Here is a 71,031-nt window from a genome sequence, read left to right as displayed (position 1 = left end):
AAGAAAAGGTTTTCAAAATCGTTAGTCACTAGGCAAATATATTAAAACCACAATAATAGGCAACCACACACCTATTAAAAGACAAAAAGCCAAAGAGCAACAACCTGAAAATGTCAAGACCTGGTGTTGGGGAATAGTTGGAACTCTGACCGTCGCTCCAGTGAATATGAAATGGTTTCGCCACATTGGAAAATAGCTTGGCAGTTTCTTTTAAGTTAAACATATACTCACCATATGACCCAGCAATCCCACTCCAAGATGTTTATCCAAGCAAAGTGAAGTGAAAATGTATTTTCACACAAAAATCTGTATGTGAATCTTAATAGCTATTCCTCATAATTGCCTCCAACTGAAAACAATCTAAATGCCCATCAGTGGATGACTGGATAAACAAAAAGTGGTGCATCTCTATCACGGAATAGCACTCAGCAACAAAAAGGAACAAACTACTGATACATTCTGGAGATAAAAACAAAAACCCTAAATGGGCAGAAAACAGACCTAGTGGTTGCCAAGTACTTGGTTTGGAGGAAATGGTTAACTACAAAGAGGCACACGGGAACTTTCAGGAGTGATGGAGCTGTTCTCTATCTTTTTTGTGGTGGTACACGTACCACATTTTTCAAAGCTTACAGAACTAATACTACAATGGTCATTTTATTAGGTGTCAATTATTTTTAAAATCAAAAAGTGATTGGATGGCTGCTGCTTCCTGCTCCAGAGCCCATGATAACAGAGGCTGTTGTAACAATGTGGCCTCCATCCCTGTGTATTCTGCACTGTACTCACCAGTCCTGACATTGTCATGGTCCCCAGAATATGAGGTGAGAAGCAGGTGTACTGTAAGCACCTAACAGACCTCTTGCTTTAAAATTATAACTCAAATGTTTGATTGTAAGCTACTGATTGCAAAGGCATTCAGGTCAAAGACAGCTATCTCAAAGAATCACATGAACAGCTACATAACAGATGGTGAGGCAAGCTGCCCCAACTCTGAAGTCTCTCTTGTTTTAGAGATCCCTGGCTGATTTAAACAACTGATGTTTGACCACTTCTTTTTCTTTCCTACACTTTAATTCCCTCTTTTCTGTTTTAAATTCACCAATAAAGAGTGAAGCTATGAAACCCTAGGCACCCCACCGTCGACCCAAGCTAGGCAGAACCACTAGCCTGCGCTCTCTCCCTCTTGACCCTGACCTCACTGGGTGGCCCTGGGTGAGCTAAGGATCCTCCCGAAAGGGCGAGTGATATACCTTGTGCTTTTCAAAGTTCCCTGACGGTTGTTGCTGAGGTTTATCTTACAATCATAATAAGAACCAAAAGGGTCGGTCCAGCCACAACTTTGGCTAAAAGGGAAATGTCTATGGAGGCTTGCCTCAGACCCAGGGGAGGACCCCCCAGGTATTTCTAGTTGATAGTATTACTGGCCTTTGGCTGAGACCAGTACAAAACAGCAGGAAACCCAGCTACAATGTCACTCTAGGAATCATGGAGGCGAAAAGTCTCATGTGAGGCTAGAACCTCAGGAGGCACTAAGGGTCCTCAGAGCCTGTAAGACACCTTACTGGTGGTCACTTTGCTGGCAAGTCTCTCTACCAGCTGGTTTCCTTGGGCCAGGAGCTCACAGAATCTCTGTCTCTGGAAGTAGGTCATGTCAGTGCTCCTGACGAGACTCTCAGAAGTCTTGATTGTGTTCTTTGCAAGCTGTGTGAATAGATAACAGACACCTTTCCCTTCCTGTATCTTCTGTTGTAAGCGGGTCAGTTCTCAGGCCTAAGCCTCAATCGGGGGATTGTATCTTCTAAAGTGACAAAGAAAAGTAAAATGTAGAAGTAAATGTCCTGAATGATAGTTATGGGAATTTCAGCAGAAGTATGTCAATTCTCCAAGCCAGAATACTGGAGTAGGCTTTCCCTTCTCCAGGGGATCTTCCCAACCCAGGGATCAAACCCTGGTCTCCCGCATTGCAGATGGATTCTTTACCAGCTGAGACAGAAGGGAAGCCTATGTCACAGATTCAGTCAGTTCAGTTCAGTCACTCAGTCATGTCCGACTCTTTGCAACCCCATGGACTGCAGCACACCAGGCTTCCCTGTCCATCACCAACTCTGGAGTTTACTCAAACTCATGTCCATTGAGTCGGTGATGCCATCCAACCATCTCATCCTCTGTCATCCCCTTCTCCTCCTGCCTTCAATCTTTCCCAGGGTCAGGGTCTTTTCAAATGAGTCAGATCTTCTCATCAGGTGGCCAAAGTATTGGAGTTTCAGCTTCAGCATCAATCCTTCCAATGTATATTCAGGACTGATTTCTCAAAAGGAATTCCCCAAGATGAATACTTGCACAGGTTGTGTGACTTGCCTGTAACAGAGGGAAAGAGGAAATAGCAGTGGATTTCTTTCTTTCTTTCTTATTAGCTTTGCTTTTAAAAAACAAAAACAAAAACCCTTTAGTTCCTCACTTCAGCCCACATTCATTTCAATACCATATGCATCATCAAGCATTATACAGACATTGCAGGGGCATGGGGGGAAGCCAGGTACAGAGTGTTGGACAGGTACATCTGGTATTAACTGAAAGGATGAAAAGGAAAATCAGTGAGAGGGTCAAGGTGAAGAGCATTCATTTGAATGACATGAAGATAATCCATAATTAGTAAGGAGGCCTTTAAGAGTAATTAAAGTTCTGAGTATCAGCTGTATTGCTCTATGTGGGATTTCACAATTTCCTAATTATTTTTTTAAATATTTATTTATTTATTTGGCTGCACCAGGTCTTGGTTGCAGCATGCAGGATCTAATTCCTTGACCAGGGATCAAACCTGGGCCCCCTGCATTGGGAGAACTGAGTCTTAACAACTGGACCACCAGGGAAGTTCCCCAAGTTTTCTAATTATTATTCAAATATTTCTCATAGATTCTTAACTAGAATGTGAACTCTGTGAGGCTAGAGACAGTGCTGTAGGACCCAACATACAGTAGACAATAAAGCATACACACCAGAGTAGGCAATTAGTTAATTCTTAGAACCATGTAATCTTAATGCTAGACTAGACACTGATGGTCATCTACTCCATGTGATGTCTGAATCTCCTCACTACTAAGTGATCTTCTACAGGCTGTCTTTCAAACTCTGTTCCTTAGAGATCCTATAAAGTGTCAGAGGAGGTGAAGGCAGATATTAGGGAGAAATAGTGTCTCCAGACCTAGGCCTCCTTCAATCAAGTATCTCCACTTTAGTGGGTCTGACACATTTGGGCTTCTCAGATTTCATGTTAACCAAGGTTAAAAGGCATCATGAATGCTACAATCTACCTTATTTTGAAATTGTCTAAGGTAGGGTCATGTTGGACCTTTGTACTCGTCACACTCTGGGTAAACAGAAACGCTGTCTCAGGGGAAGCTGGCCCTGCTGCTGTGGTCCAGCCTTCAGGGGATGAGGAGGGGCCACCCCAGGACAGATGTCACCTGGGTACCAGGCCCTACACAGGGATTCCCACGTCTGATTCATTAGCCTCCCAGCTACAAGCATTTGATTCCTCCCAAGTTAGAGCTCAGGAGAGAGAACATCAAAGAAGGTAAAATAATTTTCTCAAGATGATTCACCTGGAATGAAGCAAAGTCAGAGTTCACATACGCTGAGTTGTGGCCCCACATCTTGAGCTGCTTTACCAAGCCCTGCAGCCTCTTGAGGAAAATATGAGCCTGGGCACGCAATAGGAATTCCCTGTGTGTTTGGGAAGGCTCTAAGGACTGTAGGGCTGACAGTCCTCCCATGTTAAGAGTTGCAGTAATCCTCCTAATATTTCAAATATTTTAAAGTTTATCTGGATTCAGTTGTGTAAAAAGGTACATGAAGAGAAAAATATCTGAAAGATATGTGCTCAAATGCTAAGGATGTTGTGTTAAGTTGGAGGGAGAACTAATATACAGTGTTTGCCAAGGCCCCGTTGTAGTACCTTCTAGAGAATTACCCTGCAATCATCACCACTCCCTGAGGAGGTAGATACTAATTTTGTTACCATTACAATGAGGAAATGGAGAAGATAAACAGCTTGGGCTTGAACCCAGGAAGTCTGGCCCCAGGGCACATGCTATTTTTAAAGTCCTCCAGTAACTGTAATTGCTTTCTCTGATAACCTAGTCAAGTAGGTCCAGAGAAGACTGGTCAGAGTGACTTCTTTGACAACTTTCTACCAACCAGCTTATCCAAGGAGAAAAATCTTGCTGACCCCAGACATTTTTTCTTTCTCCCCTTTCCTCTTTTATTTACATTTGGACTTGATGAAAATAATCTAGTGCCTATCCTCCTTCCTATAAAATGGGGAATTGGCATTTGAATTTGTCTGTTATTCCTTTTTTTCCCCACTACCTCCATAAAAATTAGCACATCACCAGAGTCAATAGAATCCTGCCCCCGACGGGCTCCTCCTTCAGACCTGGACCCTTGGATCTAGTGGCTCATGTTTGCTCTGTTCTACTGTTGAACCCCATGAGCAAAATTGAGCTCTTTGGCTTTTACATACTAAGTGTGTTTGTTGGACAAGTCTTTTTTCTTCCTCTCATTTGTGCATCGTTACTTTCTCCCATCACTGTGGGATTCTGCTTGTAATTTTAAGAAGTGAACTTCTGGGGATAATCCATGTTGAGTTGTGGTTGACAGGGATCTATTCCCTGTGAGGTAGAAGTTGACAGCTAATCTGGGCTGTGAGGCTTTTTCAATTGCTGCTTGTCCTGAGGATTCTGATATTTCATTAATATGAAATAGTAATACCATAACATGGAGAATGTGTCCACCTCTTGTCTTTCCACAATTTGGTAAAAACCATATGAGCCCAATCAATAGTGGTCAATAACTGCAAAATGGGAATACCTAAAATAAAGATGATCTTAATATACAGTGTTCCCCCCACAAATAGATAGCTACACTTAAAAAGAATTGTTACAGGAAGAATGCTGTTGAATGTTTCAGCATGCAACAGGCAGCTCTCTTTCATTGGTATACTCAAGTTCCTAAATAACTGCAAAAATCAAATAAATGATCTTTAAGGATTGTTTAAGTCAGACTATAGAAAGCAAAAGAAAAGCCATTTATATCATTACAGAAAAGCTGAAGTCAGCAATATGAGCACTCTGATAACTCTACTAATCAAGATTGAATACTTCCAGAACTTTGAGCAAGTTCAGTCCTTAATAAAAATGGATGAAAAGCAATGACTTCATGCACAGATTCATACACTGGGGACTCATAAGTGTATCACAGAATTACTCCGGTTTTCAACAATGAGTGTCCTTCAACAGTAAGCAATAGTGTTGTTTAATTGTTTCATTTTGCTTCACTCTCTGGCAAGTGCTTTTATTAGATATCATTGCCTCTGCTTCATCTGAAATAGTGCTCACTAGTTTGATGAAATTTTGCCCTTTTAAAGATTTTCTCAGAAACAAATCTATATGCTTTCTCTTCCTCTGGAGAGAAGAGACAAATTAGGTATCTAAAAATTTAGAGGAGCTACTGCCCCAGTTAGTTTAGGGAAAGTAATAATCATTTACATAATTTTAAATATAAATTTAAAATAAAAAAATTAAGAATTTCTAGAGAAAGAGGTTTATACTTATATTTAAATGCTATATTTCCTGAAGTAAAAATACATTGCTGAATTCCTAACCTGAGAAAATAAAAGATTTCGCTATAGATTCAATTGATGTTCTTGATTAGTTAGCACACACACACACACACACACAAAATGAAACATCACAGGTGCATCTTAATACATTTTAAAAATTAAACAATTTAAATATTATATATATTTGAGGTGACTCAGAAAAGTTAGAATACTTTAGTAATTTTGATCTAAAAGTGACTATATATTTTCTTTCAGATTTTCTTATAATGTGGAAAATAATAACAGCATAATACTCCACTCTATACAAGTCTTGGGTTTCTATTGACTTGAAAATCCTAACTAGCCTTTTCATGAAGATGGCGCTGAAGGCGAAGAAGGAAGCCCCTGCTCCTCCTAAAGCTGAAGCCAAAGCAAAGGCTTTGAAGGCCAAGAAAGCAGTGTTGAAAGGTGTCCACAGCCACAAAAAAAAGAAGATCCGGATGTCGCCCACCTTCCGGCGGCCCAAAACACTGCGGCTCAGGAGGCAGCCCAAATATCCTCTGAAGAGCGCCCCTAGGAGAAACAAACTTGTCCACTATGCCATCATCAAATTCCCCCTCACCACCGAGTCAGCCATGAAGAAAATAGAAGACAACAACACACTGGTATTCATTGTGGATGTCAAGGCCAACAAGCACCAAATTAAACAGGCTGTGAAGAAGCTCTATGACATTGACGTGGCTAAGGTCAATACTCTGATCAGGCCTGATGGAGAGAAGAAGGCATATGTTCGACTGGCTCCTGACTATGATGCTTTGGATGTTGCCAACAAAATTGGCATCATCTAAACTGAGTCCAGCTGGCTAATTCCAAATATAAAAGTTTTCACTATTAAAAAAAAAAAAGAAAAGAAAATCCTAACTAAATTGCACTTCCTAAATTTCCTATACTGGTTGTACTGGTCAAACTGGCATATGTTACATCCAATAAATATTAAATTATATAAAGTTTTAATTTTGTGTTCAAATATATTAAATATACTAGATAGGTAATATCTTTAAATGGGAATTAACACTTATAATTCTAGAAACCAGAGTACTCAACTATTCCACTTACAATTTTTGGTAAATATTTTTAGGTGTCATCTAATCTATGATTCCACATATACTAAAAAGTGATTCCAACATTCTCATGTCCCAACTGTGCAGCTTAATTTACAATGTCAAGGTCTAGAGTTCACTTGAAGTGTTTGATTAATATTAAATTAAGTAATGCATAATCTTTCATTGCCAGCAAAGCCCTCTCTCCCCCACTTTCTTTTTCCTCTTTGCCCTAATTTCCTGATAGATTTTGGTTGACAACAGAAATACCACTTTGGCTGGAGAATGCTGTTGTTTTCTGAGTTCACATACCTTTCTATATTTTATAGTTATGTGCCTGGCCTATGGGTATTCTTATGTATTCCTCTGACAAAAGTTCAGCATAGTGGTTTGTGGTTTTCAGGGCTCTGATATATCAGAATCATAACCTTAATTTGGAGCACTGCACAGCTTCTCAAACCTTTTTAAAGCACCACGTTATTTGTTATACATTCATTTTTTGCATGAAATGCTTTTTATCACAGTGATCACTGAAATCTAGCTTCACAAAGAAATTATATCATTGAAGAGAATGTAGCATAATCTAAGGTCAGTGAAGTTTACTGAATTTAAATTACATCTCAAGAAATCTGACTTAAAAAAATAAAGTAGAAAAGGACTGACTACCCCAAATATTGGCAAGATGGAGAACACTGGATGCTCTTCCATTTCTGAAGAATATAAATAAGCTTAACAATGTTGGAAAAAATTTTGCACCAGTTAGAGGTCATGCATACACAGTTACATGCTTGGCCCAGAAATTCAACTTCTTCCTTGGTGGCTCAGACAGTAAAGCGTCTGTCTACAATGCGGGAGACCTGGGTTCCATCCCTGGGTCGGGAAGATCTGCTGGAGAAGGAAATGGCAATCCACTCCAGTACTATTGCCTGGAAAATCCCATGGACAGAGGAGTCTGGTAGGGTACAGTCCATGGGGTTGCAAAGAGTCGGACACGACTGAGCGACTGCACTTCACTTCACCTCACCTATAGTATACGTTTGACCTCTGCTGTCTAATATGAGAGGTACAAACCACTTGGAGCTGTTTAAACACTTGATACGTTGCCAGAGTCACATGTTGTAATGATAATATTTTTATGTGGTAAGTCTCATAAAATGTTAAAACAGATTTATTCTCTTTCATTTTTCTTTAAGAAGAAAAAACATATCTACCAGAAACTTGAAAATTCCATGTGACTGGTATAAAATCTAATAAAGGGAAACCTTATCAAAATGGAATTGGGAGGCTAGAAGGGGAATATATATATGTGTGCATGCTAAGTCCCTTCAGTCTAGTCCAACTTTGTGACTGTGGACTCTAGCCCGCCAGCCTCCTCTGATTTTCCAGGCAAGAATACTGGAGTGGGTTGCCATGCCTTCCTCCAGGGGATTTTCCCCACCCAGGGGTCAAACCCACTTCTCTTATGTCTACTACATTGACAAGCGGGTTCTTTACTACTAGCACCACCTGGGAAGCATATATATATCTTTTTCAGATTATTTTCCGTTATGTGTGTGTGTGTTACCCGCTCAGTCGTGTCTGACTCTTCACAACTCCATGGACTATAGCCGGCCATGCTCCTCTGTCCTTGAGGTTCTCCAGGCAAGATACTGGAAGGGGTTGCCATTTCCTTCTCCAGGGCATCTTCCTGACCCAAGGATCAAACCCAGGTCTCCCACATTGCAGGCACATTCTTTACCATCTGAGCCACTAGGGAAGCCCATTTTCCCTTATAGGGTATTACAAAATATTGAGAATAGTTCCCCTATGCTATACTGTAGGTCCTTATTTGTTTCCATATATGTTAATCCCAACCTCCTATTTATCCTGCCCCCACACTTTTCAGCTTTGGTAAGCATAAGTTTGTTTTCTATGTCTGTGAGTCTATTTCTGTTTTGTAAATAAGCTTATTTGGATCTTTTCTTATAGACTCCACATATAAGTGATATCCTATAACATTTGTCGTTCTCTTTCTGGCTTACTTCATTTAGCATGATAATCTCTAGGTCCATCCATGTTGTGGCCAGTAGCATTATTCCATTTTTATATGCCTAATATTACATTGTATGTGTACACCACATCTTCTTTATCCATTGATCTGTTTATGGACATTTAGGCTGCTTCCATGCCTTGGCAATTATAAACAGTGTTGCAATGAACATTGGGGTGCATATATATTCTTTTAATTATAGTGTTCTCTGGATATAAGTCCAGGAGTGGAATTGCAGGATCATATGGTAACTCTATTTTTAGTTTTTTAAGGAATCCCCATACTGTTCCCCATATTGATTATACCAATTTACATTCCCACCATAAGTGGAGGAGGATTCCATTATTCCTCAGCCTCTCCAACATTTATTATTTGTAGATTTTTTATGATGGCAATTCAGACCAGCCTGAAGTAATAGCTCATTGTAGTTTTAATTTTCATTACTCTAATAATTAGTGATGTCGAGTATTTTTTCATGTGCCTGTTGTCCATCTGTGTTTCTTATTTGGAGAAATGTCTGTTTAGATTTTCTGACCATTTCTTGATTGGGTTGTCTGGTTTTGTTTTTATTGAGTTCTATGGGCTGTTTGTGTATTTTAGAAATTAATGCCTTGGTTGTATCATTTGCAAATGTTTTTTCCCATTCTGCAGGTTCCCATTCTTTTTGCTTTGTTTACATTTTACTTTGGAAACTTAGGAGGTAAAAGACCTGTACTCCCAAAACTGTAAGACACTGATGAAAGAAACTGAAGATGATACAAAGAGATGGAAAGATATATTGTGTTACAGTGACTGTATGACCCAGGGCAATGTATAGATTCAATGTAACTCCTATCAAATTATCAATGGCATTTCCCACAGAACTAGAAAAAAAAGTTTTTAATTGTATGGAAACACAAAAGACCCAGAATAGCCAAAGCAATCTTGACAAAGACAAACAAGGTGGAGGAATCAGCTTCCCTGACTTCAGAACATGCTTCAAAGAAACAGCAAACAAAACAAAAGCAGTATAGTACTGGCACAAAACAGAATAGAGATCAATGGAGCAGAAGAGGAAGCCCAGAAATAAACGCACACACCTACAGTCAATTCATCATGACAAAGAAGGCAAGAATGCACAATGGAGAAAAGACAGTCTCTTCAGTAAGTGGTGCTGGGGAAATGACCAGCTATATGTAAAAGAATGAAATTAGAGGGACTTCCCAGGTGGTCCAATGTTAAGAGGTGGTCCAGTGGTTAAGAATCCACCTGCCAGTGCAGGATACACGGCATTCCTGGTCCAGGAAGATCCCACATGTCGTGGAGCAACTAAGCCAGCATTCTGCAACTACTGACACCTGTACACCTAGAGCCTGTTTTCCACAAGAGAAGCCCGCGATGAGAGGCCCGCACGGTGCAACCAAGAGCAGCCTCTGCTCGCTGCAATTACAGAAAGCCCATGCCTAGCAATAAAGAGCCAGTGGAGTCTAAAAAAAAAAAAAATGAAATTAGAGCTTTCTTTTAACACCATAAACAAAAAGAGACACAAAAAATGGATTAAAGACCTAAATGTAAGGCTAAATACTATAAAATTCCTAGGGGAAAACATAGGCAGAACACTCTTTGACATAAATCTCAGTAATAGCGTTTTGGATCGGTCTCATAGAGTACTGGAAATGGAAACAAAAATAAACAAATGGGACCTAATTAAACTTACAAATTTTGCACAGCACAAGAAAACATAAACAGAACTCAGTTTCAAAAAGTTTAAAGCCACTTGGCTATTGCCAGAGTGATGCTGATTCTTATGCTTTCGCCTAGGCGAGGAGACAAAGTCAATTCAAAATACTGTGATAATTTGGCTACTGTCAGATTTACGCCTCTCCTTCACTATCAGATATCTGATTACTTATGTGCTCACAACCATTATCTTATGCTGACGTCCAACTGTTAATACTGTGTCAAAGAGAAAGCAAAGCATTCATGATCAAATCTGCTCTTTTAGGAACAATTACGAGCCAAGGAAGGAGGGGTTAAACTGAGAAATCCTGATGTGGAAGGTAGTTCAATTAGGCTTAACTAACTTGGACTGAAAGGAGATCAAACCAGTCAATCAGTTATAGGAAATCAACCCTGAATATTCAAAAGGACTGATGCTGAAGCTGAAGCTCCCGTACTTAGGCCACCTGATGCAAAGAGCTGATTCATTGGAAAGACTCTGATGCTGGGAAAGATTGAAGACAGGAGGAGAAGGGGACAACAGAGGATGAGATGGTTGGATGGCATCACTGACTCAATGGACACGAGTTTGAGTAAGTTCCCAGAGATGGTGAAGGACAGAGAAGACTGGTGTGCTGCAATCTATGGGTCACAGAGTCTGACATGACTGAGCAACTGAACAACAACTCAGAGATGCCCAAGGGAGGATACTGGCAGCTATTACACCTAGAAAAGCTGCCATATTCATTTCACAATTAAACTTTCAAGAATTGATGGAATGGGACTTCCCCAGCGGTCCAGTGGCCAAGACTCTGAGCTCCCAATGCAAAGGACCTGGGGTCAGGGAACTAGATCCCACATGCCACAACTAAGACCCAGTTCAGTCAAATAAATAAATAAGAAATAAATAAAATATTTTTTAAAAAAGAATTGATGGAGTGTCCACATATTGCCAACCCTATTTACCGGATTAGCTGTTCAGCTTTGCCAGATCAACCCATCCAGACTAGCTGTTTGGTGACTTCCAGCTCAACTATTCCAAAGAAAAGAAAAACCAGAACTCCCCATTTCCAAACATTTTGTGTGTGTTTTTTTTTTCTTTCTTTTCTCTTTTCTGGCTCTTTTATAAATCCTGTTTTTGGCTCTGCTTAATGACAATATTCTAATAACTCTAATTTTTCTGAATAAATATGTGAGATAACTCATTCAAAATCTCTTTACTACTAATATAAAAGTATAATTTTTATATTAATGTCTATACACACTACATAGGTATCTTTGACATTTGTTCTAGAGTGGAAATTTTCCTTTCATGGAAAACTTAGCCTTTGAACTGTTGGAACACTAGTACCTCTTAGTCTTTAAATAAAGCCAGTTTCTGGTTAGTGTGTGGGTAACAAGTACATCATAATTCTCTCTGTGTCTATATCACTTTGCTTTTCCAATGTGCTCCTCATGTCTCAGCCTCTGTTCCTAGTAGATCTGGGAGGCCTGTTGTGCTTTTACTTTGCTCCATAATGCTCTATGCTCTCAGGAGGGACTTGTGGAATGATGAAGTAAAGGCCTCCAGAGTGGAAGTCCCTTGGGTGCTGAGCTTCCCTGGGCTTGGTTGTTTGGCTCCCATTGAAGGTCAAGACCTTTTCAGGACCACTCAAGCCCTACTGCAAACCTTTTTTTGTATTGTCCTCTAAGGAAGTTGTTTCTCTGATTCTGCAGCCTTTTAGATTTTGCAGTCTTGTCTGCGTAATAAAGAAATAGCTTTGAAAAATTCAGTAAATCCCAGTTCTTGGCAATCGAAAGCACTGTCCAGGGGATGGGACAAAGTTCTACCACTGTCCAGCTATTGCTGACATGACTGCCTTACCCTTGTTCCAGGTGCCTTCCAGAACAAGGAAACCCCTGCAGTATACAGCACTGGGCCTACACAGTGCTGCAGCAACATTAGTCAAAGGTGGGAGGAAAGGAGGGAAGCAGTACCACAGAGGCAGGGCTTGTTACCATCAAGGCAGCTCAGACCCCATCTGCGAGACAGCAAGACAGGTGAGGCTCTTGGTCCCTTGGTGAAGGTGTGGGGATCTATGAGGAAGCAAAGGCTGCTGCAGAGCTGCCCCTAGAGATGCTGGGGATGAACTGACATCTGGCTGTATCTAACCAGATGGAGAAAGGCATTGAAAATTGTTGGTAGACGTGAGATCTTACGAAAACCCATTTATTGCTACAGGGAAATACAGCAGATGGCTTTACAGCACACTGGTTATTTTCTACCCTGTGCTGTCCTACAGTGTAGCCACCAGCCATATATAGGTATTTAAATATAAATTAACTATGTAATATGAAGTAAAAAAAGAACTATTCAACTATGCAACATCTCCACAGTCATCGTGTTTTAAGCACTCAACTATCACATCTGTCCAGCAGCCACTGTATTAGAAAATGCAGATCTAGGCCATTCATCTAGTGAATTGGTACAAGTAAGATTTTTAATTCCAAGGTTCTGTCTTCTTACTCAACATTATTGACATTTTATTCCATTTCCTTCATCTGTAGTACCAGTAGTTTGTGAGTCTGTACTGATCCGTGTGCCGTCCCTGAGCTTCAGTTGCAAGGACGAATTTAGCGTGTCGCTTGGCTGCTATGAAGAGCCTTCGGTGCTCTAGGGGCTACTACAGGGCAGTGGTAAACCAGGCACAACCAGGGTTTTCTCACAGTGATCACTCCAGCCCCACTGCTGCTCTAGGTTCCTCTAAAGGCTGCCCTTGCCCAGGCCTCCTGGGAATGTTTGTGCAAACTCATGAGCTCCACTTATTAACTCTGTTATTAACCATAGTAACACCTGCTTTCTTTTTATTTAATTTTATAATTACATCCTGCTTGTGGCAATTGATAGTAGCAGTTCAGTTGTGGTTGTGGTTATTCAGTCGCTCAGTGGTGTCTGACTCTGAGACCCCCATGGACTTCAGTATGCCAGGCTTCCTTTCAGTTAAGATAATGAGATATAATCAGTTTTCAAAACAAAATTTCTAAATGAAAAATGTGAATCCAAGTATGGGAAATGTCAGGTAAAGATACATGAATGTGGCTAAATATTAAAGTGATGTCTTCATTAATGAACTGTAAAAACATGCTTTTGTCTGATTTTTGTTGGATGTCTTCCTACTTCTTTTCCCTTCGGGAGCACTCCCTCTCCCTGAAGTCAAGATAGGCAGGAATGCTTAGCTGTCCCCTCTACCCTTTGAACACAGAAGGCACTGCTACCTCTTTTTCCTATGAGCTCCTTTGGGAATGCCCTTGTTTCAGACCAGGAGATTCAAGGCCCATAAACACTTCTGGTTGGGAGGTGTGATTGAATCATCTCCAGAGTCAGGGAATCTGTTTCTGGGGAAAGATTTTGTTTTACTAGAGGTTTTGTTTTAGAGGTTTTAGAGGTTTTGTTTACTCTCTCTCTCCTTTTCTTCTTCTTTTCAGTAATTGGTTGTGAGTAATCATAGGCCTTCCTTTCAATATTCTTCTTCTCTTTGAAACCTTGAGGTTGATCATAAAGGAGGAAATGCAAACCTTAGTGAAGTCTTCTCAGTGACCACTGAGCATGAAGGCCAAGGGGAAGGGCTCTGGAGGCAAACTGCCTAGGTCTGAGTGCTGGCTCTCTCCATCACTGAGGTGCACGCTAGTTGCTTAAGTCCTGTCCAGCTCTTTGTGACCCTATGGACTGTAGCCCACCAGGCTCCTCTGTCCATGGGAATTCTCCAGGCAAGAATACTGGAGTGGGGTTTTCATGCCCTCCTCCAGGGGATCTTCCTGACCCAGGAATCCAACCCATGTTTCTTACATCTCCTGCATTGGTGGGACCCTTAAAATTAGCTTAGCTTGACCTTAAAATTAGCTCAGCCTTTCTGGGCCTCTGCATTTTCATCTGCAGCAAGGGAGTGGTAATAGTCTACATTATCTTTTAGGTTTGTTATGTGGACTTAATAAGTAACTACACAGTAAAGCTCCAAGAAAGCTGGTATTGTTTCCACTTCTTTTTTTTTTTTTTTAATATTTATTTATTTGGCTATGCTGAGTCTTAGTTGTGGCATGCACATTTTTAGTTGCAGCATGTGGGATCTAGTTCCCTGACCAGGGATTGAACCTGTGTCCCCTGCATTGGGAGCACAGAGTCTTAGCCACTGGGCCAGCAGGGAAGTCCCTTATTTCTACTGCTAACTGTATGTACCACTGCTGACTTTCTACATTCCCCAGAGTAAATTAGGAGTGTTTAATGGTTTGGCTAACCTCCTCTCCCCCATATTAGTGACCACCATCCAGAAACTGGTTGGGTTTGCTGGTGATATAGCTGCAGCTGCAGACTGGATCCAGCTTCACCATATTCTTGGGCCTTGGACAGGCCTGATAATTATTTAGCTCATGATAGACAATATTTTGCACATGCTTCTAGAAAGAACTTTTAGTAACAGTCAGAGTGATCTCACATTTTGAGAAACATTCAAGTATGTACACATGACCCATGGGTTTGTCTGTTTGTTTGTAAGAAATCAAAGGAGGGAAATATGATTTATCTGGAAGTTGTAGATGATTTCCTCTTTCAGTTATAATGGAGTATTTGTAGCAAAGTAGCTTTCACCCTGAAGGCAACCAAATAAATTCTGGTTTAAAGAAATTCTGTTTGAGGTCTTTGAAGAAATACAGTGCAGCTAGGACCCACAGGATCAGCACCAGTGAGAGAGGGAGGCTCATTGGAATGAAACTGGTTCTCTACTTTTTCCTCTCAGGGCATTTGCCAGTTTTCGACAAGGCACAAGCCACCCAGAAGCTGGGGAGAGGGCAACTGCTGAAGGTCAGGGAAAACAGTAACACTTTAAGTAATCTAACAAATCTGGAGAGAACAAATGAGGAGGATGGGAAGGAGGTGGGAGAAAGAAGGAATGGGGAAGGAGGAGAAGAAGGAAGATGAGATGAGCAGGAGGAAGAGAAGGGAGATGAGAAGGAGAGAGGGGAAAAAAAAAGGAGAAAAAGAGCCATGAACTATCCAAGTATTCAGACTTGAGGAGCCAAGATCCTGGAGTGCGGTGATGAGTGAGCTGGATGCTTGCTTCCAAGCATTTCAAGACATCTGCAGATTAAGCCATGTTCATGTAAGAGGTTATGAAGTTGGACAGTGTGGCTGAAAGAGAGTGGAATTTTCAGCAGCAGCATGGTACTTAGGACATAAAAACTGAAGTTCAGAATTCACCCAGAGTCAGGGCCCAGGAAAACCCTCAAAATCTAAGGGACCCTAGCCATCTATAGCATGGCAGTGTGAGCAAACTAGTTATGGACTGAGTCTTCCCTTGAATGCAAGCAAGCTGCAGATCAGCTCAAAGACTTAATTGAGGGGATGGGTCTTCTGCTGCCTGCTGGGGCAAAAGGGTTAACGATATTCAGGGAAAGATAACATCATGAAATTATGCATCATTTTTCACACAACAGGTTCATCATTCACTCACAATATTCTAGGACTGAAAAAGAATAGAATGTGTCACGTCTTACTTCTAAAGATGACTCCTTGTATGCATGACATCAGTTTAAGAGCTTCTATCTAAACACTACTTTATATTGTCTTCCAGATTTTCTAATGATGTGGAAAATATTGGTAGCACAGTATTCTAGTGTGCACACATGTTGGATTTAATCAAAATTGTCATGGCACTGAACTGCCTAAATTTCCTCTTTTGATTTTACTGATCCAGTTAGCAAATTTTCAGTTCAGTTCAGTCTCTCAGTGAGTCAGTTCCTAGATAGATTGATAAGAAGTCTAGGCGTCCCCATGGAGAGAGGGGTCTGGAATTCTCAAGGGGGAAGAAAGGAAAAACTTTTTTTTCCTGTACATTCTTGAGGATTATGTATCCTGTCTGAGGACAGTCTCTGGATTAAACCTTCTGGCTAATCCTGTTATCTTAAAATGTAAATTTTGGGAGTAGGTCTGGTCTTTACAAGGATTATATAACAATAATGTATCCTGCCTGCAGGCAGTCTATGGACTAAACCTTCTAGCTAATCCTGTTATCTTAAAATGTAAATTATGGGACTAGGTATAGTGAGATCTTTATAACCTCCAGACATTCTTTGGATTCACTAGAGAGTATATAATTCCATTGCTAACACTAGCAAGCGGGTACTCTTTCTACCCCCTTCTGATGTCTATGTCAGAAGCTTTCTCTATCTCCTTTATACTTTAATAAAACTTTATTACACAAAAGCTCTGAGTGATCAAGCCTCGTCTCTGGCCCTGGATTGAATTCTTCTCCTCCAGAGACCAAGAATCCCGGCGTCTTTGCCTGATTCAGCAACAACCTTTCATCTGTCATGTCCGACTCTGTGACCCTATGGACTACAGCATGCCAGGCCTCCCTGTCCATCACCAACTCCCAGAGCTTGAAGCAAATTTTAGTTCCAATAAATATTTAAGCTCATAAAATCTAAAATTGTGTGTTCCAATAAAATAAAGGCTCCATATAGTATCTTTTAAATAAAGAGGTCTCATAATTCTGTAAAATCATAGGGACCTAATTATGTCAGTTATAGTTGGAGGGTAAACAGTTTTAGGTATCACCCAACATGTGATTCTAACATGCATTTCTCTGTTATGATTCAGTTTTAGTTGCAATTCTAAGATCTATTGTTCTCTTTAAGTTCTTTGGCTGATATTAAATTGAGTTCATTAACATATAATCTTTGCCCAGAGAATATCTACTTAAGACAGGAAAAGCCAACACTGTGTTACTATAGTGCTGAGGCATGTTTTCATAGACTGCTGAGTGGTCAAAGTTGCACGGGTTGAGAGCAGGTGTGGGTACATGTAGGGGATGTGGTGAACATGGCCAATATGTCATTTGAAGGCAGGTAGAACACATGGTATATCTGCTCCAGGAAGTAAGGAGATCTGCTGTGTTTCTCAGGTCTTGGATTTTTAAAAAATCCTAGTTCTTGCTTACCTTCCATAGAAATGAAGTCATATCCATTTTCCCATTCTTTGCTATCCCTCCCTTGTTTCTCTCACAGCACCTGTCATTAGGCTCTGGCAGGTGGTTGAGACTGATTGTGCTTCCACAGGGCTGCCCCTTTTTCATGCCTCGATATGGGCACAGTGGGAGCAGGGCCATTGGGTTTGTTTACAATTCTGCTGGGCCCCAGTAACTGTTACCCAAACCCGTGGGGGTTCTTCTGTCCTTACTCTTCTCTGTGCCAAGAATCAGGCCAATGAAAACTATGAGCACGGGTCAGATATTTAGCAGATTTTCCAGCAGGCTGTGAAGGGGATTCCTTGGCACATTTTTCCCACTGCTTTTTCCTCCTGTCCTTCAGCCCTCTCCCGGGACTTGAGCCCGACCAAAACCCAGGATGCCCGACTTCAGCACCTAATGAAGTTCAGGCTCTGATGTCTCATTGCAAAAATTCAGCGAGAGACAAAGCGATAAGAGTTGGACTTGTTAAGATGCAAAAGTAGGAAGTCAAGAAACACCTGGAGTAACAGGCAAATTTGGCCTTGGAATATGGAATGAAGCAGGGCAAAGGCTAACAGAGTTTTGCCAAGAAAATGCACTGGTCATAGCAAACACCCTCTTCCAACAACACAAGAGAAGACTCTACACATGGACATCACCAGATGGTTAACACTGAAATCAGATTGATTACATTCTTTGCAGCCAAAGATGGAGAAGCTCTATACAGTCAGCAAAAACAAGACCAGGAGCTGACTGTGGCTCAGATCATGAACTCCTTATTGCCAAATTCAGACTTAAATTGAAGAAAGTAGGGAAAACCACTAGACCATTCAAGTATGACCTAAATCAAATCCCTTATGATTATACAGTGGAAGTGAGAAATAGATTTAAGGGCCTAGATCTGATAGATAGAGTGCCTGATGAACTATGGAATGAGGTTCATGACATTGTACCAGAGACAGAGATCAAGACCATCCCCATGGAAAAGAAATGCAAAAAAGCAAAATGGCTGTCTGAGGAGGCCTTACAAATAGCTGTGAAAAGAAGAGAAGCCAAAAGCAAAGGAGAAAAGGAAAGATATAAGCATCTGAATGAAGAGTTCCAAAGAATAGTAAGAAGAGGTAAGAAAGCCTTCCTCAGTGACCAGTGCAAAGAAATAGAGGAAAACAACAGAATGGGAAAGACTAGAGATCTCTTCAAGAAAATGAGAGATACAAAGGGAACATTTCATGCAAAGATGGGCTTGATAAAGGACAGAAATGGTATGGACCTAACAGAAGCAGTAGATATTAAGAAGAGGTGGCAGGAATACACAGAAGAACTGTACAAAAAAGATCTTCATGACCCAGATAATCACAATGGTGTGATCACTCACCTAGAGCCAGACATCCTGGAATGTGAAGTCAAGTGGGCCTTAGAAAGCATCACTACGAACAAAGCTAGTGGAGGTGATGGAATTCCAGTGGAGCTATTTCTAATCCTGAAAGATGATGCTGTGAAAGTGCTGCACTCAATATGCCAGCAAATTTGGAAAACTCAGCAGTGGCCACAGGACTGGAAAAGATCAGTTTTCATTCCAATCCCAAAGAAAGGCAATGCCAAAGAATGCTCAAACTACCGGACAATTGCACTCATCTCACATGCTAGTAAAGTAATGCTCAAAGTTCTCCAAGCCAGGCTTCAGCAATACGTAAACCGTGAACTTCCAGATGTTCAAGCTGGTTTTAGAAAAGGCAGAGGAACCAGAGACCAAATTGCCAACCTCCACTGGATTATCGAAAAAGCAAGAGAGTTCCAGAAAAATATCTATTTCTGCTTTATTGACTATGCCAAAGCCTTTGACTGTGTGGGTCACAATAAACTGTGGAAAATTCTGAAAGAGATGGGAATACCAGACCACCTCACCTGCCTCTTGAGTAACAGTTAAAACTGGACATGGAAGAACAGACTGGTTCCAAATAGGAAAAGGAGTTTGTCAAGGCTGTATATTGTCACCCTGCTTATTTAACTTATATGCAGAGTACATCATGAGAAATGCTGGACTGGAAGAAACACAAGCTGGAATCAAGATTGCCGGGAGAAATATCAATAACCTCAGATATGCGGATGACACCACCCTTATGGCAGAAAGTGAAGAGGAACTAAAAAGCCTCTTGATGAAAGTGGAGAGTGAAAAAGTTGGCTTAAAGCTCCACGTTCAGAAAACGAAGATCATGGCATCCGGTCCCACCACTTCATGGGAAATAGATGGGGAAACAGTGGAAACAGTGTCAGACTTTATTTTTCTGGGCTCCAAAATCACTACAGATGGTGACTGCAGCCATGAAATTAAAAGACACTTACTCCTTGGAAGGAAAGTTATGACCAACCTAGATAGCATATTCAAAAGCAGAGACATTCCTTTGCCAACAAAGGTCCGTCTAGTCAAGGCTATGGTTTTTCCAGTGATCATGTATGGATGTGAGAGTTGGACTGTGAAGAAAGCTGAGCACTGAAGAATTGATGCTTTTGAACTGTGGTGTTGGAGAAGACTCTTGAGAGTCCCTTGGACTGCAAGGAGACCCAACCAGTCCATTCTGAAGGAGATCAGCCCTGGGATTTCTTTGGAACGAATGATGCTAAAGCTGAAACTCCAGTACTTTGGCCACCTCATGAGAAGAGTTGACTCATTGGAAAAGACTCTGATGCTGGGAGGGATTGGGGGCAGGAGGAGAAGGGAACGACAGAGGATGAGATGGCTGGATGGCATCACTGACTCGATGGGCGTGAGTCTGAGTGAACTCCGGGAGTTGGTGATGGACAGGGAGGCCTGGCGTGACACAGTTCATGGGGTTGCAAAGAGTCAGACAGGACTAAGTGACTGAACTGAACTAAACTGGACTTGTTAAGATTCAGAGAGAAGCGCCACACTCTACAGGGTACAGGCCAAGGAATGTGGCCTGGCTAGATTTTGCGAGAGGGGTGAATTCATATGCTAATGAGTGAGAGGATCATCCCAGTCTTTGGGGAACCACCCATTCCTCCATCTTTTGACAATGCCTTGGAGCTGTCCTGCCACCTCTGGCTGTGTCTGCTGGCTTATAGACTGGGGATTAAGGTTTAAGTTATGCCCTTGTGCTGTGTCATTCTTTCAAAGGTTGTGCTCTGCCTCCTCCCCTCCTGTTTCATGCTCCTTTCCTCAGCCCCATTCGGGCCCACAATGTTGCCTCTACAATCTTCTGGAGGGACAATCAGAAAATAGCTGGCTTTGGGAGGGAAATACTGTATAATATCCAGCCCCTTAATCCTACCCAGCACTGGTCACATTGGAGATCTTGGGGACGCCCAACTCCAGTCTGGGGGTCCCAGAAGGTCATCACGCCTTGACCTGCCTAGGGATCTGGTCCTTGAAAGGTTGTCATGCCTCAACCTGCTTGGGGATTTGATCTCTAGGAGGCTGTCACACCTCAGCCTGCCTGAAGATCTGCACCCTGACCCAGGGACCAATCTGCACCCTGACCCGGGGACCACTGGCTCTCAGGTTTCAACAGTACTGGGTAGAATAAGCTTCAGAAAGACTCAACCCTAAGGAAGTCCACCCATGGAAACAGAAGGAAGCCTATTACTTGTGGGACTGTGCCCAGTCTCAGCAATAACTCAGGAGCCCAACAAGAACCCCATTGCCTTTCTGGAAAGGCTAAAAGAGGCCCTCCAAAAGTTTACCAATCTGGACTTAGGCTCTTACAAGGGACAGGTGATCTTAAAGGACAAATTCTTGTCCCAATGTGCATCAGATATCAGAATTAAGTTACAACAGCTATAGCAGCAGGACCCTGCTGCCTCTTTAGATGAGATGGTCCAGACAGCCACCAATACCTTTTATAACAGAGAACAGGAAAAGGAGGCCAAGGCCCAGGAGAGGGAGAGAAGGAAAGAGACAAGGCATGCCCAGATGCTGGCCACCCTCCAGAGAAGCTCTATGGCAAACCCCGAGTCCTTGAAGGACAAGGCAGAGGCAAATGCCTAATCTATAGACAGGAGGGACATTGGGCCAAAGAGTGTCCAAACCATGACAAGTCTCCTAGAATGGCTTGCCACAAATGCCATCTGGGACATTGGGCGGCACTCTGCCCTCGGGACCCAAGAGCCTCAAGGTCAAGTGCCAAGCCTTCCCTCACAATGGTTCAAGAGGACTGAAGCGGCCCACTCCAGCCAGCCTGCCTGTCACAGATAACCATCACGGGGCTGGAGCCAAGGGTGCAACTGGATGTGGCAGGTAGGTCCAAGAATTTCTTGGTTGACACAGGGGCTATCTACACAAGGGGCTGTCTTGATCTCCTACTCCGAAGCCTTCTCCTCCCAAACCTGTACCATTTTGGGTGCTACAGGGAAAACAACTACTAAAAGATTCACCCGAGCACTTCTTTGTTGCTGGGATGGACAAATATTTTCCCACCAGTTTCTGGTGGTCCCTGAGTGTCCTAGTCCCTTAACGGGAAGAGGCATACTCACTAAACTGGGGACCACCCTTGTGATGGGAAGCTTTTCAGCCCCTAGAGACCTGCAGCTCCTGGTTACTACTGAAGAACCCATTACACCTTCTCGAATAGAGAGGGACCAAAAATTATGGGAAGACAAAATTAGCCCCCAGGTGTGGGACCAGGGGATTCCTGGACGAGCCCACCAAGCTGAACCGGTCATCATTGTTCTCCGAGATCCCACTTGGTTTCCTAACCAGAAACAATGTCCCCTCAGAAGAGAGGCTCAGGAGAGACTACAGCCTTTAATAAATAAATTCCTTGCTTGTGGGCTATTGGTCCCCACCAGTTCACCAGTTCACCCCACCCAATCCTCTCAGTAAAGAAAAAAGACAGAAGCTGGAGAATGGTTCAAGATTTCCGGATCATAAATGAAGCTGTAGTCCCCCTCCATCCCACATTACCCAATCCCTATGTAATCTTAGGAGAAATCCCACCCAGGGCCAAGTGGTTTACAGCCTTGGATTGCAAAGATGCATTTTTTTGCATCACTTCAGTTCATTTCAGTCGCTCAGTTGTGTCCGACTCTTTGCGACCCCATGAATCGCAGCACGCCAGGCCTCCCTGTCCATCACCAACACCCGGAGTTCACTCAGACTCACATCCATCGAGTCAGTGATGCCATCCAGCCATCTCATCCTCTGTCGTTCCCTTCTCCTCCTGCCCCCAATCCCTCCCAGCATCAGAGTCTTTTCCAATGAGTCAACTCTTCTCATGAGGTGGCCAAAGTACTGGAGTTTCAGCTTTAGCATCATTCGTTCCAAAGAAATCCCAGGGCTGATCTCCTTCAGAATGGACTGGTTGGGTCTCCTTGCAGTCCAAGGGACTCTCAAGAGTCTTCTCCAACACCACAGTTCAAAAGCATCAATTCTTCAGTGCTCAGCTTTCTTCACAGTCCAACTCTCACATCCATACATGATCACTGGAAAAACCATAGCCTTGACTAGACGGACCTTTGTTGGCAAAGGAATGTCTCTGCTTTTGAATATGCTATCTAGGTTGGTCATAACTTTCCTTCCAAGGAGTAAGCGTCTTTTAATTTCATGGCTGCAGTCACCATCTGTAGTGATTTTGGAGCCCAGAAAAATAAAGTCTGACACCGTTTCCACTGTTTCCCCATCTATTTCCCATGAAGTGGTGGGACCGGATGCCATGATCTTCGTTTTCTGAACGTGGAGCTTTAAGCCAACTTTTTCACTCTCCACTTTCATCAAGAGGCTTTTTAGTTCCTCTTCACTTTCTGCCATAAGGGTGGTGTCATCCGCATATCTGAGGTTATTGATATTTCTCCCGGCAATCTTGATTCCAGCTTGTGTTTCTTCCAGTCCAGCATTTCTCATGATGTACTCTGCATATAAGTTAAATAAGTAGGGTGACAATATACAGCCTTGACAAACTCCTTTTCCTATTTGGAACCAGTCTGTTCTTCCATGTCCAGTTCTAACTGTTGCTTCCTGATATGCATACAAATTTCTCAAGAGGCAGATCAGGTGGTCTGGTATTACCATCTCTTTCAGAATTATCCACAGTTTATTGTGATGCACACAGTCAAAGGCTTTGGCATAGTCAATAAAGCAGAAATAGATGTTTTTCTGGAACTCTCTTGCTTTTTCCATGATCCAGCGGATGTTGGCAATTTGATCTCTGGTTCCTCTGCCTTTTCTAAAACCAGCTTTGTTCAGAGTGATGCTTCCTAAGGTCCACTTGACTTCGCATTCCAAGATGTCTGGCTCTAGGTGAGTGATCACACCATCGTGATTATCTGGGTCATGAAGATCTTTTTTGTACAGTTCTTTTGTGTATTCTTGCCACCTCTTCTTAATATCTTCTGCTTCTGTTAGGTCCATACCATTTTTCTCCTTTATTGTGCGCATCTTTGCATGAAATATTCCCTTGGTATCTCTAATTTTCTTGAAGAGATCTCTGGTCTTTCCCATTCTATTGTTTACCTCTATTTCTTGGCATTGATCACACTACGCATTGTAAACACCATGTGATAGAGCAATTGCCTTTCCAGGACTTGTCGCTACAGAAGACCTTGTACAAGGGGCCAACGAGGTATGTACAAGGATGATGTACATACATTGTACAACGATGTATGTACAGTAATGTACAGCATTATTTGTAACCATGAAAGCAGATGGAAAGTATTAAATAAATAGTATTAGCAGTACGCGCAAAAAAAAAAAAAGACAGTAGTAACTCCCTCGTTAAAAGCAATTCAGAAAGGAACTATGACATCTCAGGAATTTCCAGGGGACCTATTTTCCAGATGAGTTCTTCTATCCAGCTCAGTGATGGCCTTCTGATCCCGCCTTATGTCCCTGTGAGGTGGACAGGAAAGAGGAGCCAAGAGGGTAGGAGTGAAGGGGCCCTTTCCCGCCTTCACAGTAGAGGATGGGTAGAAAAGAAAGAAGCGAAAAGCTTTCACGTTCTAGAAAGGTGTAAGCGGAAGGCGTCCCTGGGTGGGCTCGAACCACCAACCTTTCGGTTAACAGCCGAACGCGCTAACCGATTGCGCCACAGAGACTAACGAACGACCTACGCCTCTCAATGCCATAGAGAAGAAACGTAGCCGTTCCACGCCAGGCAGAGTCACACGCCTTTTCGTGGACAACGACACCGGCTCAAACCCTCGGACAGCCGGAGAACTGACTTCGACGCAGTGCGCTGATGCTCGTGGGGAAGCCGGGAGTCGGGCGATTCCGAAGCCAGAAAGGGCAGCGGTTCATCCCCGCGGCGCCTGGTTCCACACCCGCCGCAGATGCAGCGCCCCCGAGACGCCTCGGGCCTGAGCCGAAGGAAGCTGAATCCCCGGTGGGCCCTGTGACGGCTCTCCGATTGCTTCGCTGGCGCCGCCCTCCCTCCTCTGGTCCGCGGTCGGTGGGGCGGGAGCGGGAACCAGGGGGTGCGGAGGTCGGTCCTAAGGGACAAACGCGACGTGCCGGGAAAGAAGCCGGCGAGGTGGGGATCAGGATAAAGAGACTTCCCAGGAGGTCTGTGCAGAGGCACGTGCCCGTTTGCGGGAGGCAAGATTTGGTTTCTGTTTTGATTTAGTCACCATGTATCAAAATTGAGAGGAAGGGACTGGATAAGAGAGCAGAGACGAAAGAAAGTCTATGAATACCTGTTGTCGTCCAGCAACAGCGCAGTGACGGGAAGGAATTTACGTCCGCCTTGTAAGAGCAAGGGCTGCGACGGCGGCAGGAGCCGTGGCGCGCCGTGATCGTATAGTGGTTAGTACTCTGCGTTGTGGCCGCAGCAACCTCGGTTCGAATCCGAGTCACGGCACTCTCGTCCGTCACTCCTGACGGCTGCTTCCCTTTTACTTCGGCTGGAAACTTGCACAATTGTAACCCCATAGAGTACTCGTCTCAACGTTCTCATCCCTGGTCTGAGCAGAAGGAAACTGAAGGCGGTGGTTTCTCCTTTTCTGCTGCTGTGACATAGGGAAGCCCAGCAAGGAGCCTCCTGTGCTGTAATCGGTGGAACGCATCGTTTCTTTGTTACTCAAGACGGGCAGGATAAAGACCCGATAAAACTTGTAGCAGATAGGCGACTCCTCCTCCCTAGACTTGTTTTGCCGGTTTCTTCTGGGCTCCTGGGAATCTCTGCTCCGAGGACTTTTTCAGTCCTTGGCCATTGTTCCCTTCCTAGTCCTCGTACTAACCTCTCTAGTGCCCTTCGTTTTACACTCTCAAGGATCTTAAATGCCTGTGGGCCGCCACTCACTAGACAAACGGTATCCATCAGGCCGGGACTACTGGAGGAACTTAACAATCACCGCTTATAAGTGATGAAGAACGGTGACTACAGCACCCTCTGCTCTGACAACCAACTAGTGGAAACAGCGAACATGTGATTCTTCCGCCTGACCACAGCTTTGCTGGCGACAGACAGGAACCTTATACTGAGAGCAGGACCCAAAGCGGGGAGTTCCGGTCAATCACAAATGGAGATCAGACTTGAAGATTCCCCTAGTAAAGGAAACTGTTAGTTGTGCATGCAAAAGCTACCTTAACTTATTTTGCAAAATGAGTGAAACTTACCTTGGGCCATTCTTGTTTATGCCTCTGTAAACCATAAACAAAACAAAACTGTTCACAAAAAATGATAGGAGGTAACCACTTTTCACCATATCCCCATCACAAGGAAAACTCTGATATAACCAATTACAGTGAAGAATAAACAGTCATGGCCTCCTCACTGCATAAGCTGCTTTTAACAGTACACCTCTGAGCCTCCTTCCATAATTTGTTGGAACATTCCCTTTTTCTGAACCATCTTTTCGGGCACCGTCAACCTTTACTAATTGTTGTTTCGGTGACCCCGTGTTTTTACTTCTGCTGTATTTGGACTTTGACAGTGCCTCAACATTTTCATCTCTCAGACTGGGCCAACAAGGAAACTCCTCATCATATTATCATTGTCCCCTTTGCCTGAATTTAGTGACAATTCAATCAGCAATGAGGAATCATTAAAATCATTGTCATCGGCCTCTGTTTTGTTTGTTGATCATCACTATCCAGACTCCTTTCATTTGTACGTTTGCCTCTTCTAAAATGTCATGGAAACGCAACCATAGTGGAAATACGCTTTTCTACACCTCTTTATCTGTATAATATCTCTGACTTTATCCATTGTTGTGTAAAGCAGATGTCATTTCTCTTTCATTGTTAAGATGTATGCCATGGCAGTAACACAGCACAGTCTGTTTACCATTCACTCTATAGAGAGCATTTGAGCTGTTTCCAGTATTGACTATTGTGAATGAAGCTGCTTTGAGCATTCTCTCCACAAGAGATGTTGTGGACATAGGTTCTCATTTCCCTTAGGGAAAAAAAAACAAACAAACTAGGCGAAGAATTGATGGTACCAAAGAGTATCCTTATGAAAATTTTAGCCATGCTACTAAGATTAGTGGTATCTCAGTGTGGTTTTAATATCCATTTCTCTAACAGCTAAAAGCACTGACCGCTCCTTGTATGCTTTGTTGGTCATGTGCACATCATCTTTTCTGATGTACCTGTTCATATCTTTCATCCATCTGAAAAAAGTTGGTTGTATGTTACTTAAAAATAGGACTGCACATCATCTTTTCTGATGTACCTGTTCATTATCTTTCACCCATCTGGAAAAAGTTGGTTGTATGTTCCTCGAAGATAGGACTTTCCTGATGCTAAGAATCTGCCTGTGATGTAGGAGACCCTGGTTGGATTCCTAGATCTGGAAGATCCCCTGGGAAGGGATAGTATCCAGTCCAGTATTCTTGGGCTTCCCTTGTGGCTCAGCTGGTAAAGAATATTACTGGATGGGAGGAGGTCATTATATATTATAATCACGGGGAGGCAGGATTGTAAGCTATCTTTTGTGAATATTTTCTTCCTCTTTGTAGCTTGCTTTTCCACTTTAGTAGCATCTTTGACCGACAAGATATGGTTAACATTGTTGAAGTCTAATGTATCATTTGTCTTGGTTTTATTTTAATACATTATTTGTGTCCTGCTTAGTAAATCTTCGCCTACGACCAAATCACAAAGTATCCTCAAAATGCCTTCTACCATTGACTTTTATGTCTTGGTTTACAATGTAACTCAGACTGATTCTTGTCTGTGAGGTAGAAATAAAGCTGCCTCACCCCCAATATCGAACCTATTTCCTCTCCCTATTGAACTGCTATTCCTGAAAACCCATTCACATATTGAGCTATGGGTTTCAAATCTCTCAAATCAGTCGGTTTTCTATTTGTGTACCCTGATACCACTTGCACATCGCTGATCTACAGGAGGTCACAGTAACTCTTATAGTCAGGCAGAGCCAGTCTTCCCGTTCTGTTCATTCCCACACCGTATGATACATTTTGCACATGTAATGATTCATGCAACCGTCACCCAGGCATTGCTTCCGCCTCTCCCTTTGCTGTGGGACACCAGCCCTTCCTCACAGGTACGGGCTGCCCCTTTGTGGCAAATCTCCTCTACTGTGGCCTCTGGGGAGACAAATGCCCAGATGCCCGCAGGGCTGGAGAACTTGCAAGAAAGATGTGCAAGTGCCAAAGCAGTTTGCATTTCCAGATGCAAGTTGAGGGGGCAAGTTGAGGGGTGCTGGTGGTGAAGGAGGGGTGAGGGGGCAGCAGGAAGTTAACTCACTTTTCAGACCTTTGATCAAGAGAAAGTTTTCTTCAGTAATTTCTAACTGTGGAAAGTACAAAACTTTGTGCTATTTAACATTTCCTCTTCTTTCTAGGGAAAGAGACTCCAATGGAGGGTACCTAATTTGCAAAGTTGATCATTGGGTGTGATGTTGAAAACGGAAAGCTAGGGGAGAGCTCTTGTTTTGTTTTGTGCACATAAAAGAAGATGAGGGAGAACAGGAGATAGAGAGAAGGGATAATAGGCTGGAGCCTGGAAACTGATCTTAGGGTCTGGCCCTGGATGTCAGATTTGGGGAAAAGAGAAGCCACTGTTGATCATATCCAGGGAAGAAGGACTTTAGTGGAAATAGAGATGCTTAAGGCCATCTTATGACATTTTACATTTATATGTAATTCTTCTTTCCCTTTTATTTCTATAGATAAGGCTCCGGTGAGATTGATTCGTTCACTTCTTTTTGGAATGCACGTTTCAATAAAAATGAGTACCATCCTTCAAATAGTCATCCATGAACCTCATAGACTCTTCTTAGATTCTACCAGCTGTGCATTAAAAGTAAAATGGGCCCAACTCAGGGACCCTACTTGGGAAAGTGCAATGAATTTTAAAGGGGTGGGTGGGAGAGAAATGAGACACTCTCAATGACACTTGCTTTCCTTGTTGTAGTGGTTTTCATATATGCTCCACACCTGCTCAATCCTTTCAGTCAAATAAGAGCAGTTGGGAAAATAAAAAGAATTCAGTTAACTGCATCCTGGAAATGTATGGAAATCATGCCTAGGGCAGCTCGAGTACTAGCAGATGGGAAGATCGGGGATTCCCTACTCACTGGTAGCCAGGCCATCCTTGTCTGCTTTGCCTATTTTGGGTAGACTGGACAAGGGGACTCCATTCCCCTTCACCAGCCAGGGGGATAATCCACCTTCATTGGTAACTCTAGATGCTGAAACTTCACAAGATTTTCTTCATTTTCTCTTTGATCTCTTTTCCGCCTACCTAATAAGAGAGGATTCACTCACTGCCTTGTTTCTCAGTCAGGACCCTTTTGGGGTTCCTTGGGGACAGGACTGAAGTGGACATCTGGTTTCCCCTAGGTGTCCCTCCTGGCTTGGGTGTTTCAGGAGCTCAGGCTGACCCAGTATGGAACTCCCAGTGGGTGGGCCACCTGGGAGAGGAGAAGGCTGTTTGCCAGTGTGGCTGGAGGTGTGGCCTCATGTATTGGACACCCCACTCAAACCCTCTTCTTCACATGCATTTCCTCCTCAGGGAAGTTCAAATAATGTAGCCTGTCAAGTTTCTCTACAGGCTGTACTCAAAGAGAGGTGAAACTCTGTAAGGGATGAGAGGAGCCTCACTGAGAAGACCCAGACTTATTCCTGGCAGCCCCTAAAGGGCAGGCTCAGAAGAGCTTGATTTCAAGGATGGAGACAAAGAAAAGGCTTCATGGCAGAAAACCACGCGATCTTGAGATGAAAATCTTCAATCCTAATGTCTAGATGAGCAGGGGGCCGAGTTGAAACCACCGCTGCACCCTGATCAGGAGAGTCATCTGCACAAATTCAGAGGCCAGGAACAGGAGAGACTGGGCACATCACTAAAGTTCTCTATCATGAGCGATTGGGCTCCCACCCTCACTCCCTGCCCGCTCTGTGACACTAGGCCCTGTGTGGAAACATCTTTTACTTTCTAAGACTGGGGGAAGGGGGATGGAGAGTTTCTCCCCGGCATCTAGTTGGAGGAAGGGTGGGGAGGTCACTAAACATGCTTCGGTCCTCAGGCAGAGTCCCATCCCGTGAAGAAGGATCCCGTCCAAAATATCAGCACTGGAGAAGTCGAGAAACCCTGGTGTAGATCAATATCCATACACCTGAGAGTCGAGAAACCACCAATTCCTGAGTAACTGGATGTGAGATCTGAGGAAAACTGTGGCGGCAGAGAGAACTCCAAGATTTTTGACCTGTGTGTAGAGAAGGATGGAGTTGGCATGGACTAAGGTGGGAAAACTGTAGGTGCAGCAGGTTGTAGGGGGAACTCATCCTCTGGGATTTTTCCCAGCAAGAACACTGGAGTGGGTTGCCACCTCTTTCTCCAGGCAGACTCCCTGACCCAGGAACCAAAGCCATGGCTCCCGTGTCTTCTACATCGCAGGCAAATTCTTTACCCACTGAGCCATCGGGGAGCCCTATAGCCGGGAAGATCTGTTTTCAAATGGCACTCGGGTCCTCCAGCCCATTGCAGGGAAGAGCCAAGCAACTAACACCACGTGGTGGCAAAGGAAAGTACCCCTTTTACTGCAGGAGAACTGGCAGCTGATGCTCAAAAGACCCCCAATCATAGGATGGCTTTCAGGCAAGTGTAAATAAAGACAGCGTGGAGGAGAGGGTCCCAGGGTGTGTCTGATCAGCTCCCTACAGTCTTCTGACTGGTTGATGGTGAGGTAACAAGGTGAAGTTTCTAGAATCAATATCATCTTCTGACCCTCTAACCGCTAACGGGTCCACGTGCTTGTGGTCAGCAGCTTCCATCTGGGTTCTATGAAAACAACCTCGGAATACGCGTCAAACATTGTTATCCATCGATGTCCTAAAGGGAGAAACTACAGGTCCTGTGATGCTGCTATATGACTCATTCATCGTGAAAATTGGTAGCAGGCCTCCTACCCGACTGCTGCTCTTTGTCTCTGCATGTTCTCATGCCTCATTCATCCTTGAGCCAGACTTTCGGCAACTCAAGGATGGCTCAGGAGACACAAGTTTTTCTCCACGCCGAACTGGGGAACACTGAGGTGTGGGTTAACCGAGAAAGCCCATTCGGGGATTGCTCGACTTTGGATCCAGAATCCAGTTCGCAGTCTTGGAGCCAGACTCCCGAGAACTTTCCATTCAAGCCCTCTTGGTTGCTGCATCCGCCCGAGTCCTTCTGGACGGTGGAGATGCGGGGTGTCCGTGAGCGGTCCCTTCTCACTCCGGGCACAACGCGTCCCGCCTCCTCCGGGCCCCTGGCCTCCGCTCCAGCTCCCCGGTCCCCAGCGACCTTCTGTTCTATTCACTCCCGGGCACCTCGCTAAGGCGGGTCACCAGTCCAAGTTCTGAGGTGCGGCCGGAATGAGGCAACTTGCTCCTGACTTGGGGACCAGGCGGGACTCGGGGGTGCTGGGTGCCTCACCTGCAGGTGCCTTTTCTGGGGGAAGAAGGCAAGGGATGGCCTTAGGAGAGGATTTCTGGCAGTGACGGCGAAGGCTCAAGACTTTAGAGAAGGCGCGAGACCTCCCCGGGGGAGAAAGGGAAACGGTGATTCTCGTCAGAGGCAAGAAGACGAGTACCCGGACTGTAAATCCCTGGTGGTCTAGTGGCTAGGATTCGGCGCTTTCACCGCCGCGGCCCGGGTTCGATTCCCGGTCAGGGAAACCTTTTGTGCAGCGTTTCATCCCCTGATCACCGTGTCGAGGAAGACTACAGTCGCCGATTCTCTGACCAGTGTAGTAGGTAGATGAGACGCTGCCGGGTCGGGGGGTCTGGCGGAGTGGGCAGTCGGCGCGGTTCCTGGAACAGCTTTGCGGAGCGCGGTCTGGAAGGACAGCGAGGGCCGCGGGGAGGGCAGGGTGTTGACCGTGAGTGTCGGTGGAGGGATGGGAGGCTGCACTGTGCCCGCGGGCTGCGGGCTCACACTTAACCGGGCACCGGAGAGACTGTGGTTACGAAGGTAGTTTTTCCCAGGATGAGGCTCGTCTACTGCGCTCGGGACCTGCAGATGCCGGGTTCTCCGCTACCGCGAACCGCGTTCGTGCTCTCCGCCGGTATCCCGTGGTTCATGACAGGCGACATCTCTTCCGTGGTGCCTCGCTGTGCTCCGCTCCCCAGATCCAGAGCGGGAGGTGCACCCCCAGCCAGCGCGCCACTGCTGCGAAATAGGGTCTGCATCCCCATCTGCCGGCTTTCCTATTTCGTGACCAAAGCGTCTGGATGTGTCCTGCGTCTTGAGGCACGCCTCCTGTCTGTCCACAAGTGCCAGACGTGCCTTCTCCTGCAGCCTGCAGCCGGCCACGCGCGTGTGGGTGCGCGCGCCCGGCCCCCACCTGCCGGGCTCCGCACTGGTCCGGGCGGTCCCTGCAGGCTGGCCCGGCGGGCATCTGCCAGGGAAAGGCCGCGCGGCCCGGGTGCCGGGAAAGAGTGAGAGGCTCGCTCGGAAGCCTCGCGCTCCACAGTCCCTTTGGAGCCAGGTCAGACGGAGGCACCCCTTCCAGGAATGCGGAGGTCCGAGGCCTGCCTCCGCCAGGAGGCTCCCGGGGCCGGCGCGCCGTATCCCTGGCCCGGCCTAGGCAACTTCCCACCCGGCTAGTCCGTCCCCCTTCTCCTCTTCCACCCCAGCCGTGTTCCTGCGGAGAGTCAGCGCTCCCTCCACGCGCCCCTTGCCCGTCGGCCGCCCACCCCCCAGATATCACCTAGCCGCCTCTCCGGTGCCTGCGGAGGGAGTTGGATCTCTCTTTTCCTGCAACGGGAGGAGAGAGAACGTGCGGACCCAGGTGGCAACCCGTTCCCTTGCCGGTTCTCTGGACTCTGCCCATCGAGGGGCCTAGCTCAGGACCCTGGGTCTCCCGCGGCCCAGGGAGCCGGCCAAGCTGGGGCCTCTCCCACTGCTCCTCAAGAAAGAGCAGGAATGTCCTCCGGGATCCAGAAGAGGCACCCGGGAAAGCATCCTGCACAAGCCGGGACACTGCGCAATGGACCCCTTCGGAGCAACGCTTCCGTCGGTGCGTCCTTCCCTCCGAGGGCTTCGGGCAGACAAGAAATCATCTAGGACGATGAGCTCTCCACTGGCTTGACTGAGACCGGAGAGAGGAAAGGAGGGTCTCTTCCAGGAGAGCAGCAGCACTGAAGCCTGTGGTCGCAGAGAGGCTTCTGGAGCCAGAGCGCCCTCTCTTCACCAGGGCTATCCAGGGGCTGTAGAAATCTCACCCGGCTGAGTCCGCCTCCTCCCCTGCTCCCTCCTCCTACACCTTCCCCCGTCTCCTACTCGCTCCTCCCGTCTTCGTTTTCTATTCTTGGTGGTCTTCGAGTGCCTCGGGACCTCTCACCTCCGCCACAGATTGCTTTTTTCCGGTAGTTCTGAGCTTCAAGTAAGGAAACGTATGCAAGAGTGCAACGAATGCTCAACAGTGGTGACCCCCCCCCCCCCTTTTTTTTGAATCAGTAACATTATCTGAATTATCAGGATTGTCTCGTTTGTAACAATTGCATTTTCATTGTCGGAATATACTGATGTACATTTAAACCTTACATGTTGAGTAATGAATGGGTTCTGCTATTTCCTTATGAATAATGATGTGCAGAAGAATATTCTTACACATACATCCTTGGCAATTCTGTAGGATAGAGACTGTTCTTTTATTTATCAGAGGACACTTGCAGGTAGAAAGGTAGAAACTGGCCAGCGAGGTGGTGACTGGGAGGCACGCCAAATGCTGCTCCGTCACAGCCCTGGGGCTCCGTACAGTCCCAGTTCCCACGACTCCTTAAATTATCTTCTGCTCAGGGCTGCCTTCGGATTATAGTCCCTTTTCTTACTCCTTGTGGGTAGAACCACGACATAACTGGACTTGGCGCGTGGAGCAGGCAAAACCAAGCAGTGAAAAGTCTGGGATGAAAAAGTAACGTGAGCACGATGCATTGGCCGGGAATCGAACCCGGGTCTCCCGCGTGGGAGGCGAGAATTCTACCACTGAACCACCAATGCCCCGCTCGTTGGACGTTCTGACGGCTCTCCGCAGAATCTCCAAAGCGACTGCGACACCCTCGGCGGGCAAACAAAAGAGATTCCGAAAGAGGCTTACACCGCTGTGTTTGGAAGACAGAGTTCACAGACTGACAGGCACTCGAAGCAAAGGCTTGCCAAGACAGGTTACAATCATGCAACAGCGTAAAGTGGGAACATTCAAGTGAAAATATAAAAATATCGGCGTTATTGGCTCACACCACAACTCTGAGAAAGACTCTTTTATAACCATACCACAGACCCATGCAGAAGATACATCGGAAATCCATCCAGATCCCTTGTTTATGACCCTCAGCCTCAGATTCTTACCTTAGAGGATCTGAGAAAATTATTCAACTTGCTAGGTTAGGCAAGTGAAATTCTAATCCACGTATGAAATAAGAAACAGAGGCAGAATCAGACTGTAATCAGAGGACGGAAAGGGCCAGAATCTAAATAGAGATAATGAAGAAATACACCATTTTTTTGGTATAAAATAGCGAGGCAGTCTTGTAAGCATTACAACAATAATATGTGTCAGCTTTCTAAGGTGTTCAAAGCATTTCGATGGATACGTGATATGCATAACCATTTAAAGATTAATTAATACTGTTTGCAACCAATGTTTGATTAAATGGAAGCATCTGATCTCCTAAACTGGACTCTGTGTTGTGCTGAGTTTTAGCATTTGAGACTCTGAGATGCATATGGGGCGTACGTAGGCTTTGGTGTTTTGGTTGTATAAGGAACAGACTAAATTCCAGAAAAGTATTGATAGGTGAAATGTTAACATGTTGGTCCTCTGATGAGACTGAAGTACAGAGTGATGTCTTTCCCTACTTCTCCCTAATGTATTTACACCAAGGCTTTGGTGGTTCAGTGGTAGAATTCTTGCCTCCTGCACTGGAGATTTGGGTTCGATTCCTGAGCTAATCCATGTGGGATTTCTTGTCGCCTCACCCAAAACTTAGGTTTCCACCAATACCTAAGGCGGTATGATGGAGGAAAATAGCAGCAGGTACCACTCATTGTAACTCTTAGAAAGTGCTCTCAACATCACATATTTTGCAGCCCTCACATACTGCGAAGAGATCATGTCTTTGAAGCTCCAAGTGTGTTTGCTGAATCCCTGGTTTTGCAAAACTTGAAACTACAACCATTATTACTTTTATCCTATCTTCTAGAAATGAAGATCAGGGAAAGACAGTAGCTGTAGCGGGAGAAGTGTTAGGAGTCCAGGAAGAAGGATGCTTTGTCGGAGCAGTTCCTTCGCAGATACAAGAAACTGGAGAGTGGAGCTTCTGACCTTCCTCGTGAGGTAGATCCCAGTTCTCAGATCTTGGTAAAATTCCAGATAGGAAACAATTTGTCTAGCCCAAGGATATTGACCAGAGAAAAGCGGAGAGCCGACCAAAAGGCATATGCATTGGCCGGGAATCGAACCCGGGTCTCCCGCGTGGGAGGCGAGAATTCTACCACTGAACCACCAATGCCTTGGTTTTTTATGGTGGACTAGGTCTCCTCAGGAAGTGGCTCAGGAAGGACTTTTTTTTTTTTTTTTTTTTGGAACAGGTTTCTTCGGTAGAGAGGTAGAGAAAAACTTAAGGCGGAAAAAAAAAAAAAAAAAAAAAACGACAAAAAAAAGCACCCGGTTAGTTAGGCATTCTCTGTTGGTTATACTGGACATAAACTTCTGTGCCAGGAGGATGAGAGAGTATATACAAAGAGGCTAACAAGATCTGATTTGGACAAAAGGGTGGCTGGTGGTGAGGGTAAACACACCAGGTAAGGGTCGGAACGGATTTGGGTGTGTTCTGGTGACTGACGGAAACACTCGAGAGACAGTGCCCACTGCTCTTAGGGAGACGCTGTGCCTGGGTCTGCTCATAGAGAGCTGAAGCGGAGGGTGGTATGTGATGCTGAAAGGGAGCTCGATGGTGTGTTGCATTTTAGCATTTGTGACTCTCAGACGTATAGGAGGCATTGACTTGTGAATTAGGAGTTGTGAGTTGAAAGTGCAGGTTTGCAGTTTAGAAAAAGGTGCGGGAATACATGTCGATCTGGTTGATGGGGGTGGTAAATGAAAGCATGCTGGCCAGAGGCGGTGTGAGCCCTGGTGTTGGACAGAGGGCAGACACAGCCAAAGTTCTTCAAGGTCGAGGTGATGGTCAGTTTCCTTGTTGAGCTCAAGTTTATGACTCAGCCTCCACCTAGCTTGGCTTCTCAGCAAGAGAACCATAACTGCATACCTGCAGCTCCTATCTTTCAAAAAGTCATAATGATTCCTAAGTCCCAACATGTGGGGGAGTCCCCACCCCAGGTTCCTTTCTTCAGGGTAAATACCTCAGGGAAAAGTAGAGAAAGACATCACTCTGTACTTCAGTCTCATCAGAGGACCAACATGTTAACATTTCACCTATCAATACTTTTCTGGAATTTAGTCTGTTCCTTATACAACCAAAACACCAAAGCCTACGTACGCCCCATATGCATCTCAGAGTCTCAAATGCTAAAACTCAGCACAACACAGAGTCCAGTTTAGGAGATCAGATGCTTCCATTTAATCAAACATTGGTTGCAAACAGTATTAATTAATCTTTAAATGGTTATGCATATCACGTATCCATCGAAATGCTTTGAACACCTTAGAAAGCTGACACATATTATTGTTGTAATGCTTACAAGACTGCCTCGCTATTTTATACCAAAAAAATGGTGTATTTCTTCATTATCTCTATTTAGATTCTGGCCCTTTCCGTCCTCTGATTACAGTCTGATTCTGCCTCTGTTTCTTATTTCATACGTGGATTAGAATTTCACTTGCCTAACCTAGCAAGTTGAATAATTTTCTCAGATCCTCTAAGGTAAGAATCTGAGGCTGAGGGTCATAAACAAGGGATCTGGATGGATTTCCGATGTATCTTCTGCATGGGTCTGTGGTATGGTTATAAAAGAGTCTTTCTCAGAGTTGTGGTGTGAGCCAATAACGCCGATATTTTTATATTTTCACTTGAATGTTCCCACTTTACGCTGTTGCATGATTGTAACCTGTCTTGGCAAGCCTTTGCTTCGAGTGCCTGTCAGTCTGTGAACTCTGTCTTCCAAACACAGCGGTGTAAGCCTCTTTCGGAATCTCTTTTGTTTGCCCGCCGAGGGTGTCGCAGTCGCTTTGGAGATTCTGCGGAGAGCCGTCAGAACGTCCAACGAGCGGGGCATTGGTGGTTCAGTGGTAGAATTCTCGCCTCCCACGCGGGAGACCCGGGTTCGATTCCCGGCCAATGCATCGTGCTCACGTTACTTTTTCATCCCAGACTTTTCACTGCTTGGTTTTGCCTGCTCCACGCGCCAAGTCCAGTTATGTCGTGGTTCTACCCACAAGGAGTAAGAAAAGGGACTATAATCCGAAGGCAGCCCTGAGCAGAAGATAATTTAAGGAGTCGTGGGAACTGGGACTGTACGGAGCCCCAGGGCTGTGACGGAGCAGCATTTGGCGTGCCTCCCAGTCACCACCTCGCTGGCCAGTTTCTACCTTTCTACCTGCAAGTGTCCTCTGATAAATAAAAGAACAGTCTCTATCCTACAGAATTGCCAAGGATGTATGTGTAAGAATATTCTTCTGCACATCATTATTCATAAGGAAATAGCAGAACCCATTCATTACTCAACATGTAAGGTTTAAATGTACATCAGTATATTCCGACAATGAAAATGCAATTGTTACAAACGAGACAATCCTGATAATTCAGATAATGTTACTGATTCAAAAAAAAGGGGGGGGGGGTCACCACTGTTGAGCATTCGTTGCACTCTTGCATACGTTTCCTTACTTGAAGCTCAGAACTACCGGAAAAAAGCAATCTGTGGCGGAGGTGAGAGGTCCCGAGGCACTCGAAGACCACCAAGAATAGAAAACGAAGACGGGAGGAGCGAGTAGGAGACGGGGGAAGGTGTAGGAGGAGGGAGCAGGGGAGGAGGCGGACTCAGCCGGGTGAGATTTCTACAGCCCCTGGATAGCCCTGGTGAAGAGAGGGCGCTCTGGCTCCAGAAGCCTCTCTGCGACCACAGGCTTCAGTGCTGCTGCTCTCCTGGAAGAGACCCTCCTTTCCTCTCTCCGGTCTCAGTCAAGCCAGTGGAGAGCTCATCGTCCTAGATGATTTCTTGTCTGCCCGAAGCCCTCGGAGGGAAGGACGCACCGACGGAAGCGTTGCTCCGAAGGGGTCCATTGCGCAGTGTCCCGGCTTGTGCAGGATGCTTTCCCGGGTGCCTCTTCTGGATCCCGGAGGACATTCCTGCTCTTTCTTGAGGAGCAGTGGGAGAGGCCCCAGCTTGGCCGGCTCCCTGGGCCGCGGGAGACCCAGGGTCCTGAGCTAGGCCCCTCGATGGGCAGAGTCCAGAGAACCGGCAAGGGAACGGGTTGCCACCTGGGTCCGCACGTTCTCTCTCCTCCCGTTGCAGGAAAAGAGAGATCCAACTCCCTCCGCAGGCACCGGAGAGGCGGCTAGGTGATATCTGGGGGGTGGGCGGCCGACGGGCAAGGGGCGCGTGGAGGGAGCGCTGACTCTCCGCAGGAACACGGCTGGGGTGGAAGAGGAGAAGGGGGACGGACTAGCCGGGTGGGAAGTTGCCTAGGCCGGGCCAGGGATACGGCGCGCCGGCCCCGGGAGCCTCCTGGCGGAGGCAGGCCTCGGACCTCCGCATTCCTGGAAGGGGTGCCTCCGTCTGACCTGGCTCCAAAGGGACTGTGGAGCGCGAGGCTTCCGAGCGAGCCTCTCACTCTTTCCCGGCACCCGGGCCGCGCGGCCTTTCCCTGGCAGATGCCCGCCGGGCCAGCCTGCAGGGACCGCCCGGACCAGTGCGGAGCCCGGCAGGTGGGGGCCGGGCGCGCGCACCCACACGCGCGTGGCCGGCTGCAGGCTGCAGGAGAAGGCACGTCTGGCACTTGTGGACAGACAGGAGGCGTGCCTCAAGACGCAGGACACATCCAGACGCTTTGGTCACGAAATAGGAAAGCCGGCAGATGGGGATGCAGACCCTATTTCGCAGCAGTGGCGCGCTGGCTGGGGGTGCACCTCCCGCTCTGGATCTGGGGAGCGGAGCACAGCGAGGCACCACGGAAGAGATGTCGCCTGTCATGAACCACGGGATACCGGCGGAGAGCACGAACGCGGTTCGCGGTAGCGGAGAACCCGGCATCTGCAGGTCCCGAGCGCAGTAGACGAGCCTCATCCTGGGAAAAACTACCTTCGTAACCACAGTCTCTCCGGTGCCCGGTTAAGTGTGAGCCCGCAGCCCGCGGGCACAGTGCAGCCTCCCATCCCTCCACCGACACTCACGGTCAACACCCTGCCCTCCCCGCGGCCCTCGCTGTCCTTCCAGACCGCGCTCCGCAAAGCTGTTCCAGGAACCGCGCCGACTGCCCACTCCGCCAGACCCCCCGACCCGGCAGCGTCTCATCTACCTACTACACTGGTCAGAGAATCGGCGACTGTAGTCTTCCTCGACACGGTGATCAGGGGATGAAACGCTGCACAAAAGGTTTCCCTGACCGGGAATCGAACCCGGGCCGCGGCGGTGAAAGCGCCGAATCCTAGCCACTAGACCACCAGGGATTTACAGTCCGGGTACTCGTCTTCTTGCCTCTGACGAGAATCACCGTTTCCCTTTCTCCCCCGGGGAGGTCTCGCGCCTTCTCTAAAGTCTTGAGCCTTCGCCGTCACTGCCAGAAATCCTCTCCTAAGGCCATCCCTTGCCTTCTTCCCCCAGAAAAGGCACCTGCAGGTGAGGCACCCAGCACCCCCGAGTCCCGCCTGGTCCCCAAGTCAGGAGCAAGTTGCCTCATTCCGGCCGCACCTCAGAACTTGGACTGGTGACCCGCCTTAGCGAGGTGCCCGGGAGTGAATAGAACAGAAGGTCGCTGGGGACCGGGGAGCTGGAGCGGAGGCCAGGGGCCCGGAGGAGGCGGGACGCGTTGTGCCCGGAGTGAGAAGGGACCGCTCACGGACACCCCGCATCTCCACCGTCCAGAAGGACTCGGGCGGATGCAGCAACCAAGAGGGCTTGAATGGAAAGTTCTCGGGAGTCTGGCTCCAAGACTGCGAACTGGATTCTGGATCCAAAGTCGAGCAATCCCCGAATGGGCTTTCTCGGTTAACCCACACCTCAGTGTTCCCCAGTTCGGCGTGGAGAAAAACTTGTGTCTCCTGAGCCATCCTTGAGTTGCCGAAAGTCTGGCTCAAGGATGAATGAGGCATGAGAACATGCAGAGACAAAGAGCAGCAGTCGGGTAGGAGGCCTGCTACCAATTTTCACGATGAATGAGTCATATAGCAGCATCACAGGACCTGTAGTTTCTCCCTTTAGGACATCGATGGATAACAATGTTTGACGCGTATTCCGAGGTTGTTTTCATAGAACCCAGATGGAAGCTGCTGACCACAAGCACGTGGACCCGTTAGCGGTTAGAGGGTCAGAAGATGATATTGATTCTAGAAACTTCACCTTGTTACCTCACCATCAACCAGTCAGAAGACTGTAGGGAGCTGATCAGACACACCCTGGGACCCTCTCCTCCACGCTGTCTTTATTTACACTTGCCTGAAAGCCATCCTATGATTGGGGGTCTTTTGAGCATCAGCTGCCAGTTCTCCTGCAGTAAAAGGGGTACTTTCCTTTGCCACCACGTGGTGTTAGTTGCTTGGCTCTTCCCTGCAATGGGCTGGAGGACCCGAGTGCCATTTGAAAACAGATCTTCCCGGCTATAGGGCTCCCCGATGGCTCAGTGGGTAAAGAATTTGCCTGCGATGTAGAAGACACGGGAGCCATGGCTTTGGTTCCTGGGTCAGGGAGTCTGCCTGGAGAAAGAGGTGGCAACCCACTCCAGTGTTCTTGCTGGGAAAAATCCCAGAGGATGAGTTCCCCCTACAACCTGCTGCACCTACAGTTTTCCCACCTTAGTCCATGCCAACTCCATCCTTCTCTACACACAGGTCAAAAATCTTGGAGTTCTCTCTGCCGCCACAGTTTTCCTCAGATCTCACATCCAGTTACTCAGGAATTGGTGGTTTCTCGACTCTCAGGTGTATGGATATTGATCTACACCAGGGTTTCTCGACTTCTCCAGTGCTGATATTTTGGACGGGATCCTTCTTCACGGGATGGGACTCTGCCTGAGGACCGAAGCATGTTTAGTGACCTCCCCACCCTTCCTCCAACTAGATGCCGGGGAGAAACTCTCCATCCCCCTTCCCCCAGTCTTAGAAAGTAAAAGATGTTTCCACACAGGGCCTAGTGTCACAGAGCGGGCAGGGAGTGAGGGTGGGAGCCCAATCGCTCATGATAGAGAACTTTAGTGATGTGCCCAGTCTCTCCTGTTCCTGGCCTCTGAATTTGTGCAGATGACTCTCCTGATCAGGGTGCAGCGGTGGTTTCAACTCGGCCCCCTGCTCATCTAGACATTAGGATTGAAGATTTTCATCTCAAGATCGCGTGGTTTTCTGCCATGAAGCCTTTTCTTTGTCTCCATCCTTGAAATCAAGCTCTTCTGAGCCTGCCCTTTAGGGGCTGCCAGGAATAAGTCTGGGTCTTCTCAGTGAGGCTCCTCTCATCCCTTACAGAGTTTCACCTCTCTTTGAGTACAGCCTGTAGAGAAACTTGACAGGCTACATTATTTGAACTTCCCTGAGGAGGAAATGCATGTGAAGAAGAGGGTTTGAGTGGGGTGTCCAATACATGAGGCCACACCTCCAGCCACACTGGCAAACAGCCTTCTCCTCTCCCAGGTGGCCCACCCACTGGGAGTTCCATACTGGGTCAGCCTGAGCTCCTGAAACACCCAAGCCAGGAGGGACACCTAGGGGAAACCAGATGTCCACTTCAGTCCTGTCCCCAAGGAACCCCAAAAGGGTCCTGACTGAGAAACAAGGCAGTGAGTGAATCCTCTCTTATTAGGTAGGCGGAAAAGAGATCAAAGAGAAAATGAAGAAAATCTTGTGAAGTTTCAGCATCTAGAGTTACCAATGAAGGTGGATTATCCCCCTGGCTGGTGAAGGGGAATGGAGTCCCCTTGTCCAGTCTACCCAAAATAGGCAAAGCAGACAAGGATGGCCTGGCTACCAGTGAGTAGGGAATCCCCGATCTTCCCATCTGCTAGTACTCGAGCTGCCCTAGGCATGATTTCCATACATTTCCAGGATGCAGTTAACTGAATTCTTTTTATTTTCCCAACTGCTCTTATTTGACTGAAAGGATTGAGCAGGTGTGGAGCATATATGAAAACCACTACAACAAGGAAAGCAAGTGTCATTGAGAGTGTCTCATTTCTCTCCCACCCACCCCTTTAAAATTCATTGCACTTTCCCAAGTAGGGTCCCTGAGTTGGGCCCATTTTACTTTTAATGCACAGCTGGTAGAATCTAAGAAGAGTCTATGAGGTTCATGGATGACTATTTGAAGGATGGTACTCATTTTTATTGAAACGTGCATTCCAAAAAGAAGTGAACGAATCAATCTCACCGGAGCCTTATCTATAGAAATAAAAGGGAAAGAAGAATTACATATAAATGTAAAATGTCATAAGATGGCCTTAAGCATCTCTATTTCCACTAAAGTCCTTCTTCCCTGGATATGATCAACAGTGGCTTCTCTTTTCCCCAAATCTGACATCCAGGGCCAGACCCTAAGATCAGTTTCCAGGCTCCAGCCTATTATCCCTTCTCTCTATCTCCTGTTCTCCCTCATCTTCTTTTATGTGCACAAAACAAAACAAGAGCTCTCCCCTAGCTTTCCGTTTTCAACATCACACCCAATGATCAACTTTGCAAATTAGGTACCCTCCATTGGAGTCTCTTTCCCTAGAAAGAAGAGGAAATGTTAAATAGCACAAAGTTTTGTACTTTCCACAGTTAGAAATTACTGAAGAAAACTTTCTCTTGATCAAAGGTCTGAAAAGTGAGTTAACTTCCTGCTGCCCCCTCACCCCTCCTTCACCACCAGCACCCCTCAACTTGCCCCCTCAACTTGCATCTGGAAATGCAAACTGCTTTGGCACTTGCACATCTTTCTTGCAAGTTCTCCAGCCCTGCGGGCATCTGGGCATTTGTCTCCCCAGAGGCCACAGTAGAGGAGATTTGCCACAAAGGGGCAGCCCGTACCTGTGAGGAAGGGCTGGTGTCCCACAGCAAAGGGAGAGGCGGAAGCAATGCCTGGGTGACGGTTGCATGAATCATTACATGTGCAAAATGTATCATACGGTGTGGGAATGAACAGAACGGGAAGACTGGCTCTGCCTGACTATAAGAGTTACTGTGACCTCCTGTAGATCAGCGATGTGCAAGTGGTATCAGGGTACACAAATAGAAAACCGACTGATTTGAGAGATTTGAAACCCATAGCTCAATATGTGAATGGGTTTTCAGGAATAGCAGTTCAATAGGGAGAGGAAATAGGTTCGATATTGGGGGTGAGGCAGCTTTATTTCTACCTCACAGACAAGAATCAGTCTGAGTTACATTGTAAACCAAGACATAAAAGTCAATGGTAGAAGGCATTTTGAGGATACTTTGTGATTTGGTCGTAGGCGAAGATTTACTAAGCAGGACACAAATAATGTATTAAAATAAAACCAAGACAAATGATACATTAGACTTCAACAATGTTAACCATATCTTGTCGGTCAAAGATGCTACTAAAGTGGAAAAGCAAGCTACAAAGAGGAAGAAAATATTCACAAAAGATAGCTTACAATCCTGCCTCCCCGTGATTATAATATATAATGACCTCCTCCCATCCAGTAATATTCTTTACCAGCTGAGCCACAAGGGAAGCCCAAGAATACTGGACTGGATACTATCCCTTCCCAGGGGATCTTCCAGATCTAGGAATCCAACCAGGGTCTCCTACATCACAGGCAGATTCTTAGCATCAGGAAAGTCCTATCTTCGAGGAACATACAACCAACTTTTTCCAGATGGGTGAAAGATAATGAACAGGTACATCAGAAAAGATGATGTGCAGTCCTATTTTTAAGTAACATACAACCAACTTTTTTCAGATGGATGAAAGATATGAACAGGTACATCAGAAAAGATGATGTGCACATGACCAACAAAGCATACAAGGAGCGGTCAGTGCTTTTAGCTGTTAGAGAAATGGATATTAAAACCACACTGAGATACCACTAATCTTAGTAGCATGGCTAAAATTTTCATAAGGATACTCTTTGGTACCATCAATTCTTCGCCTAGTTTGTTTGTTTTTTTTTCCCTAAGGGAAATGAGAACCTATGTCCACAACATCTCTTGTGGAGAGAATGCTCAAAGCAGCTTCATTCACAATAGTCAATACTGGAAACAGCTCAAATGCTCTCTATAGAGTGAATGGTAAACAGACTGTGCTGTGTTACTGCCATGGCATACATCTTAACAATGAAAGAGAAATGACATCTGCTTTACACAACAATGGATAAAGTCAGAGATATTATACAGATAAAGAGGTGTAGAAAAGCGTATTTCCACTATGGTTGCGTTTCCATGACATTTTAGAAGAGGCAAACGTACAAATGAAAGGAGTCTGGATAGTGATGATCAACAAACAAAACAGAGGCCGATGACAATGATTTTAATGATTCCTCATTGCTGATTGAATTGTCACTAAATTCAGGCAAAGGGGACAATGATAATATGATGAGGAGTTTCCTTGTTGGCCCAGTCTGAGAGATGAAAATGTTGAGGCACTGTCAAAGTCCAAATACAGCAGAAGTAAAAACACGGGGTCACCGAAACAACAATTAGTAAAGGTTGACGGTGCCCGAAAAGATGGTTCAGAAAAAGGGAATGTTCCAACAAATTATGGAAGGAGGCTCAGAGGTGTACTGTTAAAAGCAGCTTATGCAGTGAGGAGGCCATGACTGTTTATTCTTCACTGTAATTGGTTATATCAGAGTTTTCCTTGTGATGGGGATATGGTGAAAAGTGGTTACCTCCTATCATTTTTTGTGAACAGTTTTGTTTTGTTTATGGTTTACAGAGGCATAAACAAGAATGGCCCAAGGTAAGTTTCACTCATTTTGCAAAATAAGTTAAGGTAGCTTTTGCATGCACAACTAACAGTTTCCTTTACTAGGGGAATCTTCAAGTCTGATCTCCATTTGTGATTGACCGGAACTCCCCGCTTTGGGTCCTGCTCTCAGTATAAGGTTCCTGTCTGTCGCCAGCAAAGCTGTGGTCAGGCGGAAGAATCACATGTTCGCTGTTTCCACTAGTTGGTTGTCAGAGCAGAGGGTGCTGTAGTCACCGTTCTTCATCACTTATAAGCGGTGATTGTTAAGTTCCTCCAGTAGTCCCGGCCTGATGGATACCGTTTGTCTAGTGAGTGGCGGCCCACAGGCATTTAAGATCCTTGAGAGTGTAAAACGAAGGGCACTAGAGAGGTTAGTACGAGGACTAGGAAGGGAACAATGGCCAAGGACTGAAAAAGTCCTCGGAGCAGAGATTCCCAGGAGCCCAGAAGAAACCGGCAAAACAAGTCTAGGGAGGAGGAGTCGCCTATCTGCTACAAGTTTTATCGGGTCTTTATCCTGCCCGTCTTGAGTAACAAAGAAACGATGCGTTCCACCGATTACAGCACAGGAGGCTCCTTGCTGGGCTTCCCTATGTCACAGCAGCAGAAAAGGAGAAACCACCGCCTTCAGTTTCCTTCTGCTCAGACCAGGGATGAGAACGTTGAGACGAGTACTCTATGGGGTTACAATTGTGCAAGTTTCCAGCCGAAGTAAAAGGGAAGCAGCCGTCAGGAGTGACGGACGAGAGTGCCGTGACTCGGATTCGAACCGAGGTTGCTGCGGCCACAACGCAGAGTACTAACCACTATACGATCACGGCGCGCCACGGCTCCTGCCGCCGTCGCAGCCCTTGCTCTTACAAGGCGGACGTAAATTCCTTCCCGTCACTGCGCTGTTGCTGGACGACAACAGGTATTCATAGACTTTCTTTCGTCTCTGCTCTCTTATCCAGTCCCTTCCTCTCAATTTTGATACATGGTGACTAAATCAAAACAGAAACCAAATCTTGCCTCCCGCAAACGGGCACGTGCCTCTGCACAGACCTCCTGGGAAGTCTCTTTATCCTGATCCCCACCTCGCCGGCTTCTTTCCCGGCACGTCGCGTTTGTCCCTTAGGACCGACCTCCGCACCCCCTGGTTCCCGCTCCCGCCCCACCGACCGCGGACCAGAGGAGGGAGGGCGGCGCCAGCGAAGCAATCGGAGAGCCGTCACAGGGCCCACCGGGGATTCAGCTTCCTTCGGCTCAGGCCCGAGGCGTCTCGGGGGCGCTGCATCTGCGGCGGGTGTGGAACCAGGCGCCGCGGGGATGAACCGCTGCCCTTTCTGGCTTCGGAATCGCCCGACTCCCGGCTTCCCCACGAGCATCAGCGCACTGCGTCGAAGTCAGTTCTCCGGCTGTCCGAGGGTTTGAGCCGGTGTCGTTGTCCACGAAAAGGCGTGTGACTCTGCCTGGCGTGGAACGGCTACGTTTCTTCTCTATGGCATTGAGAGGCGTAGGTCGTTCGTTAGTCTCTGTGGCGCAATCGGTTAGCGCGTTCGGCTGTTAACCGAAAGGTTGGTGGTTCGAGCCCACCCAGGGACGCCTTCCGCTTACACCTTTCTAGAACGTGAAAGCTTTTCGCTTCTTTCTTTTCTACCCATCCTCTACTGTGAAGGCGGGAAAGGGCCCCTTCACTCCTACCCTCTTGGCTCCTCTTTCCTGTCCACCTCACAGGGACATAAGGCGGGATCAGAAGGCCATCACTGAGCTGGATAGAAGAACTCATCTGGAAAATAGGTCCCCTGGAAATTCCTGAGATGTCATAGTTCCTTTCTGAATTGCTTTTAACGAGGGAGTTACTACTGTCTTTTTTTTTTTTTGCGCGTACTGCTAATACTATTTATTTAATACTTTCCATCTGCTTTCATGGTTACAAATAATGCTGTACATTACTGTACATACATCGTTGTACAATGTATGTACATCATCCTTGTACATACCTCGTTGGCCCCTTGTACAAGGTCTTCTGTAGCGACAAGTCCTGGAAAGGCAATTGCTCTATCACATGGTGTTTACAATGCGTAGTGTGATCAATGCCAAGAAATAGAGGTAAACAATAGAATGGGAAAGACCAGAGATCTCTTCAAGAAAATTAGAGATACCAAGGGAATATTTCATGCAAAGATGCGCACAATAAAGGAGAAAAATGGTATGGACCTAACAGAAGCAGAAGATATTAAGAAGAGGTGGCAAGAATACACAAAAGAACTGTACAAAAAAGATCTTCATGACCCAGATAATCACGATGGTGTGATCACTCACCTAGAGCCAGACATCTTGGAATGCGAAGTCAAGTGGACCTTAGGAAGCATCACTACGAACAAAGCTAGTGAAGGTGATGGAATTCCAGTTGAGCTATTTCAAATCCTGAAAGATGATGCTGTGAAAGTGCTGCACTCAATATTCTAGCAAATTGGAAAACTCAGCAGTGGCCACAGGACTGGAAAAGCTCTATTTTCATTCCAATCCCAAAGAAAGGCAATGCCAAAGAATGTTCAAACTACCGCACAATTGCACTCATCTCTCATGCTAGCAAAGTAATGTTCAAAATTCTCCACACCAAGCTTCAACAGTACGTGAACTGTGAACTCCCAAATGTGCAAGCTGGATTTAGAAAAGGCAGATGAACCAGAGATCAAATTGCCGACATCCATTGGATCATCGAAAAAGCAAGAGAGTTCCAGAAAAGCATCTACTTGTGCTTTATTGACTACACCAAAACCTTTGAATGTGTGGCCCACAACAAACTGGAAAATTCTTCAAGAGATGGGAATACCAAACCACCTGACCTGCCTCCTGAGAAATCTGTATGCAGGTCAAGAAGCAACATTTAGAATGGGACATGGAGCAACAGACTGGTTCCAAATTGGGAAAGCAGTATGTCAAGGCTGTATATTGTCACCAGGCTATTTAACTCATATGCAGAGTACATCATGTGAAATGCTGGGCTGAATGAAACACAAGCTGGAATTAAGGTTACTGGGAGAAATATCAATAACCTCAGATATGCAGATGACACCACCCTTATGGCAGAAAGCAAAGAAAACCTGAAGAATCTCTTGATGAAAGTGAAAGAAGAGAGTGAAAATGTTGGCTTAAAACTCAACATTCAGAAAACTAAGATCATGGAATCTGGTCCAATCAATTCATGGCAGATAGATAGGGAAACAATAAGAAACTTTATTTTTGGGGGGGCTCCTAAATCACTGCAGATGGTGACTGCAGCCAACAAATTAAAAGTTGCTTGCTCCTTGGAAGAAAAGCTATGACCAACCTAGACAGCATATTAAAAAATAGAGACATTACTTTGCCAACAAAAGTCCATTTAGTCAACGTTACGGTTTTTCCAGTAGTCACGTATGGATGTGAGAGTTGGACTATAAAGAAAGCTGAATGCTGAAGAATTGATGCTTTTGAACTGTGGTGTTGGAGAAGACTCTTTGAGAGTCCCTTGGACTGCAAGGAGATCCAACCAATCAATCAGTCCTCAATATTCATTGGAAGGACTGAAGCTCAAAGTGAATCTCCAATACTTTGGCCACCTGATGGGAAGAACTGTCTCATTTGAAAAGACCCTGATGCTGGGAAAGACTGAAGGTGGGAGGAGAAGGGGATGATAGAGGATGAGATGGTTGGATGGCATCACCAACTCGATGGACATAAGTTTGAGTAAGCTCCAGGAGCTGGCGATGGACAGGGAAACCTGTTGTGCTGCAGTCCATGCGATCTCAGAGTCGAACTGAAGCAACTGAACTGAGCGACTGAACTGAACTGACAGTGTTTACATGGCTCATATACAATCCCATTTCTACTCCTTGGTTGGCTTATTAGCTATCTAGTCTTTCTTTTCTTATTTAAGTGACTGCTTGAAGCTTTACAGCAGACATCTGTAACTTACCACAATCTGCCTTCAAGTTCACATCTTCAAATTTCTTCGCTGCAGGCCCTTCTGCTATTGTCATCATGCATTTTACTTGTTATAAACCCCACAATGCCTCATGATTAGAAAAATTAGCCCCACGTTTCTAAAGAGACTGAAATAATAAGAAAAAGCTTATGTATTTTCCCACACAGGCATCTTTTCTGTTGTCCTTGGTGCCTTTGTGTATATCCAGATTTCCATCTGAGGTCAGTGGACACCTTTAACATTTCTTACTATGTGTGTCTGTTGGTGATGAATTCTTTTAGCATAGTAGGTTGGTCTGTAGATGTCATTTTTCACTTTCATTTCTGAAAGACATTTCTTGGGGAGGAGGCGTGAACTCTAGGTTGACTGCTGCCCTCCAGTCCTTTAAAGATGTTGCTCCACTGTCTTCTCACTGCTTCTGATGAGAAATCTAACATAATCTTTATTTTCATTTTCTGTTTGTACTGTCTTTTCCTGCTCACTTCTTTGGAAATGTTTTTCTTCTTCAATGGAGTTGAGCAGTTTAATTCTGATGTGGCTCCCTGTGGTTTGTTTAATGTTTCTTGTGCTCATAATGTTCATTTGGCTCTTTGGAAATTTTTCTGTCAATGTTTCTCAAAAAATTATTTCTTCCCTTCTGGTCTTTTCAGAAACTCCACATTACTCATATATTGGACCTTTTAAACATACCCTATCCCTCAGACATGCTATGTTCATTAAAAAACATTTTTTTTGTGTGTGTATGGTTTCATTTTGGATATGGTCAATTCTTCATGGCTTTGTGTTCTCTAATCTTCCCCCACCCCCACCCCATACACCAGCAACATCTAATCTGCTATTAACTGCATCTGGTGAATTATATAATACTAGATGTTATCATTTCTATGTCTAAAGTTTGCTTCTGGCCGTTTGTATATGTTCTACATTTCTACTTAACTCTTGGGTCATATGCAACACAGTCGTGATAGCTATCTTTCTGCTAATTATAACATCATGTCAGTTGTGGTTCAGTTTCAATGGATTGATCAGTCTCCTCCTTAACACATAACATTTTCCTGCCTCTTTGCATTCTTGGCATTCTTTGACAGACATTGTCAGTTTCTCTTCTTAGACACTAGCTATTTTGGCATTCCTATAAGTTATCTTGAGTTTTGTTCTGGGGTACAATTAAGTGACTTGTAAACAGATCCCTTTGGATCTTGCTTTTATCATTATTCTCAGGGTGATTATTCCCACTACTGAAACGAGAGTTTGTTGAATGTTCTTCCCAATGGCCCATGAATTATGAGTGGCTGTGGGGGGAGTACCATTGCCTGTCTTGTGTGAGCACTAGGCATTGTACCGTGATTTTTAAAAAGGTTTCTTTCCTTGGTCTCAGGCAGCTTCTTCACAAGCATTCTCTGACCACTATTCTAATGAGTATTTGACGCAGACCCTTTCATAGCCCTAGATCTTTGATCCACTTAACACCGGATCTTTGTTCTGTGGACTCTAGCTTCCTTGCTGTCCAACTAACACTCGGATTCACCTCCACCATCCAAGGATTTGGCCTCAGATCCCCTCTCCTGGTGGGCAGCCTGGACACTCTCTGAAAGCAGTAAGCTGGGTCAATGGCAGGGCTCATCTTGTTTCTCATGTCTCACGGGTTGCTGTCTTTTGCTGTCTGGTTTACAGTGTCTGGAAAACTGGTTATGTCATGTCTTTTATATTTTGCATCTTGAGGGTGGTGTTTGGGATGTGGGTGAGATTTCAGAGAAGGTGGTGACTCTGATAAAGTCTGGCAAAGAAGCCTTTTCTTTGTGTCCATCCTTGAAATCAACCTGTTTGAGCCTGCCCACCAAGGGCAGCCAGATGCTGGGTCTGTTCAATGAGGGTCCTGTCGCCCTCATCTGGAATTTCAGGTCTCTTTGAGTTCAGCCTGCAGAGAAGCTTTGGGCTACTCTATTTGGGCTGCCCTAGGCTTCCCTGAGGAGGAGGTGCACAGGGATGAGTAGAGTTTAAATATGGTGTCCAACATGTGAGGCCACACCCCCAGCCCCCTGCTTTGCAGCCTCTGGTCTCCCAGGGGTCCCGCCCATTGGCAGTTCATACTGGGTCAGCCTGAGCTCCTGAGACACCCAAACCAGGAGGGACACTTAAGGGAAACCAGATGCCCACTTCAGTCCTGTCCCCAATGGACCCCAAAAGTGTCCTGATTGAGAAAGAAAGGCAGTGAATCTCTCTTTTTGGGTAGGTGGAAGAGAGATCAAAGGGAAAGTGAAGAAAAATCCTATGAGGTTTCAGGATCTAGAGTTACCATTGAAGTCCACCACCTCTGAAACTTCCCCCTGGCTAGTGAAGGGGAATGGAGTCCCCTTGTCCAGTCTACCCAAGTACACAAAGCAGACAAGGATGGCCTGGGTCCCAGTAAATAGGCAATCCCCAGTCTTCCCATTTGGTAGTATTTGAACTTCTCTAGGCACGATTTCCTCTTGATCAAAGGACTAAAAACTGAGCTAACTTCCCACTGCCTCCTCACCTCCCTTCACCACCTTCAACCTACCAACCCCATCATCTGGAAATGCAGAATGCTTTGAGACTTGTAGGTCTTTCCTGCAGGTTCTTCAGCCCTGCAGGTAACTGGGAATTTGTTCTCCAAAGAGGGAGCAATAGAGGATCTTTGGCCACAAGGGGGCAGCCAGTACATGTGAGGGAGGGCCTGTGTCCCAAAGGGAAAGCAGAAGAGGAAGTGATGACCTATCTTGGCCTGGGTGATGGTTACATGAGTTATTACATGTTGCAAAATGTATCATTTGGTGTGGAAATAAACAGAACAGGAAAACTTGTTGCTCTACCTAACTAGAAGAGTTACTATGACCCCTTATAGACCAACAAAGTGCAAGTGGCATCAATGTACAGAAATACAAAATGGACTGAGTTGACAGACTTGAAACTGACCCTAGCTCAGTAAGTGAATGAATTTTCAAGAAAAGCCGTTCAATGGGGAAAGGAAATAGGTTCAATATTGGGGATGGGGCAGTTTATTTCTATCTCACAGACAAGGATTGGTCTGAAGTGTATCATAGACCCAGACATAAAAGTTAGAAGGCATTTTGAGGATACTTTGTGATTTGGTGGTAGGCAAAGATTTATTAGGAAAGTTATGACCAAAAGCAGAGACAATTACTTTGCCAACAAAGGTCCGTCTAGTCAAGGCTATGGTTTTTCCAGTGGTCATGTATGGATGTGAAAGTTGGACTGTGAAGAACGCTGAGCGCCAAAGAATTGATGCTTTTGAACTGTGGTTTTGGAGAAGATTCTTGAGAGTCCCTTGGACTGCAAGGAGATCCAACCAGGCCATTCTAAAGGAGATCAGTCCTGGGTGTTCATTGGAAGGACTGATGTTGAAGGTGAAACTCCAGTACTTTGGCCACCTCATGCGAAAAGTTGAGTCACTGGAAAAGACTCTGATGCTGGGAGGGTTTGGGAGCAGGAGGAGAAGGGGACGACAGAGGATGAGATGGCTGGATGGCATCACCAACTCGATGGACAAGAGTTTGGGTGAACTCTGGGAGTTGGTGATGGGCAGGGAGGCCCGGCATGCTGTGATTCATGGGGTCACAAAAAGTCGGACACGACTGAACGACTGAACTGAACTGAACTGAAAGATTTATTAACCAGGACACAAAGAATATAAAATAAAGACAAATGATACATTAGACATCATCAATGTTAACCATGTCTTCTCAGCCAAAGATGCCACTGAAGTGAAAAAGCAAGCTACAGACAAGAAAATATTCACAAAACATAGCTTACAACCCCACCTCCCATGATTATGATGTATAATGACCTTCTCCAACCCAGGAATAATTTTTTTAAAAGAACAACCAACTTTTTATTTTTTCAGATGGATAAAAGATATGAACAGGTACTTCAGAAGATATGCACATGGCCAACAAAGGATGCAAGCAGTGCGCATTATTTGTAGCTGTCAGAGAAAAGGACATCAAAACCACATTGAGATACCACTACTCTTTTAGTAGCATGGCTAAAATTATGAAGAGAAGAAACTCCAACAGTATTGCAAAGAAATGGAATAACCACAACTCTCATTCATATTGTTGGGGGTAATATAAAATGTTACAACTGCTCTGGAAAAGGCTTTAATGTTTCATGAAGTTGAGTATATACTACTCTTTGGTACCAGCAATTCTTCACCTAGGTTTCTTTTTTTCCAAGAGAAATGAAAACCTATGTCTACAAAAATCTCTTGTGAAGAGAATGTTCAAAGCAGCTTCATTCACAATAGCCAATACTGGAAACAGCTCAAATGCTCTTTATTGAGTGAATGGTAAACAGAGTGTGCTGTGTTACTGCCATGGAATATATCTCAACAATGAAAGAGAAATAAAATGTGCTTTACTCAACAATGGATAAAGTCAGAGAGACTATGCAGATAAAGAGGTGTGAAAAAAAATAGTATTTGCACTACGATCCCATTTCCATGACATTCTGTAAGAGGCAAATATACAAATGAAAGGAGTCTGGACAGTAGTTGTTAACAAATAAATCAGAGGAAAATGACAATGACAATGATTTTAATGATTCCTAATTGCTCATTGAGTAGTCACTAAATCCAGGCAAAGGGGAAAATAACAATAGGGCTGGGAGTTCCCTTGTTGGACCAGTCTGATAGATGAAATGTTGAGGCACTGTCAATGTCCATATACAGCATAAGTAAAACCACCAGGTCACCAAAGCAGCAATTAGTAAAGGTTGATGGTGCCCAAAAAGACAGTTCAGGACGAGGGAGTGTTCCAACAAATTATGGAAGGAGGCTCAGAGGTGTACTGTTAAAAAGCAACTTATACAGTGAGGAGGTAGTGGCTGTTTATTCTTCACCGATGATTGGTTGTATCAATAAAGCTGTCTTCCTCGTGATAGGGACTTGGTGAAAAGTGGTTGCTTTCAATCAATTTGGGCGAAGAGTTTTGTTTTGTTTTTGGTTTTCAGAGGCATAAACAAGATAAGTTTCACTCATTTTGCAAAATAAGCTAAGGGAGCTTTTGCTTGCACAGCTAAACAGGGTTCTGTGCTCAGGGAATCTTCAAGTCTGATCTCCATTTGTGATTGACCCAAACTCCCCACTTTGGGTCCTGCTTTCAGTATAACTTTCCTGTCTGTTGCCAGCAAAGCTGTGGTCAGGCGGAGGAATCACTTGTTCGCTGTTTCCACTAGTTGGTTGTCAGAGCAGAGGATGCTGTAGTCACCGTTCTTCATCACTTATAAGCGGTAATAGTTAAGTTCCTCCAGTAGTCCTGGCCTGATGGATACCGTTTGTCTAGTGAGTGGCTGCCCACAGGCATTTAAGATCCTTGAGAGTGTAAAACGAAGGGCACTAGAGAGGTTAGTACGAGGACTAGGAAGGGAACAATGGCCAAGGACTGAAAAAGTCCTCGGAGCAGAGATTCCCAGGAGCCCAGAAGAAACCTGCAAAACAAGTCTAGGGAGCAGGAGTCGCTTATCTGCTACAAGTTTTATCGGGTCTTTGTCCTGCCCATCTTGAGTAACAAAGAAACTAGGCTTTCCACCAATTACAGCACAGGAGGCTCCTTGCTGGGCTTTCCTATGTCACAGCAGCAGAAAAGGAGAAACCACCGCCTTCAGTTTCCTCCTGCTCAGACCAGGGATGAGAACGTTGAGATGAGTACTCTATGGGGTTACAATTGTGCAAGTTTCCAGCCGAAGTAAAAAGGGAGTAGCTGTCAGGAGTGACGGATGAGAGTGCCGTGACTCGGATTCGAACCGAGGTTGCTGCGGCCACAACGCAGAGTACTAACCACTATACGATCACGGCGCGCCACGGCTCCTGCCGCCGTCGCAGCCCTTGCTCTTACAAGGCGGACGTAAATTCCTTCCCGTCACTGCGCTGTTGCTGGACGACAACAGGTATTCATAGACTTTCTTTCGTCTCTGCTCTCTTATCCAGTCCCTTCCTCTCAATTTTGATACATGGTGACTAAATCAAAACAGAAACCAAATCTTGCCTCCCCAGATCAGGCCCTTGCCTCTGCACAGACCTCCTGGGAAGTCTCTTTATCCTGGTCCCCACCTCGCCGGCTTCTTTCCTGGCTCTTCGCGTTTGTCCCTTCGGACCGATCCCCCGCACCCCCTGGTTCCGCTCCCGCCCCACCGACTGCGGACCAGAGGAGGGAGGGCAGCGCCAGCGAAGCAATCGGAGAGCCGTCACAGGGCCCACCGGGGGTTCAGCTTCCCTCGGACCCCCCTCGGCTCAGGCCCGAGGCGTCTCGGGGGCGCTGCATCTGCGGCGGGTGTGGAACCAGGCGCGGCGGGGACGAACTGCTGCCCTTCTGGCTTCGGAATCGCCCGACTCCCGGCTTCCCCACGAGAACCAACGCGCTGCGTCGAAGCCAGCTCTCCGGCTGTCGGAGGGTTTGAGAGGGTGTAGCACTCTAGTGTTCCTGCCTGGAGAATCCCAGGGACGGGGGAGCCTGGTGGGCTGCGATCTTTTGGGTCGCACAGAGTCGGACACGACTGAAGCCACTTAGCAGCAGCAGCAGCAGTCCGGGGAAAGGCGTGTGGCTCCGCCTGGCGTGGAAGGGCTCTTTCTTCTCTGCGGCGTTAAGAGAATTGTGCCGTTCGTTAGTCTCTGTGGCGCAATCGGTTAGCGCGTTCGGCTGTTAACCGAAAGGTTGGTGGTTCAAGCCCACCCAGGGACGTCTTCCGTTTACGTTTTTAGAACTTAGAGGTTTTCTTGGCTCTTCTCTGCCCATCCCCTACTGTAAAAGCCGAAAAAGCCTCCTCCTCTTGTCTGCTGTGTCTTGTCCACCTGACAGGGACAGTAGGCAGGATCAGAAGACCATCACCGAGCCGTACAGAAGAGCTCACCCGGAAAATAAAGTGAAAGTGAAAGTCGCTCAGTCGCGTCTGACTCTTTGCGACCCCATGGACTGTCCATTGAATTCTCCAGGCCAGAATACTGGAGTGGGTAGCCTTTCCCTTCTCCAGGTAATCTTCCCAACCTAGGAATTGAACCGCATTGCAGGTGAATTCTTTACCAACTGAGCTATCAGGGAAGCCGCAACGGGAAAATAGGTCCCCTGGAAATTCCTGGGATGTCATGGTTACTTTGTGAATTGCTTTTAACGAGGGAGTTACTACCGTCTTTTTTTCTGCAGGTAGTATTAAATAGAGTATTTATTTAACCCTTTCCATATGCTTTTGAAATTAAGCTGGTTTTATGATTTCATGGTTACAAATAATGCTGTAGTCATCCTTTTACACACATGGTTGGCCCCTTCTACAAGGTCTTCTATAGCGAAGAGTCCTGAAGAGTAATTGCTCTGTCACATAGTGTTTACACGGCTCGTATACAATTCCATTTCTGCTGACACATGTTGGAACATGAGAATGTTGCAGTCACTTTAGATGACATCTAAAAATACTTACAAATAATCATAAGTGGAATAGCTGAGTACTCTGCCTTCTAGAATTATAAGTGTTAATTCCCGTTTAAAGATATTACCTTTCTAGTATATTTAATATACTCGAACACATAAATTTAAAATTTTATATTTATTGGATGCAGTATTTGTTTATTTGATCAGTACAACCACTAGAGGAAATTAAGGAAGTGCAATTTAATTTGGATTTTCAAGTCAATATAAACCCAAGACTTGTATAGAGTAGACTATTCAGTTCAGTTCGGTTCAGTCGCTCAGTCGTGTCCGACTCTTTGCGACCCCATGAATCGCAGCACACCAGGCCTCCCTGTCCATCACCAACTCCCGGAGTTCACTCAGACTCATGTCCATCAAGTCAGTGATGCCATCCAGCCATCTCATCCTCTGTCTTCCCCTTCTCCTCCTGCCCCCAATCCCTCCCAGCATCAGAGTCTTTTCCAATGAGTCAACTCTTCGCATGAGGTGGCCAAAGTACTGGATTTTCAGCTTTAGGATCATTCCTTCCAAAGAAATCCCAGGGCTGATCTCCTTCAGAATGGACTGGTAGGATCTCCTTGCAGTCCAAGGGACTCTCAAGAGTAGACTATTATGTTATTATTATTTTCTACATTATGAGAAAATGTGAAAGAAAATATATAGTCACTTTTAGACCAAATTATTAAATCATTCTAACTTTTCTGAGTCACCTCAAAAAAAAATGATATAAATCTTTCCAATACCATTATACATCAAATATTTAAATTATATAACTTCTTAAATATACTAAGATGCATTTTGTTATCAATTTCATTTCTTTCTTTCTTTTTTCTCAAGTAACCAAGAACATCAATTGAATCTATAGCTAAATCTTTTATTTTCTCATATTAGGAATTCAGCATATTTTTATTTCAGGAAATATTGCATTTAAATATAGGCATAAAGCACTTTCTCTAGAAATTCTTAATTTTCTCATTTAAAATTTATATTTAAAGTCATGTAAATGATTATTACTTTCCCTAAACTAATTGGGGCAGTAGAGCCTCTAAATTTTTAGATAACTTACTTGTCCTTTCTGGAGGAAGAGAAAGCATATTGATTTGTTTCTAAGAAAATCTATTTAAAAGGAGAAAATTCCATCAAAATGAGGGTATTATTTAAGGTGAAAGCAGAGGCAATGATATCTAGCAAAACCACTTGCCAGTGAGGGAAACAAAATGAAATAATTAAGCAACACTATTGCTTAATATTGAAGGAGCCTCATTGCTGAAATGGAGAAGGCAATGGCAACCCACTGCAGTAATCTTGCCTGGAAAATCCCATGGATGGAGGAGCGTGGTAGGCTGCAGTCCATGGGGTCGCTAAGAGTCGGACACGACTGAGCAACTTCACTTTCACTTTTCACTTTCATGCATTGGAGAAGGAGATGGCAACCCACTCCAGTGTTCTTGCCTGGAGGATCCCAGGGATGGGGGAGCCTGGTGGGCTGCCATCTATGGGGGTCGCACAGAGTTGGACTGACTGAATCGACTTAGTAGCAGCAGCAGCATTACTGAAAATCAGAGTATTCTGTGATACACTTATGAGTCTCCAGTGTATGAATCTGTGCATGAAGTCATTGCTTTTCATCCATTTTTATTAAGGACTGAACTTGCTTACAGTTCTGGAAGTATTCAGTCTTGATTAGTAGAGTGGTCACAAGTGCTCATGTTGCTGACTCATTGCTTTTTTGTAATGACATAAATGTCTCTTCTTCAGCTTTCTGTTGTCTGATTTAAACAATCCTTAAAGGTCATTTATATGATTTTTTCAGTTATTTAGAAACTTGAGTATACCAATGAAAGAGAGCTGCCTGTTGCATGCTGAAGCATGTAACAGCATTCTTCCTGTACTAATTCTTTTTAAGTGTAGCTATTTATTAATTTTAAGAGTTCCTTATGGGGGGAACCATTGTGTATTAAGATCATCCTTATTTTAGATATTCCCAATTTGAAGTTATTGACCACTATTGATTGGGCTTATATGGTTTTTACCAAATTGTGGAAAGACAAGAGGTGGACACCTTTTCCCTGCTGCAATGTTATTATTTTATACTAATGAAATACCAGAATCCTCAGGACAAGCAGCAATTGAAAGAGACTCACAGCCCAGATTAGCTGTCAACTTCTACCTCACAGGGAATGGATCCCTGTCAACCACAACTCAACATGGATTATCCCCAAAAGTTCACTTCTTAAAATTACAAGCAGAATCCCACAGTGATGGGAGAAAGTAACGATGCACAAATGAGAGGAAGAAAAAAGACTTGTCCGATAAACACACTTAGTATGTAAACCAAAGAGCTCAATTTTGCTCATGGGGTTCAACAGTAGAACAGAGCAAATATGAGCCACTAGATCCAAGGGTCCAGGTCTGAAGGAGGAGCCCGTTGGGGGCAGGATTCTATTGACTCTGGTGATGTGCTAATTTTTATGGAGGTAGTGGGGAAAAAAGGAATAATAGACAAATTCAAATACCAGTTCCCCATTTTATAGGAGGGAGGATAGGTACTAGATTATTTTCATCAAGCCCAAATGTATGAATAAAAGAGGAAAAGGGAGAAAGATAAAACATCCAGGATCAGCGAGATTTTTCTCCTCAGATAAGTTGCTTGGTAGGAAGCTGTCAAAGAAGTCATTCTGGCCAGTCTTCTCTGGACCTCCTTGACTAAGTCATTAGAGAAAGCAATTACAGTTATTGGAAGACTCTAAAAATATTGAATGTTTAGTTTTCCAACATACAATATAGAATATGTGTAATGTCCACAGTGTCCGTCTGCTGTCCTTCTTCTTAGTTGTGTCTGGAGGGCACTGCTCCCTCTATTAGTTAGAATATTGTAGAGAGATATATAGAAAGACCGTTGTATTGGCAAGTAAATGAAGACAAGGACATTGAAAGATTAGAAAATAAATTGGAATATGACTCAGTCTCACTTCTGTAGAAAGCAAATTGGCAGGATTTGCCAACATAAGAAGCGTATAAACACTGAAGGTAGCAACTGCACATCTAGTTCTCTAGACTATGGAAATACCTGCAAAAGTGGTCAATGGTATGTGTACAATCATGATGGCTGCAGCAACTTCATAATCCTAAAACCATGAAACCAAGTAATACACAAACTATGGAAGAAACCCTTATCAAAAATAATGCAGAGGATAATTATGATGATGATTTTTCTGATAACACAATTGATACAGCAAATACTAATCACTGGTCTCCTATTAAAAGTGAAAAACTTGAGGTAAATATATTTTAACTTACTGTCCAAGCCTTAAAAGACTGAATACATATTTCACCCCAGCAGGACATGGATTCTTAGGTCTCTTTTCACAGTTCCTCAGTTAAGAACACTCTTACAAAAGGTGTTTTGTGCGAACAGAGCTAGCACTAACCTGGCAGTAGTTGTAAGGTAGATAGGACCCAGAATAGAATATCATGAATGAAATGAAATAAAAACCACTCCCACCATTCTTGGATGGGCTAGAACCTTGGATGGGCTGCAGCCTCCCGGCTAACAGCCTAGTGCATTAATAGTGTGCATCAGAGACCGTAGTAGTCACATTTTCTGGACTCCATATGGAGCGCCTGCCTGAGTGAATGCTAAGTCACTCAACTGTGTCCAAGTCTTTGTGATGCCGTGGTCTGTATCCTACCAGGCCTCCTCTCTACCTGGGATTACCCAGGCAAGAATACTGGAGTAGGTTGCCAAATCCTCCTCCAGGGGATCTTCCCAAACCCTTCTCTCCTGCATTAGCAGCTGAATTCTTTCCACGGAGCCACCTGGGAAGCCCTGGAGTAGACACAGACTAACTCCCAGGATTGGTAGGGAGGAGTAGGAAAGAATTTGTGCTTCTACCCCTCCCTCAATCCCTTTCTTGTCCACTCTCTCTTGGCTCTTCTTCCCATCCCTACAACTGAGAAATTCTGATATACAGACATCTGTGAAGAAAGACCCAACTAATCTGTGCTCAGGAAAACAAGCTCTGGGTTGTAAAAATGGTTCTGCCCTTGTGTGGCCTTGGATAAAGTAAATCTTTTATGCCTCACTTATTTCATCTGTAAAATGGGAGCCATAAGAGCATTCTACTTCATTTTGTTGACTTTAGATGTGCCTGGACTTAATTACTACTGGATCAATAATGTTATATGCAGAGAAATCATAGACAAGACAATTTTCATTATCCTTTTCATCTTTTGACAATCACTATCCCTATTTATTTCACCTTAAATTAGTTTTGCATCTTTTAAAAACTCTTGCATTCAATATGTCATTCCTTTTTGTTGCTAAGTAGTAATCCATTGCATAGATATTTTACAGTTTCTTTATCATTCTCCTGATGTTGGATATTTGGATTATTTTAAGTTTTGGTTGTTGTGAAAAAGCTTCTAGGGGCATTCTTATTATAAAGTGTTTTTGTGGGCATACTCCCCTTCCCCATTTCTCTGGGTTGACTACTTGAGGAAGGATCTAATGGAACCTAAGAGGAAGGGTGAGTATTTAATTTTACAAGAAACTGCCTAAATATTTCCCCAAATGCTTTTACCAATTTATAATTACATCAACACATGTATGAGAGCTATGGTTGTTGACAAAAATTCTCTCCTTGACCAAACTCTAGATCAGGCTCCTCTGAACTCTGTTCTCAACTAGAGCCTGAATTTCAGTCTTCAGAATTGGTCTTTGCATTGTCCAATTTGAGCACAAACCCTGCTAAGTCATTTTAAACAGAACACCCCTACCATAATACCTGAGAAGGCTCCTCCGCCTCCACCACCACCATACCCCAGCTGATCCCTGATCACTTTGGCTGGCATTCAGCAAGAATCCCTTAGGTTGGCTTAGCATAATCTCCCTGTAACTCCTCATGTTTCCTCTTAGTAACGTTCTGTCCACTAACCCTCACCCTGCTTCTTGGCTATAAATTCCCACTTTTCTTTGCTGTTTTCACAGTTGAGCCTGATCTTTGTCTCTTACCACCAGCCCACATTGCAGGAGTCCCCCTCCTACATATAATACATGTTTATTTGAGTTCCACAAAAGATGCATTGAAAAAAATGGGCCCAGTCTGAGGGTCAAACCTAGCCGTTGAAGTGGCCCTGGGTGTGAGATATTTTCAGTAGTGTGTGGTTGTTTTGTCTAGTTTCCCCCACACCTACAAGTCCTCACTTTAGAACTCTTCAGAAATCACTTTCTTGGCTAAAAGATTTTAAAGTACTCTTACCCCAAGTAAGGGCTTCCCTGGTAGCACAGAATCTGCCTGCAATGTGGGAGACTTGGGTTCAGTCTCTGGGATCTCTGGGTCAGGAAGATCCCCTGGAGAAGGAAATGGCAACCCACTCCAGTATTCTTGCCTGGAAAATCCCATGGACAGAGGAGCTTGCCGGGCTACAGTCCATGGGGTGGCAAAGAGTTGGACACGACTGAGCGACTAACACACACACATACACCCCAAGTAAGTGTGTTTTAAAAAACAGACTTAGCATTGAAACATGTATATTACCATATGTAAAATAGATGACCAGTGCAGGTTTGATGCATGAAGAAGGGCACTCAAAGCAGGTGCTCTGGGACAACCCAGAGGGTGGGATGGGGTGGGGAGGGAGTAGGGAGGGGAGTTCAGGATAGGGGGACACATGTACACCCGTGGCTGATTCATGTCAGTGTGTGGCAAAAACCACCATAATATTGTAATTAGCCTCCAATTAAAATAAATAATATAAAAAAATAGACTTACCTGTTGCATGCTTGGAATCCATTCAAAGCCAAGGGAGAGAAGCTCAAGTGCTACAAGTTCAACTGCTGCCCATTTGAGGAGGAAAAGGGGCTGCTTACTCACTGGCCGCTGGTCCCAGGTTGTCTGCTTTGGCTCCAATTGCTGACGGGATCCACCATCCACCTTCACCTGCATCGGGAGGACCTGGTCCCTGCGGACGCCCACTTCATCTTCAGGGTGCTTTTCAGTTCAGTTCAGTTCCGTCGCTCAGTCATGTCCGACTCTTTGAGACCCCATGGACTGCAGCAGGCCAGGCCTCCCTGTCCATCACCAACTCCTTGAGCTTACTCAAACTCATGTCCATTGAGTTGGTGATGCCATCCAACCGTCTCATCCTCTGTCTTTCCCTTCTCCTCCTGACTTCAATCTTTCCCAGCATCACAGTCTTTTCAAATGAGTCAGTTCTTCGCATCAGGTGGCCAAAGTATTGGAGTTTCAGCTTCAGCATCAGTCCTTCCAATGAATATTCAGGGCTGATTTCCTTTAGGATGGACCGGCTGGATATCCTTGCAGTCCAAGGGACTCTCAAGAGTCTTTTCCAACACCACAGTTCAAAAGCATCAATTCTTCAGTGCTCAGCTTTCTTTATAGTCCAACTCTCACATCCATACATGCCTACCGGAAAAACCATAGCTTTGATTAGATGGACCTTTATTGCCAAAGTAATGTCTTTGCTTTTTTAATATGCTGTTTAGATTGGTCACAGCCTTTCTTCCAAGGAGTAAGCGTCTTTTAATTTCATGGCTGCAGTCCCTTGTCTGCAGTGATTTTGGAGCCCAAGAAAATAAAGTCTGTCACTGTTTCTACTGTTTCCCCATCTATTTGCCATGAAGTGATAGGACCAGATGCCATGATCTTAGTTTTCTGAATGTTGAGCTTTAAGCCAACTTTTTCACTCTCCTCTTTCACTTTCATCAAGAGGCTCTTTAGTTCTTCTCCACTTTCTGCCATAAGGGTGGTGTCACCTGCATATCTGAGGTTACTGATATTTCTCTGGGCAATCTTGATTCCAGCTTGTGCTTCATCCAGCCCAGCATTTTTCATGATGTATTCTGCATATAAGTTAAATAAGCAGGGTGACAATATACAGCCTTGATGTAGTCCTTTCCCTATTTGGAAACAGTCTATTGTTCCATGACCAGTTCTAACTGTTGCTTCCTGACCTGCATACAGATTTCTCAAGAGGCAGGTCAGGTGGTCTGGTATTCCCATCTCTTTCAGAATTTTCCACAGTTTGTTGTGGTCCATACAGTCAAAGGCTTTCACATAGTCAATAAAGCAGAAATAGATGTTTTTCTGGAACTCTCTTGCTTTTTTGATGATCTAACAGATGTTAGCAATTTGATCTCTGGTTCCTTTGCCTTTTCTAAAACTAGATTCAACATCTGGAAGTTGACGGTTCATGTGCTATTGAAGTCTGACTTGGAGAATTTTGAGCATTACTTTGCTAGCATGTGAGATGAGTGCAATTGTGCGGTAGTTTGAGCATTCTTTGGCATTGCCTTTCTTTGGGATTGAAGTGAAAACAGAGCTTTCCAGTCCTGTGGCCACTGGTGAGTTTTTCAAATTTGCTGGCATATTGAGTGCAGCACTTTCACAGCATCATCTTTTAGGATTTAAAATAGCTCAACTGGAATTCCATCACCTCCACTAGCTTTGTTCATAGTGATGCTTCCTAAGGCCCACTTGACTTCGCATTCCAGGATGTCTAGCTCTAGGTTGGTGATCACACCGTGATTATCTGGGTTGTGAAGATTTTTTGTATAGTTCTTCTGTGTATTCTTGCAACCGCTTCTTAATATCTTCTGCTTCTGTTATGTCCATACCCTCTCTGTCCTTTATTGAGCCCATCTTTGCATGAAATGTTCCCTTGGTATCTCTCATTTTCTTGAAGAGATCTCTAGTCTTTCCCATTCTATTGTTCTCCTTTTTCTTTGCATTGATCACTGAGGAAGGTTTTCTTATCTCTCCTTGCTATTCTTTGGAACTCTGCATTCAAATGGGTATATATTTCCTTTTCTCCTTTGTCTTTTGCTTCTCTTCTTTCTCAACTATTTGTAAGGCTTCCTCAGACAACCATTTTGCCTTTTTGCATTTCTTTTTTTGGGGATGGTTCAGATCACCACCTCCTGTGTATGTTACGAACCTCTGTCCACAGTTCTTCAGGCACTCTATTAGATCTAATCCTTGAATCTATTTCTCACTTCCACTGTGTAATCATTAGGGATTTGATTTAGGTCATACCTGAATGGTCTAGTGGTTTTCCCTACTTTCTTCAATTTAAGTCTGAATTTCGCATTAAGAAGTTCATGGTCTGTGCCACAGTCAGCTTCCAGTCTTGTTTTTGTTGACTGTATAGAGCTTCTCCATCTTTGGCTGCAAAGAATATAATCAGTCTGATTTCGGTATTGACCATCTGGTGATGTCCATGTGTAGAGTCTTCTTTTGTGTTGTTGGAAGAGGGTGTTTGCTATGATCACTGTGTTCTCTTGGCAAAACTCTATTAGCCTTTGCCCTGCTTCATTCTGTACTCCAAGGCCAAATTTGCCTATTACTCCAGGTATTTCTTGACTCTAGTCTTGCATTCCAGTCCCCTATAATGAAAAGGACATCTTTTTTGGGTGTTAATTCTAGAAGGTCTTGTAGGTCTTCTTAGAACCATTCAACTTCAGCTTCTTCAGCATTACTGGTTGGGGTATAGACTTGGATTACTGTGATATTGAATGGTTTGCCTTGGAAATGAACAGAGACTTTTGAGATTGCATCCAAGTATTGCATTTTGGACTCTTTTGTTGCCTATAATGGCTACTCCATTTCTTCCAAGGGATTCTTGCCCACAGTAGTAGATATAATGGTCATCAGAGTTAAACTCACCCATTCCAGTGCATTTTAGTTCACTGATTCCTAAAATGTCGATGTTCACTCTTGCCATCTCCTGTTTGACCACTTCCAATTTGCCTTGATTCATGGACCTAACATTCCAGATTCCTATGCAATATTGCTCTTTACAGCATCGGACTTTACTCTCATCACCAGTCACATCCACAACTGGGTGTTGTTTTTGCTTTGGCTCCATCTCTTCATTCTTTCTGGAGTCTCCACTGATTTCCAGTAGCATACTGGGCACCTACTGACCTGGAGAATTAATCTTTCAGAATTAATCTTTCAGTGTCCTATCTTTTTGCCTTTTCATACTGATGGCATCACTGACTCGATGGACATGGGTTTGGGTGGACTCCGGGAGTTGGTGATGGATGGGGAGGCCTGGCATGCTGTGATTCATGGGGTCACAAAGAGCCGGACACGACTGAGCGACTGAACTGAACTGAACTGTTCATGGGGTTCTCAAGGCAAGAATACTGAAGTGGTTTGCCATTCCCTTCTCCAGTGTTTTGTCAGAACTCTCCACCATGACCCGTCCATCTTGGGTGGCCCTACACAGCATGGCTCATAGTTTCATTGTTAGACAAGGCTGTGGTCCATGTGATCAGATTGGTTAATTTCCTGTGATTGTGGTTTTCAGTCTGTCTGTCTTTATCCATCAGAGGGCAAACAGGGTGCTTTTAGATGAAGAAATCGCTGAGGATTTCTTTTCCCTTAAGTATTTCCACCCCTCCCTCCATCTCAAGATCGTTTTTGGATCCTGACTGGACAGAACTTTAAAGGAGAGGCCGCCCTTCTCCTACCGGTCTCTTCCTGCTCGGAAGTTACTGCCCCGGGAGGGTCAGAACGAGGCGAGCAGCGGGTGCCAAAGAACCACAAAGTCTCCGCGTGCGCCCGCGCGCACCTGCGCCTCTCAGGCTCCAGGCAGTTTGAATCCACGCTGCCCGAAGCTCCTCCGCCAGAGTCGCAGGAGGTGTGCGGCTCCGATCCCGCGAGGACGGCTGCGCTGAGCAGGTCCGGCAGTCAAGGACCTGCCGGGAGAGGCAGATTTTGACAGACTAAGCCGAGAAAAGCCTCAACTGCTGCCGAAATCCACGCACCCGAGGTTAAAAGTCTCAAACCCTAAAGTCAGTTGAATCAATCTCCACGCCTATATCAGGAGAGTCGAGGACGAAATCAGATCAAGAAAAAGATTTTGTGGATGAAAATCCACCATTAGTCTAAATTTTTACTCTCTCCAACTCCCTAGTTCTCTGACCTCTTGACCCAGATTGAAAGGGTTTCTGTGATTAGATCAGTCCATCTGGATAATCTCCCCATTTCAAGATCAACTTTGTTACATCTACAGAAGTACCTTTTGCCACTTAACATAATTACGCAAATAACAACCATAAGAAACCAGGGTTAGTTAGTTATACTAGCATCAGAAAAAATAGACAGGAGACTTTACAATGAGAGGATGTTACCAGAGATAAACAGTGATGTTTTATAATGATAAAAGGGTTAATACATCAGGAAGATAGAGCCGTTTTAAACATAGTGTATATAACAGAGTCCCATAATACATGAAGCAACAACTGACAGACTGACAGAATCAAAGGGAGAAATAGACAATTCCACAATAATTACTGGAGACTTCAACACCACACTTTGAATAGTGGATAGAACAATCAGGCAGAAGAATAACAAGTAGACATAAGAATTAAACAACATGACCTTACAGACGCCTGTAGACACTCCACCCAACAAGAGCGGAAACTATACATGAAGCCATAAAATAAGCTGAAATACATTTAAAAGGACTGAAGTCATATATAATTTGGGACACACCAAAACTAGTCTAGAACAACGGTGGCAAGGGGGTTGGGTAGTTTGTCTTTCTTCCTTCACTTTGTCATGAATGTTCAGGGGCTCCTATGGAAGTGGCAGTGGTCAGACATGTGTAGGCCACCTGGAAAAGCTAGGTAGATACATATTTCAGGGAAGTTGCCCTAGTCTCAGGCTTCCAAAACCAGGGAGGAATTGGTATGTAGGAAGTAAGCTGAGGTCAGGGGATGACTTTCTGTCTTGCTTATCTGTGCCTCTTTTTAAAACCTCAGCTTCTTAAGAAAAAAGAAAAAAAAAACCACCTCAGCTTCTATGTCACTAAATCTGACTGCACTGGAGTGTTGTATGTTACCACCAACCACCACAGACCTTAGTGTTTACTATGACCTTGATGTTTACTAAACCAGCATAGACCTTGATGTTTACCTGTATGACAAATACAGGTCAATAGCTTTGGGTCAAGACAAACTATCAATCAAAGTTCTATGAAAACTGCTCTAGACATAAGGAATAGCACTTGCTTACAAGTCATCCCAAATTAGGGGGCCACTACAGATGTTCAACGGAGAAGGCAATGGCACCCCACTCCAGTACTCTTGCCTGGAAAATCCCATGGACGGAGGAGCCTGGAAGGCTGCAGTCCATGAGGTCGCTAAGAGTCGGACACGACTGAGTGGCTTCACTTTCACTTTTCACTTTCATGCATTGGAGAAGGAGATGGCAACCCACTCCAGTATTCTTGCCTGGAGAATCCCAGGGACAGGGGAGCCTGGTGGTCTGCCATCTATGGGGTTGCACAGAGTCGGACACGACTGAAGCGACTTAGCAGCATAGATGTTCAAAGAAACATACAAAAACTATGTCAGTGGCTTTGACAAGTTGGAAAGAAGCCCTGTGGAGCTAGGATGACATTCACAAGTGACAAACACAAAATCTTATATACAGATTAAAACACAAAGCAACCCACAGGAGAAGAGGAGGATGGGGCTGAGAAAGTGAGGTCAAACCTGATTTCAAGTTTAATGAGAAGCGTATATGCTTTCCCAGCAAGGGAAAAGAAGACTCCATAACACTGGTTTACAGCAAGAACGTAATTAAGACACAATCTGGGGACTTTTCTAGTGGCCCAGTGGTTAAGAATCTACCTTGCAATGTAGGGGACAAAGGTTCCATCCCTGGTGGGGGAACTAAGATTCCACATGCCGTGAAGCAACTAAGGCAGCAAGCCACAGCTAGAGAATCGATGCAATGCAACGAAAGATCCCACATGTTGCAACCAAATAATAAAAAAGGCACAATTTGCTCAGTAATCCTTGTAAATTAAATTGTTACCTAAAAGCAAATTCATGTGCTCAACACACAATGAGGCCAAACAATACCAAAACATTGGAGTCTGGAACAGAGAAAAGTTCGTTGTGGGGCCATGCAAGGAGATGGATGGTTCATGCCTTAAAAACACAGAACTCACCCAAAGCTTTTGGCAAAGCCCTTTTATAGGAATAGTGAGGGAGGGATGTGGTTAGTTGTTGCAAACTTCTTGGTGTCAGAGAATTTGCTCTTGAGTTCAGGTCATGATCAGGTAATGATGTTCCTGTGAATCTCTTCCAAACGAATGTTATTCTCTGTTTTTACAAGAAAGGGCAAGGTTCCAAAACACAGCTTTCACCCTCTAAGGTCTTGGTTCTGGTTAAGAGAAAGCAGATCTCAGTTGGTAGCTTGCACAGGGCAAGGTCCCCAGATCATGCCCAGCAGTCATCGCTGAGGGAGCCAGTGCCCAACCCACTGACCCTCAGGCTTCTCAGGTCCCCCAGATGGGGGTGGGGTGGGAGGTGGGAGTCACGAAGACTGTGACCCAGGCAGACTGACACTACGATTAGGTCACAGAGACAGGGATGTGTGGGGTGGTCGCTAAGTCATCGCTAAGTTGCTTCAGTCGTGTCCGACTCTGTACGACCCCATAGACAACAGCCCACCAGGCTCCCCCCATCCCTGGGATTCTCCAGGCAAGAACACTGGAGTGGGTTGCCATTTCCTTCTCCAATGCATGAAACTGAAAAGTGAAAGTGAAGTTGCTCAGTCGTGTCCGACTCTAGCAACCCCATGGACTGCAGCCTTCCAGGCTCCTCCGTCCATGGGATTTTCCAGGCAAAAGTACTGGAGTGGGTTGCCATTTCCTTCTCCAGTGTGGGGTGGGGGTGCGCGGAATTCACTGCTGCCTCAAGGCCTGGGCCCAGTCAGTGGGCAGCCTTGGTGAGGGCCCTGGAGCCCTACAAGACATAGCCCCCAGCCTGTTCCCCGGGCCCCCTGCTCACCCGCTGGCCCAAGGCCAGGTGAGTTGGAAGGCTCCAGGGAGAAGGCTGGGATCCGCTTCTTATCTCACTTTCCACCTGATGACCACCACTCCGCCTACTGTTGGCTGAGTCACTACTGATGAAAGCTCACTGACAGTTTCTCACTTGTGGACAGGGCCCACTGCGGCACCGACCAAGGGCTAAGCAGAACTACTGAAGATCCCGAAGTAACTGTTCTGCTAACAGGGTGTGGGGTAATGGTGCACAGCAACAGCCTGTGCTAAGCGCTGCACTTGGCCGGGCTGTATTACAGTCACTGTATTATACTCAGGATTTTTTTCTCCTACAATAGTAAATTGGTGTGAAAAAAACTAGAGAAACAAAGAACAACAAGACTATCTAAAAGTTTTCCATTTTTCTATAAGAAAAAGTGTCTTCATGATAGTCCTTAAACAATGAAAGAATTGGAAAACTCTCAATTCATGTTTTCTGTGCTTGCAAGAGTAAACATTATGAAACAGGCTTAAATTTTAGAAAGAGATAGTTCTGTGGTATCAGTACAAGGGTACACAAATATGGAGAGTGGCTGCTGAGGGAATGTCCCCATCAGTGGTGACCTTCAGAACAGACCAGATGACCTTTAGTATCAGTATGGCCTAGTCCACTGAAAGATAGGAGCTCCCGAGATTCCGTGACACCCCTCCTTCCAGTTCTGTTATTGCAACTCCACGTGATTACCTGCCAAGCTGGGTCCTCCCTCTGGCACTCTTGTCAGAGCCTGACCTCTGAGCTTTGGCTTCTTGTGCCTTATTTTTGCAGTTAAAGATTCTCAGAGTTGTGGGATGCTGACAAAGTCTAGACCAAAAGTAAGTAATAAATTATATCTATATTCTTTACAAACCTGTTAAAAGACATTTCTTCACTTAATGAAAACTTATTACGGTATAATTTATGTACTATAATACTCACCCAGTATCATTGTATGCTTCAGTGATTTCAGTAATTTATCAGGCACTACATCCATCACCATAATTCATTCATTTGTCTGTAATTTCTTATTTCTTTGGGTTTCTTCTCCCCAGGCTCTGGCTCTACCTATTCCACCCTAAGCTTTAGCATGGCAGTATCTCTCACCACTTTCTCTGGTCCGAGGACAAAAATGGGCATCCTGGAAACCAACCAGTGCTTGAGCTCCCAGCTGGAAAAAAGGAAACAGGACTTTCAAAAACTCACAGAGAAATTCCTCATGTCCCAAGCTACTGTTTACTTCCTGGCCAGTTGCAATAATACAGTGAGTCCTCAGGGTCACAGTCACCATAGTGATAAAAGATTGTCCATCTTTCCCCAAAGAAACTAAACAAGCTCCAGACTTTCTTTTCCCTCCTTCATCAAAATAATCTCTTCCTTACTACACTCCTAGAAAGGTAGAAACAGGTAGTTTACCCCTACTTTGCAGAGGATGGAGACACTGAGGCACGAAGGAGTAAAGTTTGCTGTGAGAGTGTAGGGAGAATGAGGCTAAGATCTCATTCAGGCACTAAACTTTCTTTTCTCTCCCAGGAATACATTTCAGATTTTATAAACATATAATATAATATCAGATTCTATAAACATATAATATCATTGTTGGCTTAAATGTTTTAGGATTAATTCAAATTTTTTGCAGCTCATCCATTTGCAAAGCTCTGTGTTAGCTGCATGAGGGGAGAATGAAGTGATAGGATATCCTGCCTACCTTAAAGGAGCTTAAAGCTGTCTGCTCCCAACTGAACCATAGGAATCAGAGATGAGAACACCAATAGCAGACAACAAGGGAAGTCCTGATGTCTGGAGCAAGATCCTTCCCCCATATATGTTCAAAGAAGACATTCCTCACACTCTTGTGAGATTGAGGGTATTTCCTGAAACTCAGAGGCTCCTTAACACCTTTGCTGTCTCTCCCTGA

The 71,031-nt window shown here is 45.0% G+C and overlaps 1 long non-coding RNA gene, 11 other non-coding genes and 1 pseudogene across 13 annotated transcripts; 7 read left to right on the top strand and 6 right to left on the bottom strand.

Moving 5' to 3' along the window:
* Positions 1 to 5,958: 5,958 nt before the first annotated feature.
* On the top strand, positions 5,959 to 6,517 carry LOC147376307 (large ribosomal subunit protein uL23 pseudogene; annotated as a pseudogene). Its single transcript, XR_015160920.1, has one exon. The product of XR_015160920.1 is annotated as a large ribosomal subunit protein uL23 pseudogene (transcript).
* A 17,865-nt stretch (positions 6,518 to 24,382) lies between these two features.
* TRNAN-GUU (transfer RNA asparagine (anticodon GUU)) lies at positions 24,383 to 24,456 on the bottom strand. The gene has a single exon. It is a non-coding gene; the product is annotated as a tRNA-Asn (tRNA).
* Positions 24,457 to 25,145: 689 nt separating this feature from the next.
* On the top strand, positions 25,146 to 25,217 carry TRNAH-GUG (transfer RNA histidin (anticodon GUG)). The gene has a single exon. It is a non-coding gene; the product is annotated as a tRNA-His (tRNA).
* Positions 25,218 to 31,412: 6,195 nt separating this feature from the next.
* TRNAE-UUC (transfer RNA glutamic acid (anticodon UUC)) lies at positions 31,413 to 31,484 on the top strand. Its single transcript has one exon. It is a non-coding gene; the product is annotated as a tRNA-Glu (tRNA).
* Positions 31,485 to 33,740: 2,256 nt separating this feature from the next.
* Positions 33,741 to 33,811, bottom strand: TRNAG-CCC (transfer RNA glycine (anticodon CCC)). Its single transcript has one exon. It is a non-coding gene; the product is annotated as a tRNA-Gly (tRNA).
* Positions 33,812 to 35,251: 1,440 nt separating this feature from the next.
* On the bottom strand, positions 35,252 to 35,322 carry TRNAG-CCC (transfer RNA glycine (anticodon CCC)). Its single transcript has one exon. It is a non-coding gene; the product is annotated as a tRNA-Gly (tRNA).
* Positions 35,323 to 37,041: 1,719 nt separating this feature from the next.
* On the top strand, positions 37,042 to 37,112 carry TRNAG-CCC (transfer RNA glycine (anticodon CCC)). Its single transcript has one exon. It is a non-coding gene; the product is annotated as a tRNA-Gly (tRNA).
* A 2,254-nt stretch (positions 37,113 to 39,366) lies between these two features.
* Positions 39,367 to 39,438, bottom strand: TRNAE-UUC (transfer RNA glutamic acid (anticodon UUC)). The gene has a single exon. It is a non-coding gene; the product is annotated as a tRNA-Glu (tRNA).
* A 6,195-nt stretch (positions 39,439 to 45,633) lies between these two features.
* TRNAH-GUG (transfer RNA histidin (anticodon GUG)) lies at positions 45,634 to 45,705 on the bottom strand. The gene has a single exon. It is a non-coding gene; the product is annotated as a tRNA-His (tRNA).
* Positions 45,706 to 46,394: 689 nt separating this feature from the next.
* On the top strand, positions 46,395 to 46,468 carry TRNAN-GUU (transfer RNA asparagine (anticodon GUU)). Its single transcript has one exon. It is a non-coding gene; the product is annotated as a tRNA-Asn (tRNA).
* Positions 46,469 to 53,399: 6,931 nt separating this feature from the next.
* LOC147376295 (uncharacterized) lies at positions 53,400 to 55,748 on the top strand. Its single transcript, XR_015160919.1, has 2 exons — positions 53,400 to 54,761; positions 54,868 to 55,748. It is a non-coding gene; the product is annotated as an uncharacterized LOC147376295 (long non-coding RNA).
* TRNAH-GUG (transfer RNA histidin (anticodon GUG)) lies at positions 54,598 to 54,669 on the bottom strand. Its single transcript has one exon. It is a non-coding gene; the product is annotated as a tRNA-His (tRNA).
* On the top strand, positions 55,479 to 55,552 carry TRNAN-GUU (transfer RNA asparagine (anticodon GUU)). The gene has a single exon. It is a non-coding gene; the product is annotated as a tRNA-Asn (tRNA).
* Positions 55,749 to 71,031: the final 15,283 nt, after the last annotated feature.

The sequence above is a fragment of the Bos grunniens genome, chromosome 3 (assembly GCF_055505025.1).
Source record: "Bos grunniens cultivar Pamir isolate PY7600 chromosome 3, Bosgru_T2T1.0, whole genome shotgun sequence".
In the NCBI taxonomy this organism is placed as follows: domain Eukaryota; kingdom Metazoa; phylum Chordata; class Mammalia; order Artiodactyla; family Bovidae; genus Bos; species Bos grunniens.
The sequence above is the reverse complement of the archived record's forward strand: the minus strand, read 5'-3'. Positions and strand labels throughout refer to the sequence as shown.